This window comes from Nomascus leucogenys, chromosome 2, assembly GCF_006542625.1.
Source record: "Nomascus leucogenys isolate Asia chromosome 2, Asia_NLE_v1, whole genome shotgun sequence".
NCBI classification, from domain to species: Eukaryota; Metazoa; Chordata; class Mammalia; order Primates; family Hylobatidae; genus Nomascus; species Nomascus leucogenys.
In genome coordinates, this window is record NC_044382.1 from 141,278,919 (window position 1) to 141,341,128 (window position 62,210).

At 57.8% G+C, this 62,210-nt stretch overlaps 2 protein-coding genes across 6 annotated transcripts; one reads left to right on the forward strand and one right to left on the reverse strand.

Annotated features, from left to right (window-relative positions):
* Positions 1-10,516: 10,516 nt before the first annotated feature.
* On the forward strand, positions 10,517-13,678 carry LOC115836698 (chymotrypsinogen B2). Of its 2 annotated transcripts, XM_030818945.1 has the most exons (7): positions 10,517-10,605; positions 11,508-11,611; positions 11,710-11,789; positions 11,882-11,960; positions 12,191-12,371; positions 12,811-12,944; positions 13,459-13,671. In XM_030818945.1, the coding sequence occupies exons 1-7, from the start codon at positions 10,554-10,556 to the stop codon at positions 13,618-13,620; spliced, it is 792 nt and encodes a 263-aa protein (XP_030674805.1). In that variant the 5' UTR covers positions 10,517-10,553; the 3' UTR covers positions 13,621-13,671. The 2 variants fall into 2 exon arrangements, with proteins under 2 accessions (XP_030674805.1, XP_030674806.1); XM_030818946.1 differs by lacking the exon at positions 12,811-12,944 and having other exon boundaries at positions 10,539-10,605; positions 13,459-13,678.
* Positions 13,679-17,841: 4,163 nt separating this feature from the next.
* Positions 17,842-56,941, reverse strand: BCAR1 (BCAR1 scaffold protein, Cas family member). Of its 4 annotated transcripts, none has more exons than XM_030818949.1 (7): positions 40,257-40,437; positions 31,282-31,902; positions 26,017-26,178; positions 25,731-25,847; positions 23,693-24,790; positions 22,653-22,742; positions 17,842-18,837 (listed from the first exon to the last, which is right to left on the reverse strand). In XM_030818949.1, exons 1-7 carry the CDS (start codon positions 40,266-40,268, stop codon positions 18,325-18,327), a joined length of 2,613 nt encoding a protein of 870 aa, XP_030674809.1. In that variant the 5' UTR covers positions 40,269-40,437; the 3' UTR covers positions 17,842-18,324. The 4 variants fall into 4 exon arrangements, with proteins under 4 accessions (XP_030674809.1, XP_030674812.1, XP_030674815.1 ...); XM_030818952.1 differs by lacking the exon at positions 40,257-40,437 and adding an exon at positions 56,803-56,941 and having other exon boundaries at positions 17,847-18,837; XM_030818955.1 differs by lacking the exon at positions 40,257-40,437 and adding an exon at positions 54,691-54,875 and having other exon boundaries at positions 17,847-18,837.
* Positions 56,942-62,210: the final 5,269 nt, after the last annotated feature.

A 62,210-nucleotide genomic window follows, 5' to 3' on the forward strand; every position in this document is an offset into this window, starting at 1 on the left:
ACCTCAGGTGATCGACTCTCCTTGGCCTCCCAAAGTGCTGGGATTACAGGCGTGAGCCACCACATCTGGCCAATTGTTGTATTTTTAATAGAGACAGGGTTTCACCACATTGGCCAGGCTCGTCTCGAGCTCCTGGCCTCAGGTGATCCTCTGGCCTTGGCCTCCCAAAGTGCTGAAATTACAGGCAGGAGCCACTGCGCCTGTCTGCAAATAAATTTTGAGGAAGCAGAAAAACTTCTTTCATTGTCACAAAACAAGGAGGAAAGACAGGTGTGGGTGACAGGTCGGTGAGTGGGCAGGAAGTGGAGGCCAAGGGATCCTCAGCACCAGGTGGGCAGATATTCAGGGGACAGAGCCCACAGCAGCCCTGCCCCTATGGACCCGAGACGCTCACGACAGACACACACAACACAGATGAGCATGTAATGTAGTGACCACAGTCACCTGAGGCAAGGCTGGATAGGATGGGCTGCACTGCAGTTCTGCACGATGAGGGTTTGAAATGAAGATGTGGTGGGTGGATGGTGTTTCCATCGAAGGCCTTGGGCTCTGTGGTCAGCGGGCCACGTCACCTTGGCATTTAGAACATCCCCTCTCCACTCCCACTGCTGCTGGAGAACACACAACTATAAAGCAAAACTAAACTTATATACTAAAGACAAAATTTCAAAAGAAACCAAGTTCACATCACCACATTTTTTTTCCCCCCCTGAGACGGAGTCTCGCTCTGTCACCTAGGCTGGAGTGCAGGGGCGTGATCTCAGCTCACTGCAACCTCTGCCTCCCAGGTTGAAGCGATTCTCCTGCCTCAGCCTCCCAAGTAGCTGGGATTACAGGTGTCTGCCACCACACCCAGCTAATTTTTGTATTTTTACTAGAGATGGGGTTTTGCCATGTTGGCCAGGCTGGTCTTGAACTCCTGACCTCAAGCAATCCACCCACCTCGGCCTCCCAAAGTGCTGGGATTACAGGCCTTGAGCCACCACACCAGGCTGATAGCTACAATTTAAAAAAACAGAAAATAACAAGCATTGCATGTGGAAACACTGGAACCCTCATACATTGTTGCTGGGAATGTAAAATCGTGAAGCTACTGTGGAAACAGTTCGGCATGGCTGGGCACGGTGGCTCACGCCTGAAATCTTGGCACTCTGGGAGGCCGAGGTGGGAGGATCACTTAAGCCAAGGAGTCCAAGACCAGCCTGGGCAACATAGTGAGACCCTGTCTCTACAAAAAAATAAAAAAAATTAGCTGGGCGTGGTGGCATAGTCCCAGCTACTCAAGAGGCTAAAGCAGGAGGGTAACTTGAGTCTGAGAGATGGAGGCTGCAGTGAGCCGAGATCCAGCCTAGGCAACAGAGCAAGGCCTTGTCTCAAAAAAAAAAAAAAAGAAAAAAAAAGAGTTAAAAAAAAGTACAAAGAAAACAGTTTGGCAATTCCACAAAATAAACAGAGTTACCTCATGACCCAACAATTCCACTCCCCCAAAATAAAAGGACTTAAGCAGACACTCGCACACCAGTGTTCACAGCCGCACTATTCCCAACAGCCAAAAGACAGAAATCACCCCTATTGTTCACCAGCAGAGGAATGAGTAAGACGTGAGCCCTCCACACCACTATTACACAGTCATAAGAAGGAATGAAGCAGGCCTGGTGTGGGGGCTCACACCTGTAATCCCTGCACTGTGGGAGACCACGGCGGGAGGATCGTTTGAGGCCAGGACTTTGAGACCAGCCTGGACAACAAAGACCCCATCTCTACAAAAATTTTTTCTTAAATGAGCTGGGTGTGGTGGTATGTGCCTGTGCTCCCAGCTACATGGGAGTCTGAGGCAGGAGGATCGCTTGAGCCCAGGTGCTCAAGGCTGAAGTGAGCTGTGTTTGTGCCACTGCATTCCAGCCTGGGCAACAGAGTGAGACCCTGTCTCAAACACAAACACAAAAACAAACAAAATGAATCAGGTACTGATATATGCCAAAACATGTTTCGGAGGGAGTTTTGCTCTTGTCGCCCAGGCTGGAGTGCAGTGGTGCAATCCTGGCTCACTGCAACCTCCGGCTCCCGGGTTCAAGCAATTCTCCTGCCTCAGCCTCCCGAGCAGCTGGGATTACAGGGATCTGCCACCACACCCACCTAATTTTGTAGTTTTAGTAGAGATGGGGTTTCACCATGTTGGCCAGGATGGTCTCAAAATCTCCTGACTTTGTGAACCACCCGCCTCGGCCTCCCAAAATGCTGCGATTACAGGCATGAGCCACCACACTCGGCCAACAGGCGTGAGCCACCACACCTGGCCGAATCTTAAAATGACGTCTGCTACGTGAAATAAACAATACAAAGACAATTATTGCATGATTCCATTTATAGGAAACTTTTTTTAAAAAAACTTTTTTGTGAGCCACTACACCTGGCTGACTTGGAGTGTCTTATCTTTATTTACTTAATTTTTGAAACAGAGTCTCACTCTGTCACCCAGGCTGGAGTGCAGTGGCATGATCTCGGCTCAACTGCAACCTCCAGCTCCCGGATTCAAGCAATTATCCTGCTTCAGCCTCCCAAGTAGCTGGGACTACAGGCATCCATCACCATGCCTGGCTAATTTTTTGTATTTTTAGTAGAGACAGGGTTTCACCATGTTAGCTGGGATAGTCTCGATCTCCTGACCTCGTGATATGCCTGCCTCAGCCTCCCAAAGTGCTGGGATTACAGGCATGAGCCACCATGCCTGGTCATGAAACATTCCTAATAGGCAAATTCATAAAGACAAAAACTAGGTTAGAGGCCCACAGGCACCGAGGGGAGAGAGGAATGCAGTTATTGTTCACTGGGTACAGAATTTTGTAAATAGTGGTGACGCCTGCACAAATTGTGAATGTAATTAGTATTGTAGAATGTTATTAGCTCCACTAATTGTACACTTAGAAATGGTTAAAATGGTCTGGGCACGGTGGCTCACACCTGTAATCCCAGCACTTTGGGAGGCCAAGGTGGGCAGACCACCTGAGGTCAGGAGTTTGAGAGTAGCCTGACTAACGTGGAGAAACCCCATCTCTACTAAAAATACAAAAATCAGCCGGGTGTGGTGGTATGCACCTGTAATCCCAGCTACCCGGGAGGCTGAGGCAGGAGAATTGCTTGAACCTGGGAGGCGGAGGTTGCCGTAACTGAGATGGCGCCATTGCACTCCAGCCTGGGCAACAAGAGGGAAACTCCGTCTAAAAAAAAAAAAAAAAAAAAAAAGAGGTTAAAACAGCAAATTTTATGTTACATATATTTTTCCATAATAAAATCAATGGAATAAATCAAAATCCATCAAATTGCACACTTTACATGGGTGAATTGTATGGTATGTGAATTACACATAACAGCTCGGTAAAGCTGTTAAGTATTGTGGAGTCAGAAGTCTTCCAATGGCTATGGAGAGCAAATTCAGGGAAAAGGAGAAGTTGAAGGAATGGAATATTCAGCCTAGAGCGTCGCTGACAATCAGAAGGCCTTGGAGGCAGCGTTGGAGGAGCCCCCATCTCCAGGAGCCACAGGACAGATGTGGCTGAGGACAAGCCAGGGGCCTGTCAGAGCTGGAGGTGCAACACCTGTTAGGACAGGCGCGGTGGCTCACACCTATAGTCCCAGCACTTTGGGAGGCCAGGCATGCAGATCACCTGAGGTCAGAAGTTCAAGACCGGCCTGGCCAACATGGCAAAACTGCATTGCTACGAAAAACACAAAAATTAGCTGGGTGTGGTGGCACATGCTTGTAATTCCAGCTACTCAGGAGGCTGAGGCAGGAGAATCGCTTGAACCCGGGAGGCGGAGGTTGCAGTGAACCGAGATTGCGCCACTACATTGCACCCTGGGCGACAGAGTAAAACCCCGTCTGAAAAAAAAAAAAAATTGTTAAATACACGATGCCCAACCCCACCGTGCTCCCTAAGCTGAGGAGCTACACATCAGGCATGGGCACCCTGAGACACAGGGCAAGGGCTTTTGGACAGACAGAACACGGATAAAGAACCCCGAACCCAAATCTCCCCCAGACTCCCTCACCCACAAAGGTATCCCTTACTGCGGCTGAGGGAGCTGACCTGTCTCTCCATCAGAGCTCTCAATGACAACCAGTGTGGTGGCCTCACAAAAGGATGCCAATTCTCCGTAGAACCCACCCCACCAATCCCCACCACCTCCAACAGCAGATCCCGCCGTCAACTAAGAAACGGCCCCAGCTCTTTGCAGCTCCCGGTACCCACGCCCGTGCCACGAAACTCTGCACCGAAGGGGAGGGACTGAATACACACGCGAACAGGGGCCAGACCGCCTAAAAAAACAGAACTCTGCCCACTGCGCAGCAACCGGCCCAGGGCGTCAAACAGCAGCAGCCCCACCGGCCAGCCCTGAAAAGCCACACACACCCCGACGGCCACAGAAGACGCCCACTCGGAGTTCGGAGCATGCCTGCACCTGAGGCCCTGTGTGCTGCGGGACACAATACCTCAGACTGGGTTGCTTATAGTGGACAGAAACGTATTTTCTCACAGTTCTGAAGGCTGCAAGTCCAAAGTCAACAAGCAGGGTTGGCGATTCTGGCTACAGGCTGATGTCTTGAACTCCAAATCTTCACCTGGTGGAAAGGCAAAGAGAGATGAGAGGGGGTTGCTTGCCTTTTATTAATATAATGGCATTAATCCCACCCAGGAAGCAGAGCTCCCCCACGCACTAATCAGCACTTACAGGTCCCACCTGTTAATACAAACAATGCGGCCAGGTGCCGTGACTCGAACCTGTAATTCCAGTGCTTTGGGAGGTCAAGGCAGGTGGATCACTTGAGCCCACGAGTTCAAGATGAGCCTGGGTAACATGTTGAAACCTCATCTCCGCAAAAATAAATAATTAGCCAGGGTGGTGGCGTGCACCTGTGGTCCCAGCTACTCAGGAGGCTGACATGGGAGAATCGCTTGAGCCTGAGAGGTCAAGGCTATATAGTAAGCTGTGATCGCACCACTGCACTCCGGCCTGGACCAACAAAGCGAGACCCTGACTCTTAAAAACAAAACAAAACAAACAAAACACAAAAAACAAAAAACTAATAACATTTCAATACGAGCGTCAGTGGGACAAACACGCAGACCACACAGCAGCCTGCCTCCCACTTCCCCACACCAACAGCCATCAGCCAGGACACAGCGAGCCTTCCCCTTCCCTCCATGAAGCTTTCCCTCTTCCCTGCCGGCCTTGGCATCTTGGTCAACGCAAGCGACAGAGGCCGACTCCCTTGCTGTGGCAAGCTCTGAATAAGCAGCCCCCTCTGGTTCTCATTTGGGCAGGTGTCACTGATCTCCACAAGGGCTGAGCGCCTGCTGGACAGCCGGTGCCCACACTCACTGCCCTCCTGGGTGAGGAAACAGCCGCCAGCCCATCTCCCCACTATTGCTAGCCAGGCATCAACACGGACCGGGGGACAATTGTTTTCTAAGCAAGCTGCACGGGATCTTGTTGGCTCAGGGAGCACCCTGCGCTTTCATTAAAAAAACATTCCCCCAGCCTCACTTGGCCAGGGACAAAACCCAGCAGAAAGTGTTTAGGCAAAGAACCATTCCATTAAATCCCTTCACTTGGTAATTTTAGACATGTCCACTGGTGCTGTGAGAAAGGTCCGGCCGGGCATAGTGGCTCACACCTGTAATCCTAGCACTTTGGGCAGCCGAAGCAGGCAGATTGCTTGAGCCCAGGAGTTTGAGACCAGCCTAGGAAACATAGGGAGATCCTGTCTCTACAAAAAAATTCAAAAATTAGCCAGGCATGGTGGCACACACCTGTAGTGCCAGCTACCTGGGAGGTCAAGCCTGCGCTGAGCCATGGTCGTGCCACTGTACTTCGGCCTGGGTGACGGAGTGAGACCCTGTCTCAAAAAAAAGAGAAGGGGGTCTCACCTCCTAACCCATTGTGTACCAGCCCCCAAGTCCTCTGCCTTTCGGAAGGGGGCAAGGGAATTTTATGAAAGTGCCTCTCAGAAGGGCAGACGCTCAGAGGGGGCTGCAGACTCAGATCCTGCTTTGCTATGAAGGAAAAGTGGATGGCCACTGAGAAAACAGTTTGACAGTTTCCATAAACACAGGCCCAGCCTACGACCCTGCTGTTCTACTCCTAAGTGTTTTTTTGATTGAGACGGAGTCCTGCTCTGTCTCCCAGGCTGGAGTGCCGTGGCTTGGTTGGCTCACCACAACCTCCGCCTCCCGGGTTCAAGCAGTTCTCCCACCTCAGCTTCCCGAGTAGCTGGGATTACAGGCGCACATCACCATGCCCGGCTACTATTTGTATTTTTACTAGAGACAGGGTTTCAATATGTTAGCCAGGCTGGTCTTGAACTCTTGACCCCAAGTGATCTGCCTACCTCAGCCTCGTAAAGTGCTGGGATTGCAGGCATGAGCCACCGTGCCTGGCCTACTCCTAGGTGTTTGCCCAAGAGAAATGAACACACATCCACATAAAGACTTGCCCTTGGATATTTTAATATATGTTTTATTTATTATAGCAGCTTTATTCATAATAGATCAAAACTACAGAACAGATAGACAAACTGTAGTGCTTTCCAGCAATATAAAGGAAGAGCCTGCGCTATCTGTAACAGCGTGGGTGAACTCTAAAGACAAGATGCCGAGTGAAAGCAGCTGGATTTCCAGAAATACCTGGGTTCTGTTCACATGAAATTCCAAACCCGAAAACTAATTGATGGGCAGGATTCAGAGTTTCAGTTCTGCGAGATGAGCGGCTGCACAGCGCTGTGGATGTGCTTAGCACTGAATGGTACACTTAAAAACAGGTGCGGGCTGGGCACGGTGGCTCACGCCTGTAATCCCAGCACTTTGGGAGGCCGAGGTGGGCGGATCACGAGGTCAGGAGATCGAGATCATCCTGGCTAACACAGTGAAACCCCGTCTCTACTAAAAAATCCAAAAAAATTAGCCGGGAGTGGTGGCGGGCGCCTGTAGTCCCAGCTACTCGGGAGGCTGAGGCAGGAGCATGGCGTGAACCCGGGAAGCAGAGCTTGCAGTGAGCCAAGATCAGGCCACTGCACTCCAGCCTGGGCGACAGAGTGAGACTCTATCTCAAAAGCAAACAAAAAACGGGTGCGATGGTCCATTTTGTTACGTGTATTACCACAATTTAAAGTTGTTGTTTTTTTTTGTGAGACAATGTCTGGCTCTGTCGCCCAGGCTGGAGTGCAGTGGCATGATCTCAACTCACTGCAACCTCCACCTCCCGGGCTCAAGCCATCCTCTTACCTCAGCCTCCCCAGTACCTGGGATTACAGGTGCCAGCTACCATGCCTGGCTTTTTTTTTTTTAGAGACAGGGTCTCACTATGTTGCCTAGGCTGTTCTTGAACTCCTGAGCTCAAGGGATCCTCCCCGCTTGGCCTCCCCAGGTGCAAGGATTACAACCATGAGCCACTGCACCTGGCTGCTAACAGTTTTTAAAATTTAACAATAACAACAACATCCCCTGGTGCAATGACTCACACCTGTAATCCCAGCACTTTAGGAGGCTGAGGTGGGAGGATCGCTTGAGCTGAGGATGTTGAGGCTGCAGTGAGCCGTGATCATGCCACTGCACTACAGCCTGGGCATCAGAGCGAGCCTCTCTCAACCAAAACCAAAACCTAACCTCCGGGGAAAGAAATCAGAACAGTGGTTGCTTCTGGAGATGGGGGATTGACTGCCAAGGGGCTGTGAAGGAAATGGTCTCTGCCTTGATGCAGGTGGTGGTTACAGGGGTGCCTGGATCCTCACAAGTCATCAACCTATATCCACTTTGTTGTTGTTTTTGTTTTGTTTTGTGTTGTTTTTTTGAGACAGGCTCTCACTCTGTCGCCCAGGCTAGAGTCCAGTGGCATGATCACCGCTCACTGCAGCCTCCACCTCCTAGGCTCAAGCGATCCTCCCACCTCAGTTTTCCAAGTCCCAGCGTGGAGCTGGGACTCCATGCATGCACCATCACACCTGACTAACTTATTTTTTGTACAGATGGGGTCTCACCATGTTGCCCAGGCTGGTCTTGAACTCCTGGACTCAAGTGATTCTCCTGCCTCGGCCTCCCAAAGTGCTGGGATTACAGGCATGAGCTACTGCACCTGGCTTTATATACATTTTAAGTGGGGGCATTGCAAGGTAAATAAAGGAAGAGGTGGCCAGGAGGCTGCAGCACGTGGGGACCCCCAGCTCATCCCTCCTGCTCCCACTCTGCCCAAGGCCACGGTTCTGCCTCCCCCACCCACCAGGGCCCCGGCTCACGCGGGTGTTCTGACTCATCTGTCCTGAGTGTCCCCGGGCTCCTTCCTCGCCGTTCGGGTCCAGATCCCATGGGAACTGGAGGGCAGTGTGGGGGCGAGGTCCCTTGCCCAGCAGCAGTGGAGTGGGAACAGCTGTGCGTGCCTGTCCCCGACCCCTCCTGCAGCTGAACATTCCCCACAAGCCTCCGTAGCCTGTGTGGGGTTGGGGATGCGGCGGGTGAGGTTCTGGCCAGCCCTCAGCTCCTAGGGCCACACAGCTGGGGCCACAGGCCACTCAGGCCAGGACAGGGCTGACGGGGTGTGGCCACTGCTCCCTTTCCCCCATCTGCCCCAGCCAGCTTATAGCTAGGGGCTGCCCCAGAGGCTCTAGTACCGTCTTCATTAGGGCCCTCCTGGGCCTGCCCCCTCGACTTCTGAGTTCTTCGCTGCCCTCGGGACACAGGCCTCTTTGGGTCCTGCGACCCCAGGTTCATTGCGTCTCCTCCGAGGATGCTCTGAACTGCTCCCACAAACTCCTAAGCTGTTTGCTTAAATGTCCCCTTCAGAGTGAGGCCCTCCTGGCCTCAGTATCAGTAATAATAATGAGAAGAATAACTCCTTAGCTGCTGGTGTGTATATTTTACTTATTTTAAAAATTGACTCTTTTCCCTAAACTCTCCAGCCTCCTCCTGGCTGTCAGCTGCCACAGGCAGGAATTTATTCGTTTTGTTCAGCTGTTCCCGTGGGCCTGCTGGGCACTGGCTGGCAGGAGCCCGTATGCATGCAGAGGTGGGTGCGTCTCATCCCGACCAGGCCATGCTCCGTCCTGGCTGGTGCCCGCCTGCCCCTCTGTCCTCAGACAATCTTCTAGAATGAGCAAAGGCCCTGGACAGGCGATTCACTCAAGAAAGAGGAATGTAGGGGCCCCGCCAGCATGCATTGTGTGCTTGGCCTGGTCCTGGTGCCCAAGAAGGCTCTTCCTTTTGTCATGGGACCCATGCTCTAAGCATACTCAATTACATACAGGATCAGAGAGGGCAAGTAATTTGCCCACGGCTCCACAGCTGCCTGACCCCAAAACTCGTGCTGTAAACACACATGCTGCAGTCATCAATGCGGTGGGATTAAAAACAGCCATGAGGCACCCTTTTCCTGTGCATTTTGGGGAACTTGCCCTCCATCTGGCAGCCTCAATCCCAAATTTCTCCCTCCCCCATTTCCCAGTTGCTGAGAAAGGGCTCCACCACCCAAGCTGCCACCCACAGCAGGAACCAGGTGTCCCTGCCCATGCTGTGCCCTGAGGTTCAGCCTCCATCAGTTCTCATCAGGGGGATGCCAGGCCCCCAGGCCAGGCCCTAGGCCCAGTCTTGCCCTCTGATGCCACGTGCTCGGCTCCAGGGCCCAGGTGTGCTGGCACCTGTGTGCAGGGGTGGCCCAGCGTGAGGACAGCAGGCAGCTACCCCTCCGCTGTACACAGCCCGACTGACCAACACAGATGTCGACTGGGCCTTCACTGAGCCTTCTTAGCCATCCCCTGGGACCTGGGAAGCACCTGCACGCCAGCCTCTGGCTACACCATGGGGCACAAGCCTGCTCCCCCAGCCTCTCCTCTACTTGGTCACATTGCCCAGTGGTTTTCTTTTTTTATTTTTTTTCTTTTTTGAGATGGAATCTCATTGTCACAAGGCTGGAGTGCAGTGGCACAATCTCGGCTCACTGCAACCTCCGCCTCCCAGGTTCACACCATTCTCCTGCCTCAGCCTCCCAACTAACTGGGACTATAGGCGCCCGCCACCACTCCCGGCTAATTTTTTGTATTTTTAGTAGAGACAGGGTTTCACATGTTGGCCAGGATTGTCTCGATCTCTTGACCTTGGGATCTGCCCGCCTCAGCCTCCCAAAATGCTAGGATTACAGGCGTGAGCCACCACGCCCGGCCTGCCCAGGGGTTTTCAAACCATGAAAAGATCAAGTGAATTCTTTGCAGAGCACAAGAGACTCAGCTGGGGATCAAGCCCGGGGATGCTGGACTCAGCCCCTGGAGGCCCCTGCCCAAGCCTGGGCCTGGAGGAGAAAGGCAATGGTCAAAGGCCACCTGGGTTAGCCCGGCTCAGCTAAGGCCACAGCTGCTGCCATCCCAGGCTCCCTGGCCAGCCCTGCGCCGACACATCTTGCCCACTCACAGGGAAGGGATTATCGCCCCAAGGTCTCCAGATAATAGCAGGCGCACAGGGCTATAACGGGGACCCGCAGACAGGTGTCCCACACCTCCTGCCAGCGGCCCCATGGCTTTCCTCTGGCTCCTCTCCTGCTGGGCCCTCCTGGGCACCGCCTTCGGTGAGTATCAGGTCCTGCAGAGGCAGAAGGGTTGTCTTCTCTCACTCCCAGCCCCGAGACCAGCAAATGGCAGCAGGGTCCCAGCTCCCAGTTCAGCTGTGCACCACAGTGTGGGCCTGGGCGAGTCACCAGCTCCGTCTCTGCCGTGGGCGCTGCGAGGCCTGGACCAGGTCACAACCTCCCTCCCAGGCTAAGCTGCCGCCTCCAAGCTCAGGTGCTGGGGAGTCCCGCTCCCCTTCCTCACCCCCAGCCCACCTGAGGCTCCCAGGGGAGGAGGCGGGGGAAGGAGGCGGGTGTCCCGGGGCTGAGGCCTTCAGGAAACCCTCCAACAGTCAGTGGCCCCAGCACGGGCTTGGGTGGTGAGCGTGTGTGCAGCTGGGGCTTGGCACCGTTCAGTCCAAACCTTTCAGAACCTCGAGCCTCACCCTCTTAAACTCCCGCTCACGGAGCACTTCCCGGGTGCCGGGCCCAGAGCTGGTGCTCTGCCTGCTCACTCTACCAAACCTGTGACGTCAGAAACAGCGTGATCCCCACTTTGCTGATAGGGACACTGAGTGGCTTAGCTGGGCAGGGAGGGAGCCCGGTTCAAACCCATAGAGTCTGGCCTCCCAGCCTGAGCGCCAGGGCTGCCGCCCACCGCACACTCCACCTGTGTGACTTCTCTGAACTGTGGTGGGGCCAACACCCCACTCCTCAGCAGCCCACAGCCCAGTTCATTGGACTCAGTTGTACCCGGGGATTCCAGGGCTGGGAAGAGGAGAGCCAGGGCCAGCTTCTCAGAGGAGGGGATGTGGGAGCCAGCCTAGGTCCCAGACGCTGGAAAAGAGTTGGGAGTGAGAGGAGGCTGGAGCCCTGGGACCTGGGTGGGTGGTACCCACCCCTCAGCCCACTCCCGTCCCCAGGCTGCGGGGCCCCCGACATCCACCCCGTGCTCAGCGGCCTGTCCAGGATCGTGAATGGGGAGGACGCTGTCCCCGGCTCCTGGCCCTGGCAGGTGTCCCTGCAGGTGAGGGGGGTTCTGCAAGTCGGGGGGCACCCTGGGTAGGGGCCCGGCTGGGGGTGCGTCCAGGTGGGAGTTGCTGACCCTCCCCATCTTCCTCCCAGGACAAAACCGGCTTCCACTTCTGCGGAGGCTCCCTCATCAGCGAGGACTGGGTGGTCACCGCCGCCCACTGCGGGGTCGGGTGAGGACTGGGCAGCCTCGGGCTCCGCTTCCAGCCCCGGTCGGGTGGGAGGGGAGCAGGACATGTTCTCTGACCCACAATGCTCTGCCCAGGACCTCCGACGTGGTCGTGGCTGGGGAGTTTGACCAGGGCTCTGACGAGGAGAACATCCAGGTCCTGAAAATCGCCAAGGTACCCAGGCCCCGTGCAGCAGAGGGCAGGGGTGTGGGCATGGGGGGAGGCCCCTCGGCTGCTTCAGGGACAGGCGCCCAGTGGGGCCCGGCCGGCCTTGTGGTTCCCATTCCTGCCCTGGGGATGGACTGCTCCTTAACGGGCACCAGAGAAAGAGTCTGTGTCCTCGAAGCCTGCAGGTCCTGCCTCCTCCCAGGGCCTCACCCCGGCACTCTGGCCCCCACCCCCAGGTCTTCAAGAACCCCCAGTTCAGCATTCTGACCATTCGCAATGACATCACCCTGCTGAAGCTGGCCACACCTGCCCGCTTCTCCCAGACGGTGTCTGCCGTGTGCCTGCCCAGCGCCGACGACGACTTCCCCGCGGGGACACTGTGTGCCACCACGGGCTGGGGCAAGACCAAGTACAACGGTGAGGGGCTGCGGGGCTGCCTCTGGGGTCGGGGCTGCCCAGCCATGGAGTCCCCCCGTGACCATTTGGCTCTTCTTGTTTGGCTCTAAATTCCAACACTCTCCTAACTGCCCGTTCTTTATGGAAAATCCTCTGAATTTAAAATCCCCCAAATGCAAATAAAATCCAGGTCAGATCATGAGGAGCCTGCACAGGGGGCTTCTGAGCAACGCCCGGCCGGGTGAGCCCTGCCCTGGCTGACCTGCCTGGAGTCGCAGCGCGGGGCTCCCACCCGGGCAGGGCCGAGGCCCCCTTGTCCCACAGGCACTTCTGAGGCTCCAGGGGCTGTACCCAATATCGTGGTGATGGTGCAGGGGAGGCCAGGCGTGTCGGCCCCGGGTCTCTCCTTCCTCTCTTGCTGAGTGAGCCCAGGGGCCCTGACCCTCCTCCTGTCCTGCAGCCAACAAGACCCCCGACAAGCTGCAGCAGGCGGCCCTGCCCCTCCTGTCCAATGCCGAATGCCAGAAGTTCTGGGGCAGAAAGATCACCGACGTGATGATCTGTGCTGGGGCCAGTGGCGTCTCCTCCTGCATGGTGAGGCTGGCCCTGCCCAGGCCCTGGCCAGGCGAGCAGGGTGCAGGGGAGGTCTGGGCTTTCCACCCCTCTCTGCTCTCATCTACTAACCCCACTCCTTCCTGGTGTCAGAGTCGCCTTGTTGCAAAATTCCATGGCCAATGTCAGAGCCAGTGGCTCTTGGAGTTATGCAGTGCACAATCTGGACAGTGGATCCCAGCAGGCCAGCGGGCTCCAGCAGCCCTCCCTCCCTCACACGAACCCCTTGGCCAGCCCCACCATGCTCTTCCTCCTATTGGTCAAACCAGCTTTACTGAGCTTCTATTAAAGTGTCCCATTCCGGGGCTGGCTCAGGCTTCCAGGGGCATGAACCACATAAGCAGCTCGTGGGGTCTTTCATAACCCAGGCAACAGCACATGCTGAGCCTCTGCTGCATGTGGGGTCCTGGATTGGACTCTGGGAACAATGTCCAGCGGCCCCTGGGACCAGTCTGTCTGGGCTGCCAGATCCAAAACCCTTCTCCCTCTCCCACAGGGCGACTCCGGCGGCCCCCTGGTCTGCCAGAAGGATGGAGTCTGGACCCTGGTGGGCATTGTGTCCTGGGGCAGCAACACCTGCTCCACCTCCAGCCCTGGCGTGTACGCCCGTGTCACCAAGCTCATACCCTGGGTGCAGAAGATCCTGGCTGCCAACTGAGCCCGCAGCTCCCTCTGACCCTGCTCCCCACAGAGCCTCAATAAACCCATGGAGCACACATTGGTGCTGTCCGTCTTCTGTTTTGGGGCCTCCAAGGCCTCACTCCACTCCAGAACTTGGCCCCCACTGGGCTGGACTGGGCTGGGCCAGGCATGGGCGGCCTTTGGGAGGACCCTTCCTTAGTCCCCTTTCCCACCACTCAGGGTCCTGCTTCCCAGAGAGTGGCCAGGAACACACGGGCAGATGAAAAGGAGTGCAGAGGCAGACAGGGGATCTGGCTGGTGGGGACCAGGTGGACCTTGGCCCCAATCCTCAGCACCTGCCCCCAGGCGACAGGTTCTTGCCACCCACCCTTCCTCCCTTGCTCTGGGCCCTGCAAGAGGGCGTGGGCAGCGCGGGGGGCGGGGGACGAACTCACTCCTGCCGCACACACCTGCGGCTCCAAGGAATCTTCCCACGGCCACTCCTAGGGCTGCCAGACATATGCTGGAGCCGGGAGTGTTATCAACGCAAGGAGTGGTGATGAGGCAGGTGGTGGCGAGGTGGGCCGTGATTGGTGGGTTCAGGGGACAGGATGGGGACCCTCTGACATCCCATGGCCTTTCTCTGGATCGCTGGGCTTCCCTCTCTCTGACAGTGACTTTTTTTTTTTTTTTTTTTTGAGACAGAGTCTCACTCTGTCGCCCAGGCTGGGGGGCAGTGGTGCAATCTCACCTCCCGAGTAGCTGGGACTACAGGCGCCCGCCACCACGCCCGGCTAATTTTTTTGTATTTTTTTAGTAGAGACGGGGTTTCACCATGTTAACCAGGATGGTCTTGATCTCCCGACCTCGTGATCCGCCTGCCTCAGCCTCCCAAAGTGCTGGGATTACAGGCGTGAGCCACTGCGTCCAGCCGTATGGCAGTGACTCTTGAAAGTTCGAGGCTCAGGCAGGCTGGGATCCCCAGGTCAAACATGCCCATCTCCAGCCCCAAATGCCCAGAAGCAAAAAGCCCACCGTGCCATGTTTCATCAGGGGCACCACATCCTCTGTGGCCAGATCATCCTCCCCTTCCTCCTCACACCCTGCCAGCTGGCCCCCGCCCCTCTGGCCGCTACCCTCACCCCATCGGCCGTGCTTGGGGCATCTGTTTCCTCCCTTCCTTAGCCCCCGCACCCTCAGACCCTCCACACCCTGCGATTCTGCCTCCTGAGGGGCTCCTGCATCCACGCCTTTTGCCCACCCCCCACCCCCAGCCCCTGCACTCTCTGGACTTGGGCAGACTCCTGGGTTTGTGTGCCCCCGGGCCCCACACCCCAATCCACCCTAGCCACTGACTCAGAGCCCACAAGAGCACAGGGACCCAGGGAGATCCAGCCACCATGTCCCAGCACCCTGGGCTCAGAGGGGGACTGACACTCCCTTGGGTGCACAGCAGTCAGGGGAGGGGGCTGAGGACACTGTAGTGGCACCTCAGGACACCATCAACTGCCAGCTGTCCTGCCCCAACCCCAGGCTGCGGGGTCCCCACCATCCACCCCGTGCTCAGCGGCCTCTCCAGGACGTCAATTGGGAGGATGCCATTCCCAGCTCCCAGGCCTGGCAGGTGTCCCTGCAGATCAGAGGGGTCCTGCCCATGCGGTGGGGGGGGCCCTGGGTGGTGGGCAGGCTAGAGGTGGGGGGAAGTTTAAAACAATTTTTATTAATATATAAATAGAGACTTGGGTCTCACTAAGTGGCGCGACTGGTCTTGAACTTTGGCCTCAAGTGATCCTCCTGCCTCAGCCTCCCAAAGTGCTAGGATTACACAGCCCTCGCCCCTCGGGTCCCTCCTGCCCTCGTGGGAGTTGCCAGTCCTCCTATCCTCCCAGTACAAAGCTGGCTTCCACTTCTGCGGGGGCTACCACATCAGCGAGGACTGGGTGGTCACCACTGCCCACTAGGGGTCAGGTGAGGCTTGAGCTTGAGGAGTTGGGGCCCACCAGGTGTCAGGGAATGACACTCATCCCCCTTCCCAACCCCAACTACACCCTGCAACCAACAAGAAAACGGTCGGAAATGAACTGCAGGCTGGGGAACCAGCACCCACATCCCCCGGCCACAGGCAGAGCCGCTTCTGCAGGAGACGCCCACCCCGGGCCGTGCACCCCACCTCCACCTTCGCAGGCCACCCGGATGGCAGCTTGGGGAAACCTCAGAGGTCCTGTGCCCTCACTGTGCAGGTGGGGAAACTGAGACCCTGAGAAAGGGATGCCCTGAGATCACCATGAGATTCAGTGGCCAAGCGGGGCTCAACCCGACTGGCTCACTTCCCCGGCACCCCCACGAGCCCAGGTACCGTCTGCCACCCTCACTCTCCAGGAATAGCCACCCTGTGGTGGCCGGGACCGTGTGGTGGCCGGGGCATCTGACCTTGGATCTCACCCGGAGGCCATCTAGGTGCTGAGGATGGCTGACGCAAGGCCACACAGGCAGGCAGAGGAGGTGGCTCATGACACCATGATGGGACACACCCGCCTCTGGGAGAGGAGGTGAGTGGGCACAAGGGCCCCTGCCCAGCTGGCCCAGGCCTTGCCCTGCACCCTCGGCTGCCACGGCCCATGGGCACCTGCCTCTCCCAGCTTTTTCCTTCCCAACTAGTAAAGCTCCTGAAAGCACCCTGACAGGTGTCTTCGATGATAAAGTTTTGCTCATTGTAGAAAAACGTGGAAAGATGATAATTAAAAATCACCACGTGCCACGGGCTATTCTCCATCCATCTCCATAGACTCACCTGTCCAGTCCCATTCCTGTTTCTTTCTCAATGTACCCCAGCACTCTCCAGTCCACTCATGGAGGCCTGGGCTCCCCACTCCTCTCTGCCCTCCTTCCCTAGGCCTTACATGGGCCAGGGCTCAGGCTTCCTGAACCAGGCAGGCGAGGCTGCCTGGGGACTTCCTCCTCTCCCCAGCCATCTGAGCTGGAAGCGTCAGCTCATGGGATGAATGGCGCCCTGGCACGGATGAAAGCCACTTCGCCCAGCTCCCTCCAGGAGTGTGCACGGCGGAGCTGGGGCTACCAAGTGAACCCAGGCCTGAGGACCCTGGCACAGACCCTGCACCCATGCTCGCCATTTCTCTGCACCCCTCCCTGGACTCCGCCAGGTTGGGGTCTCCCAGGCCCTGGCACCCAGTTCCGGCCTGGAGACACCTCCTCTTGTTCCTGCAGGGTGACTCCGACAGCCCTTGCCTGCCAGGATGGAGCCTGGACCCTGGAGGGCATCGTGTCCTGGAGCAGCAGCAGCACCTCCCGTTGTCACCAGGCGTGGATGCCCACACCATGAAATTCATGCCTGGGAAGGTGTGGAGGCCGAGACCCCCCCTACCCCTCATCTGTGTAAAACACAAATAAAGCCACTGAGCGCAACTGCATACACCTTTACTTCTGTGTCCTCAGCAAGGCGGGTGGGCTGAGCATGATGTGGCTGAGCTAGGGGGACAGATGCTGTCACGGGGACCTCTGTAAAGGTAAGATCAGGAGGGCTTGCGGATCACCCAGCACTACTCCCTTCTTCATACAGATGGGGAAACCAAGGCCCATGTTCACATGCAGAACGGTCAGGGCTGGGAGCAGCACCAGGGGTTCCAGGCACCCTGGAGCTTCCATTTGGGCTGCAGCCTGCTGGGTGGGGGAGCCACGGAGGGGACACACTTGCCCAGGGCAAGGGTCTTCTCCAGGCCCCTCCCTCCCAACTCAGAGGCCAGGTCCACGTATAATTCCATGTGCGCTTCGGGAGTTCCGCAGGCTGGGATGAGATTCTTTTAAGCAGAGCTCTGGATGCAGCCGCCGGCGGTGCCCTCGGCTCACAGGAACCCGTCCCCTTCTGCAGCTGTTCCTGCCCCAATCTGCCCTGGCTCCAGATGCCAGCTATGGGCATGGGCAGGTACTCACTGTAGCAGCTCCCTAGGGCTTGAGGGGGCCACGCCCAGGCTGTGCTTTCTGGGCCCCAGACCCTGCAGCTCCAAAACTGCCCCCTTTCTTGGGCCCAGGCTCTGCCCTGGCTCCCAGGGCCCTGTGGCCAGCTGCAGGCCTCACCCACCTGCAGGAGACACCCAGCCTTGGCGTTTCTTGGTTTTCTTCTGGAGACACCCACTCTTCATGCGCCCTCCCGGGAGATGCCACACATGGCCCTTGCCCCCGGGTGCCTTCCCCAGAACCGTCACCCACCCTGGGCTGTTCTCATCTGCCACCCTCAGGCAGCTGCTGTTCATTTTAAAAACTTTATTTAAATGGAGACTATTAGTCAAATGATTGGAAAACCAATAATGAAAAATAGTTCTTCAGGGTCTTCTCCTGGTAAGGCGGAGGACACACCAAACTCCACTGGCCCTGTCAGGGGACATGGCACCCTCGTGGGGCCAGGCTCAGCCCTTGGGGCGGCACGAGGTCCTGCAGGCTGTCGGGCCCTCACACTCCAGCCCCCTGCCTGGTGACCCGCCCCGGGCCTGTGGTGCATGCTGGGGAAGGCCACTGGCTGGCCCATGGGCTTCGGCTCCTGAGGAGGCACAGCCCCACACCCTGCCTGGCCATAAATATATACAGATTCCTGGGCATCCAGGGCACCAGGACCTAGGCAGAGCTGGGGTCCTGTCCCTAAGCCGGTGGCACAGCGACTCTCGAGATTGGAGCCAGGGAGCTGGGACCACCGCGCCCCTCCCCTGCCTCCCTCCTGGGGTCACCACCCTCAGGCGGCTGCCAGCTGGCCTAGGACACGGCGGAACTGCTGCGTGCTGTGTCCCAGCTCCTTGACCCTCTCCACCATGTCCTGGGCAGCGGAAGGCGATGGGTACTGCAAGGCAGCGGCCTTGGTGGTGGCCACGATGCCACGCAGGAGGTCGCACAGCAGGTTGCTGTAGTGGGTCACCTGGCTGCGCACGTCAGCAGCCTTGGCCTGCCGTGACAGTGTGTCCCCGATGAACACCAGCTTGTGGGCGCTGAGGATGACAAACTTGCTGTGCGCCACAAAGATCTTGGGCGGCTGGTTGGTGGCCACAGCGGTGAAGAAGGCGTCCACAGCATTGGTCAGTGTGGTCAGGTTGGCCTCACACTGCTCCAGGTAGAAGAGCAGCAGCTGCCGGTCCGAGGGCCCCAGGCCTCCTGTTCGTCCCGGGGCCAGGGGTTGGGCTGGCGTCCAGTTGGCCAGGTCGTGGTCTATGGGCCGCGACACCTCCTGTTCCAGTCGTTCAAACTGCTTCAGCTGGGGCAGGAGGGAAGCAGGAGCAGGGTTAGGCTCTCGGGCGAGTTGGAACCACAGGCCGAGACTTGGGTACCCTGGGCTGGGCTTCTCTAAAAGGGCCACTACTCAGAGTGCATGGGACAGTGGGGAAACGGGCAGTCTCCTCTCCCGGGGACAGGCCCAGGAACCATGGCAAGCCTTCTGGAGGTTGTTCAGTTACCTTTCCACCAATCTCAAAAGGTCAGACTCCGTGCCCTGAACATTTTTGAAATGACAAGATGGACAACAGAAAAGTGGCTGCTTGGGGTCGGGGAGTCACCGTCCTGGCTTGGGTACTGTCCCACGTGACTTGAGATGTGGCACTGGGGAAACTGGCTGAAGGGCACTGGGGACCCCTCGGCCCTATCTTTGCAACTTCCTGTGAATCTATAAATATTTCAAAATGGAAAGTTAAAAAACTTTTCTCCTTAGTTCAAAAATAACACACACATTATGAAAAGATTCAACTATATCAAACAGAAAAAAGGAAGATGTCACCTGTAATCCAATGCCCCTAAATAGAACCTCATCTTCCAGAACCACACGCAAGTTAACACTTCCACTCCTGTGCCTAGGAGTCAGCTGAAGGGGACGATGTGTCCTCACTAGAGCCGCTCTGGCCCTGGAAGTGACCAGCCACACCCAGACTCAGGACAGGTAAGCTCTGTCCCACCCTAGGCGCAAAGATCCAAGCCACAATGAGCAAAACCAATAGGAAACCTCCCCTTCCTAACGCTTAGAACCTCGCACTGTCCCCCTTAGGCAGCCACTTGGTGAAATCCTTCATCTCTCCATTCTCTTAGCCAGTGAGATACATACTCCGCTTTTTTTCTTTGAAAAGCTCTGGTGAGGCAGGGTGAGGTGGCTCATGCCTGTGATCCCAGCACTTTGGGAGGCTGAGGCAGGTGAATCACTTGAGTCTGGGAAGTCGAGGCTGCAGTGAGCCCTGACAGAGCACAGGCAACAAGCTCTGTGGGTTTGTTTTTTTTTTTTCTTCAATACTATTTTTATTTTTATAAAGAACGGTCTTGCTCTGTCACCCAGGCTAATTTTTTTTTTTTTTTTTTTTGAGATGGAGTCTTGCTCTATCGCCCAGGCTGAAGTGAAGTGGCACAATCTCGGCTCGCTGCAACCTCCGCCTCCTGGGTTCAAGCGATTCTCCTGCCTCAGCTGGGATTACAGGCCTGCGCCACCACCCCTGGCTAATTTTTGTATTTTTGGTAAAGATGGGGTTTCACCACGTTGGCCAGGCTGGTCTCAAACTCCTGACCTCAGATGATCCTCCCGCCTCTGCCTCCCAAAGTGATGAGATTACAGGCGTGAGCCACTGCACCTAGCCCTTTTTATTCTTTGACAACTCTTAATAGTTATATAATACCCTACTGCACAAATGTCCATACTTTATTGAACCAATACTCTCCTATTAGACACTTTGTGGGTGGAGATTTCAGATTCTTCACTGATACAAAAATGGGGCAACAGATGTTCTCATCACTAAGTCTTCATGAGCTTGCATTTAACATGGATTTATGTTCTTGGCCTTGGAATTCTACATCTTTAGAGTTCTTCACATATATTCTTGCCCTTTAATCCAGCTTCTAGCAAGTTATCTAAGTAATTCATCAGATATGTGTAAAGACTTGTATTCATCACAGCGTTGTTCACAAAAGTAAAACTCTGGGAACAGCGTAAGTGTCCAACAGCAGAGGACTGGTGAAGTCAGCGCTGGAGGCACACAGAAGAAGGATAAAGTACACGACCACTTCTGAAAACACGGCGATCCCACAGAGTTCTCTCTCTATAGACAGAGATATAGACCTATATATTGTTGATATTTCAGGAGGTTTGTTTTTTTTTTTGAGACGGAGTTTCACTCTTGTTGCCCAGGCTAGAGTGCAGTGGTGCGATCTCGGCTCACCGCAACCTCCGCCTCCTGGGTTCAAGAGATTCTCCTGCCTCAGCCTCCCAAGTAGCTAGGATTACAGGCATGTGCCACCATGCCCAGCTAATTGTTTTACATTTTTAGTAGAGATGGGGTTTCTCCATGTTGGTCACGCTAGTTTCGAACTCCCGACCTCAGGTGATCCGCCCGCCTCGGCACCCAGGAGGTTTTTTAAACAATTTTTTTTTTTTTTTTGAGACCGAATCTCACCCTGTCGCCCAGGCTGGAGTGCAATGGCGCAATCTCGGCTCACTGCAAGCTCCACCTCCTGGGTTCAAATGATTCTCCTGCCTCAGCCTCCCAAGTAGTTGGGACTATAGGCGTGTGCCACCATGCCGGCTAATTTTTGTATTTTTAGTAGAGATGGAGCTTTGCCATGTTGGCCAGGCTGGTCTCAAACTCGTGACCTCAAGTGATCTGCCCGCCTTGGCCTCCCAGGGTGCTGGGATTACAGGTGTGAGCCACTGTGCCTGGCCACAATTTGTATTAATATATAGAGACTTGGGTCTCATTATGTGGCCTGGCTGGTCTCAAACCCTTGGCCTCAAGTGATCCTCCTGCCTCAGCCTCCTAAAGTGCTAGGACCACAGGTGTGACATTTGTTCTTTTCTTGGGTGTTCTCTTTAGTAGATTTAACGGGGGTACAGGTGCGGTTTTGTTATGTGGGTACACTGTACCCATTAGGTAATTTCTCAGCCCCCACCCCCTCCCACCCTGCCACCGTTCTGAGATGTCAATGTCTAGCCTCTCCTGAGTGTCTCTATGGGCCAGTTACTTCCCAGGCATCTTCCACTTTTCAGTGATTCTCACCGAGCTCTCATGAGGCGGCTGCAGCCTCAGTGCTGTGCGTCAAGGGTCTCGGGCCCCTGCCTCTGCCACCTCCTTGGTGCCCAGAAGGTGGGCGAGGGAGATTTGACGGGTGACATTTTTATGTTCACTTCGTGCTATCCTGTATTTTCACTTTTAAAATTATCTTCATAATCAGAATAAAGCTCCCTTAGTGTTTTTTTACATACCTCTTTCCTACCCTCAGGAAATGATTCAAAATATGAGGAAAATTCATTAATATGTTTGCATATAAACATAGCAGTATATTTATAATAAGGGGCCAGATGTGGTGGCTCACACTGTAATCCCAGCACTTTGGGAGGCCAAGGCAGGTGGATCGTTGAGCCCAGGTGTTTGAGACCAGCCTGGGCAATGTGGTGAAACCTTTGTCTCTATAAAAATCAGCCAGGTGTGGTGGCAGGCGCCTGTAATCCCAACTACTGGGGAGGCTGAGGCAGCAGAATCGCTTGAGCCCAGAAGGTTGGGGCTGCAGTGAGTCGAGATCACACCACTATACTCTAGACTGTGTGACAAAACAAGACTCTGTCTCAAAAAAATAAAATAATACTAAGGAAGTGTGAGTATAATACAAACATTCAACAGATGCTACGTGGTCTTTGAAAGAATCCACAAAGAATGCTTAATGCCATGGCAGATGCTGGGACAGAAGAGTCGAATGGCCACAGGACACCATCCCGGACATGCAGGGAGCAGCTTGGAGGAAGGAGCAGGGCAGAGCCAGCCCCGTGCTGAGCCTATGGCAGCTGTGAGGGATCTATTTTCTGCTCTCACCCTACTCTCTAACTCCCTAAATGTCTCCAACAATTACTCTTAAAAACTTTAAAATAAACCAAGTGAAAAGATGAAGATGCTCAAGGAGGCAGGGGGGTGGTGGGCCGGGCTCAGCTCTGAGCACTGTCAGACAACGTGAGAAGCTGGGGACCTGGGGTCGGCCCTGTGGGGCAAGAGCTGGGGGCTCAGGGGGTCAGTGGGCAAGGCTGGGCCTTGCTCTGCTCCGGGGCCTCACCTGCTGCAGCTCCAGCTGGCTCTTGCCCTGCCGCGTGATGCTGCCCTTTTCCAGCAGCTCCTTCTGGGTCTTCTCAAACTCCTCCTTCCCCTGGAGGGGAGAGACAGGGGCTGCGCTGAGGCCAGTTCTCTTCTGAGCCAGAAGCGCAGGCCAGCCCTGTGGGGGCGCAGTGAGCTGAGTGGCCACCAGGTGGTGCTGTGCGCGCGTGCACACACAACGCACACATGCACATGCGGACACACACACAGACTGGCACGTGCAGGGGCAGACACACACACACACAGCCCCCCCAGGCTGGCACATGTGGGGACACAGCACCCCCAGGCTGGAACATGCGGGGACAACCCCGCCCCCCTAGGGTGGCCCATGTGGGGACACAGCCCCACATACACATACCCAGGCTGGCACATGCAGGGACACACAGAGAAGGTGGCCTAGGAAGCAGCCCTGGCAGCCCCTTTCACCGCTTCCAGCCCAGGAAGAGACGGGGCAGAGGGTGGGACACCCGCAGAAAGGCCGCAAGCTCCACCCTGCCTTCCCAGGCTCCCGCGCCAGGAATCAAACCCAATCCCTCCCCCTTGGCCTAAAGGCCTGGCCACCTGGTCCCTGCCCCTGGATGCCTCTCTGGCCCAGCTCAGCCTGGAATGTTCCTCACTGGGACTCCCACCTGGTTGGCACCCAGGCCTCTGCTCCAGGGCTCAGCCCGAGAGGAGCAGTCCTAGTCATCTCCCACCACCTCCTGCTGCTCCCCCACGCTCAGAGCATCTTTGTGTGTGTGCACATTTCTGAAGGTCTGTCTCTCCACAAAGAACAGAGTCACTCCTGCTGGTCACCAGAGATACCAGCCCGAGGGACTCAACAAAGGACTCGATGACATGGCCACCCCAGCACATGTGGCCAATGTGGGGTGAGAAGGTCAAAGTGAGAGGAGGGTGCAGGGCCTTGCCAGGGACCAGGCCCCAGCTGACAACAAATCTCCCCCTAAGCACAGGAGCCCCGCATGGCAGAAGAGGAGCCGGGGCTGGGCAGGCGGCACCCACCTGCAGGTGGACGTAGTCATAGTCCTCCATCCAGCCGCCCTCGCTGTTCTCGTACTGCCCATCTGGCGAGTCCTGGGAGGTGAACTTAGGGGGTGAGGGCAAGGGCCTTGACTGGATGCTGCTGGTCTTGTCAGTGGGGTTGGGGTGCAGGGTGCCACCCCCCTCAGGCCCCGGGGCAGGGGCCTTGGTCCGTCTGAAGAGCAGCGAGGCATTGCCGTGCAGGAAGGAGGCCAGCTGCTTGGCGTCCTCGGGCACAGCCCGCGAGCAGGCCACCAGCCGGTCCAGGTCCTCAGGGGTGGCTCCAGAGCCTCCCCGGCCAGCGTCGAGGGCCTGACCATGTGCCACCAGCGTCTGGTGCACGTCCTCCATCTTCTGCAGTTGCCGGCTAAGCTTGGCATGCAGGGCACGGTCAGATGTGTGGGCAGCATTGCCCACGGCGCTCCGGGCAAACTCCAACAGCTCGTGGACGGCACTCTGGACAGCGGCCACAGCAGCCTGCAGGTCCTGCACCAGTGGCTCCTGTGGCTCAGACGGGCTACGCCAGCTCCCAGTCCCACCGGCGCTGCCTGCCAGGTCCAGAAGGTGGGCAACGGTGGCGCTCACACCCTGCTGCAGCCGTGCCAGGGCCTCCACGGCAACTTCCAGCTCCAGAGGTTCCCGGCCCGGCCCTGCCACCTCCAAAGAGGACGCGGACTGGCTGCTGCGTGTGCTGCCGGTGCTGGAGGCTGACAGGCGCTTGCCTTCCCCCGGGACTTCACGTTCAGCTGGGGGAGGCACCGCATACACACCATTGTCGACCACGCCACCATCAGCCACCTCAGGAGGAAGCACGCGTTCACGGGGCACATCGTACAGGGTGCCTGGGCCAGGCCGCCGCAAGCCAGGGGGCACGTCGTAGAGGTCAGGAGCTGGGGGCGGCACGTCATACACATCCTCAGCCGGCGAGGAGTCTGGAGGGGGCGCAGCCAGGACCAGTGGGGTGCGGGCCGGGTCAAAGGGCTTGGCCTTGGTGAAGGCGGGGGGCACGTCGTAGGTCTCCTCACGCAGCAGTGGGCCGTCGGGCACATCCTTGCTCACCGATGGAGGAACGTCGTAGACCTGGGGGACAAACGGCAGTCAAGGCTGTCCATCCATCCATCTGCCCGCCCCAGGGACTGGGGGCAGCACCCAGCCACACACACACACACACACACGTACACACACATACAGACACACACACGCACGCATGCGTGCACACACACAGGGGCGCGCACACACACACACAGGCACACATATAAACGCGGAGGCACGCACACACAGGCACACACACACGTACACAGACGCAAACACAGACACACGCAGCCCCAGCGCACACATCCTTCACGATTCCTATCCATGACAGTTCTGGGACGAGCTGGCTCTGGAGCCAGGTGCCCACCCCTGTGCCTGAAGGTGGGAGAGCTTCCTCCCAAAGAATTGCACGTGTTGATTCACATAATTGGGTCACTGCAGACACTCACTGAAAGGTTAGCTATGATATTGCCACTGCCACCACCATCATACAATGATTTCATCACCATCACCGCCGCCGCCACCTCATCACCACCATCACTGTTACCGCCCAGCACCACCACCACGTGTGAACTTTCTACTCTGCAGCAGGGGTGCGACTGAGCTCTGTGTGTATTATCAGGGGACCAAATTCTGGTTTGTCCAGGACAGTGCTGGTTTGTCCCTGATGCCCCCACATAATTACTGGTCCCCCCTTCACTCTTGAAGTATCCCGGGTGAGATGACACACCCCATGGTCACCCTGCGGATACCCTCTCAGGAGCTCATGGAGAAGGCCTTGCAACAGGCGGTTCTGCAGACGAAGAACCTGAGGCTCAGAGGACAGCTTGGTTTCCTCACCTGTCAACCATCCAGAACCAGGGTCTGGAGCCAGTCTCTTCCTGCCCACCACCCCTAGCCCTGCAGACAATGGTCAGCACCCCAGTGCACACATCCAGACTCCCCACAGCCTCAGCCTGGCCCTGGCATTGCCCTGGCATTTGCTCACCGTGTGGTGGCTGGACGGTGGCAGGCCCTTCTCCACGCTGGGGGGCACGTCATATACCTCCAGCAATGGGTCTCGGCCATTGGGACCCTTGACAGCCATGGGGGGTGTGTCATACACCTGGGGGCAGAAACAATGCAGGGTTAACGGCGCCAGGGCCACTTGGGGGAATGGGAAAGGTGGGAACCCCGCAGCACCGCCCCCAGGCCTGGCCGGGGCTGAGAAGATGCAGCTCCCGCCCCAGGGCCTAGCCGCCCTGCCCTCCCCGCGCTGCACACCCGACACCTACCTCCTGGCCATACTGGCTGGGAAGCAGCCCCCGAACTGGGGGCACATCATAGATGTCCTGTGGCCCTGGGGCCAGCAGGTGTCGCGGGATGTCGTATTCATCCTGCTCCGGCTGGGCGGCCTCGTATACATAGCCCTGCCCCACGCGGGTGGGCACCACCACCTGGGGGCAGAGAGCCGACTTCACTGCTGCCCTCGAACCGGCCCTCAGGGAGGCTCCACTCACACCTGGGAGCCACGTCCTTTTGGGAGGTGGACAGGGCACACCAGGTGGAAGGGATGGGGCTCCCCAAGGATGCCAGTTCTCACTCCCTCTGCACCATCTGACCTTCTTCTAGCAGAACGCAGTGCCAGCTACAGCAAGAACACTGGGTTTTATCCTGGGCCAGGACACCAACGTCTCTACAGCCTGTTGACCCAGAAGGCTCCACAGAGGAGCATGGGTGTGAGCTGATGACACTGGTAGGGTAAGGTGCTAAGGCCCTGGCTCTGGAGGGCACTACCCACAGGCAAGGAACCCCCCGTGACTGGGGCACCTAGCCCCACAGGACGAGAGGCCACGTTGGAGGCCTCGGAGCCTGCTGCCCACACCACTTAGCTGTAGCCTCCTTAGAAGGGTTGACCCAGCAGGGGACTGCGTCCAGCCCAGGACCAGACAGAGCCTAGCACCCCCTGCCCCACAGCGCAGCATGGGGAGACTCTGGAGGACAGGGCCAGAGGGGCAGGTCAGGTGTGTGCTGGGGGGCGCAGCAGCTGGGACCAAGGCCCCCTCCCTGTTGCGCCTACCCCGGGGGGAGCTGCATGCAGCGGGTAAGATCCCCAGCGACCTGAGAGGATGAGGCTTAGTGGGGGAGGCAGGTCCAGGGCCAGCCCTCCCCTCCCCAGGTGCTTTTACTGTGACCCAGAGCCCAGGGTGGCCAAGGCCCGCACAGTGCAGAGGCAGGCAGCACAAGGGCCTGCCCAGGGCCACAGTGCCCCTCACCAGCACCAGCCTGAAGCGGGTAGGGGCCATGCCAGGCAGCCTCCTTCCCCGAAGGCTCCCTGCCTTGGGGAGGACAAGGCCTCCCTGGTGGGATTCTCCAGCCCCCGGGGAACACTGCGCCCACACGCCTCCACCACCAGGCTCCCTGTTCAGCTCTCTCCACTGAAAGACCTTTTGTTCCCTCATCAAAGGGGATGTCTGGGACAGGGTTGACTCAGGGCCTCCCTGCACATCCCCCAGGGCAGCAGCGCCAAAGCAGCCCCTCCCCCGGGCCCAGTGCCCCTGAACCCCTAGAGGCCCTCCCAATGCAGGCAGGCAGCCAGCCCTGCTCGCTGAGGGTGCTGTGAGGGGGGCGCTGGGCATGGGGGCGGCAGAGGCGCCCAGCGCCCCCCAGCAGCCCCAGGCCTGGCACAGCCCCCGGCAGCACAGCAGAGCTGGGCCCACTGGGTCTCCAGCACGCCTGGTAGCAGAGCCCTGCAGGCTGGGGGCCTCCGTGGGGTGTCCCCGCCCCCTTCCAGTTCGTCTGGGAGTGGATTTGGCAGCCGCCACTCCAGACTCATCTCCCTTCACGCGCCCCAGACTTGAGTCTCCTCCAGAACTATTTTTAGATGCAGGGACCTGCCAACAGCGGGGCAGGCAGGGCGGAGGGACGTGGCAGGTTGGCTGGGCCTCGAGGCACGGCCCGAGGCTTCTCCAGGCCTCCCAGCCTCCCAAAGGCAGGTGGGGACCCAGCCTCAAGGCTCAGCCAGGACCCAGCACCAGCAGGAGGGATGAGCATCCTCCAAGAGCACCCCGCTGGTGGCCGTCCCAACCTCACGCGGTGAGGCCCGGGGTGCAGCTGGACCCAGTCCTGCCTCCCCAGGCAAATGGCCGCCTGCCACTCTTGGAGCTGAGTCGGGTGGCAGTAGGCAGCCACAGTGACCAAATGTTTCTGTTAGAAAAACAGAGCAACGCAGCCACCAGGGGGAAAAGCTCGTTAGGGGAATGACTCAGTCCCACTGCTAATCACAGGCCACCCTGCTGCACATCTGAGACCCCACTAGCAGGCCGTGGAGGTCCCACGGGGGTTAGGGGAACATAGCCAGAGCCCAGGAGGAGGGGACAGAGGCACAGACACTGACATAAGACCCACACGGTCTCTGACACACATGCCTCATACAATGCAGAGAAAACACAGCACAGGCCCACTGCCAGGTGCACACACAGAACCCAGGCAGCCCCAGGGCCAGGGTGCTGCCCCTCTCCTCCCCTACGATCAGGCATCAAGCAGGGGGACAAGTGAACTCAGGAATACATCCCAGCCTCCCAGACAGGGCCCCAGAGGCAGGCATCAGGTCGGAGGAAGGGGACAAGGTGGGCCCCCGCCCTGGAGCTCAGTGGCTGGTCTCCCCCTTCTGCAAAATGAGTGTTGCCCCGACATGGGCCGGCTCCCGGCTCTGGCACTCCCAGGTCCCAATCCAGGAGCCTCGTTTCCTCCTCGGGAAATGGAGCACCACAGGAGCGCTGTGACCACGGCCACCAGGACACACCCAAGCATGAGGGGCTCACCCGACCTGGGTCAGGGTGGCCTGAGGGGCCAGCACCACAGCCCGCTCCCCTCCCTCCCCAGCTCCAGGCACCCCGGCCTGAGGTCCCAGCACAGGGCAGCCTGGGGCAAGATGAAGCTTCTAGGGCGAGGAGGGTGAAACGCAGGCCCAACAGGACCACGTGCATGCCTGACCTCACACCACGGCTGTCTCCTTGGGCACTGACCAGGGGCACTACCTGAGTGACCTCCCACAGACGCCTTCCCCTGGGGGTCCCACCTGCCCATGAAAGAGCCTCTGCCCTCAGATTTCTACAGCCCACACCCAGCCCAAAGAGTCTTGGTGCCAGTGTGGCCCTCACCTCTCCCCCAGCCATACAGGTCATCAGGCTCCCACCTTAGCACCCGCTGGACCCTGCTCCAGGCCCCAGGATTCTGACCCTCCTGGCCACCACCCTTGTCACTCACCCTTTTGGCTTCCTGACAGCCAGTGTCCCTCCCGCCCACACGCAGTCCTGGCAAGGGCTCCTCCTCAGCCCAGCCAACCAATATCCTGGAATTGGGAGACTCAGTTTCCCAGGCATTTGAGGGGCAGGCCTGAGGCTTAGAGGGGAGGACCTGGAGGTTCAGACACAGATGTCCCGCAGCCAGGTGTTACTGCCGTGCCACCGTAATGAAGACACGAGCAATTGGAAACTGCCCAGGGCCCGCCCCAGCAGAGGGGGCAACCCAGCGAAGTCCAAGGCGGCTCAGGGACAAGCTTTAAGAATGCAACAAAATGCTTTTGATATCTTATGTTGGATTTACAACTTTGAAATGCAAAACTACATGTACAAATCTGTGAAACACAGGGCAGATGCTAGATAAAATACGCCAGAATTTCCCAGTGATTACCTCAATTGGAAAATTTCATCTCCAGACTTTTCCATACATTATGCATTTTCTACAGCAAAAAAGCATTGCTTTTGTGATCATAAAATACAAGCAGACACAATCAAGACTGGGGGAGGTTTCCTGGGGGAGAGCAGCCAGGCCCAGGACGCAGGGCTCTCCTTCTGGGGCCATCAGCCAGGTCAGGGCCCTTGGGGCACAGGTCTGGGCAGCTCTACCAGTGGGCATAGGCAGAGAAGGACCCAGCTGGTTGAGCCCCTGATGCAATTGAGAGCAGGCCCTTTGCCGGAGAGGGAAACAGAACAGCTGCCAAAACACAGCCTCGAGGCCTGGCTCTGTCTGAGGGTCTCGATGCTGCTCCCCAGCCCACAGGGCTTCCAGCCGCACCAGGACAAGCTTCGCTGCAAAGGCGGGAGAGGAGGGGAGGGGGTGTGCCTGACCTTGGGGCGTGTGCAGTGTGGACTGTGTGCGCGTGTGCATACGCACGTGCATTTGTACGTTTGTGGGATACTGGTGGGTGCACACGCTTTGCATGTGTGGACGTACACGTGTCTGTGTGTGGAGTGTGTATGCATGTGTGTTTATACATATGGGGTTTGAGTGTGCGCGTGTTCATGCATATGATATGCGCATGTGTGGGCATATACGTGTGTCCGTTTATGGCGTATGGGATGCAGATATGTGCATGTATTCATGCACATTCATGTAGCACATGTGTGTGTTCGTGCATATGGTATGTGCATGGGTGTTTGTACCTGTGGGGTACAGGTATCATGCACATGTGTTCATCTGTGTGGGGTGTGGGTACACGTGGACCGTGGCCTGAGGCTCCCCCACAGGACACTGCTCCCTGCCGCCTCCCCAGGGGATAATAGGACCCTGCTCCTCTTGCTCAAGCCAGTTTGGGAGCAGCCCCACCCAGGCAGCCGCAGGCCAGCCAGGTTTGCCTCTGACCAGATGGGTGAAGGAGCAGGTAAAGCAGGAAGTGGAAGCCAGTGACCCAGGTTCCCCTGGTGGCCAGGCTTGGTGGCCCATGTCCATGGAGTCCCCCACCTGCCAATGACCTCCGGCCACGCCTCCTGGGTACCAGGCCACCCATGGGTGGGGTTGGGGTAACTCCCTGCTGACTCGCTGCCCAGCTGGCACCAATGAGGTCTCCACCTCAGCCCTGGGCTGAGTGTCCAGTACTGACTCCTTCCTACAGGCAGGTGAGCTTGGGAGGCAGGGGCCCTGTGGACTTGGGGAGCGGGCTCAGGGTCTGGAGGCCAGAGGTCTTGTCCCAGGCCCGGCATCCCTATGGCAAGAGCCCAGGAGGCTCTCAGGGCAGCCCTCCTCTAGCAATCTCAGGGGCAGCATCCTCCCAGTAGTCACATCCAGATCACCATACGCACCCGCTGGCCCCTAGCATGTCCCACAAGTGGAGAGGGGTTGGCCTGTGGAGGCAGGGATGGCCAGAAGATGTGCTGGAACCCCATCTAGAGGCTGATACGGAAACTCAGACGGCACAGGAGAGCCTGAGCATGAAGTGGCTGGCCTCTCCCTCGCGGGGGCCCAGCAACTGCTGACCCCATGTGCCAAGCCCCGCCTGCCCGCTGGAACACCTCAACAGGCTGCTCCCTGTGGTGACACCACCACTTGGGTCGGCTTGGCTGAGGCCAGCGGAGCATCTCCCCTCTGGGTCCATTCACATCCATCTTCCCCGGACAAATGAACACTCCCCAAACACTCACTTCCCACTTTGACCCCAGACCAAACACACAGCCACTCCTGGAGTGCCAGTGACTGAGGGTGGCTGGGCCCTTCTGTGCCCACAAATCAGGGCTGGGCTATACCTGTGGAGCTGCACGACTGTGCCAGGACAGCCTTACCTTTGCCGGGGGCTTCGTGCCCTCCCAGCTGCGTGTGTCCATGGACGGGGGGACCTGGTAGATGTCATGCCCCATCCCAGCAGAAGGTGGCACCTGGTAAATATCCTGGGCGGGGCCTCCAGGCCCTGGGGGCACCTGGTACAGGTCTGTGGCCGGGCTGGGAAACGGGTGATGGGGCGTCTGCTTCGAGAAGGTGGATGTCTGCTTGGCTGGGGGCGACTGGAACTGAGGGCTGGGACCCGGGACTTGGTAGAGGCCTTGCTGAGCCTTGCTGGGAGTGGGCACCAGGTAGACGCTGTCGGGCTGGGGCTGGTAGGTGTTGGGGAGCATGGGCGTGTACTGGGAGGCCGGAGGCGCTGGGGCATGGAGGCCAGGCTGAGGCTGGGCCGGGGTGGCGGGGGGGCCGGGGCCAGGCCCTGCTGGCTTCTTATCATACATGCCCACCAAGATCTTGAGGCGGTTCCCAGGCACGATGCCCTGGCGCCCGTGCAGCGAGCAGAGCCACCAGCCGTCCAGGCCCTGCGTGTCCTGCTCCAGCACCGTCATGATGTCGCCCTTGCGGAAGGAGAGCTCATCCGGGGACTCGGCCACGTTGTCATAGAGGGCTTTGGCCAGCACGTTCTGGGGAGAGAGGACACAGGTGTGAGAACAGGAGGATGTGCATGGGGCATCGGGGGCTTCCCAGCTCCTCCCTGCTGTGGGGAGGTGCCCAGCTTTGACACTGGGAATTCAGCGGAGTTTGGTGACATCATTGTGCCTTTGCCTCCACTGTCCCCACCTGTTCCCCAGCAGAAAGGCCCAGCTGATCCTGGCCTTCTTTCAACTGCACCTGTATAGCACCTCAAAATCCTCTTGACCACTGTCACCACCAAAACTCGAGGGATGACCCTCAAGATACCCCTAAAAGCCCCAACCAAGGCCACTCTGCTACCTGGACCAACACAAGGAGAGCGGGAGTAATCACGACAATGCTGCCAAGTTAAAACAAATAGCAAATGGTTCTCTCTTGAGATGCACGAAAATAATCTGACAAAAAGGACAGCTTCTTAGGATAAAAAAATGAACAAAAATGAGACGGAGCTTCCTTAACAAAGTCCATCTACCCAAAATCCAAAAAGTCAGTAATTAATTTAGAAACTTCAAACACCTTCCCCAAGGCTGGGAAGGAAACAGGATGCACACCCTCCCTGTCCTGGCCCCGTCGCATTCAGCAAACCCTTGCAGAGCAGGGCACGTGCTCCATGTGGCCCAGGAGCCAACCAGTCTGAGAGGGACTTGGAGGAGGCTGTGGGATCAGAGGCATGAGTGCCGTGGCGAGGGCAGGCACAGAGCCTCGCTGGGACACTAGAGCCCAGGCAGGGAGGCCTCGAAGTTTCCCACCACACTCATGCGTCCTCACCCCTGCTGCTGCTGCCCCATCGAGGTGCCAGGCGCAGGATGGGCCCAGAGAGACAGAGGGTCCCTGGCTGGAGGGTGTGGTCGGTTGCAGCAGAAGGCAGGTGTGAGGGAGGCACGGGGTGAGACAAGGCCAGGGCTGTGGCCCCTCCTAGGGCGGCAGAAGGCTGCATGGGTTCCACAGGGGCCCCAGACTTCACACACAGGGAAGCCGGGTGTGTGGACAGTGACCAGCACTGGGCTCCAGCCACCCACCAGCCTGGCCTCAGCTCTGGGCTGCCCTGCAAGGTCCCTCCTTGGAGTCTCCTGGGGTCTTAGATGTGCAGCCTGGTCGAGACTGACTCGGAAATGGGACCTGGGTTATGGCCAGCCAGTAGCTGTGTGACCATCCCCACTTGGGCCCAAGTACCACTTTCTGGACTCCATCTGCAAGGAGTGAAACAAGGAAGAAGGGGCCACACCCCTTTGAGCAGAAACAGGAAGCAGGAGCCTGTGCCTTGGGGCAGAGGAGTGGGGGTGAGGTCTCTTTCAAGTCCCTAGGGCCCGCCCTCCTCCCCTATACCAGCAGGGGCTGGACAGTGCCCCTCTGAGCTCCATCTACCTGGCCGGCATCAGAGGGCGATGGCATACCAGGCAGCAGCCTGGGTAGGCAGTAGTTGCCCCAGATCCCAGGATCAGACATTCAGACCCCACGGCTCATTTGCCCTGGGTGGACATCATCAGCTAGGAGCCCATTTTCTCCAGTCCCTAAAAGGGCCAGAGGCTGCAGTGTGGGGAGCCAGGAGGAGCAAGGGCCAAGGGAGGGGCCAGGGGGCAGCTAGGAGAGGGCAGGCCCAGGTGGAGTCATATTGGAGCCAAGGTGAGCATAAGGGCAGAGGCCCTGCATGGCTGCAACACTGTCCACACCACAATTACAACAGACGAAGGCACTCCAGTGAAAAGCACGCCTCAAGAAAATGTCCTGTGAAACATAAAGACAGGAGAGGGTCAGGACGACACCAGAGACGTCTGAGACAACGGAGACACTTTCTCTTCCTGTTTTTCAGGAATGAGTGCTTCTTGCTTTGGGGCTGAAAAACTACACAAAAAGAAAAAAAAAAGAAAACGGTGGACTATGTCCCAGGCTCTAAGGCAGGACAGGACAGGCACTGCGGCGGGTCTAGGGGCCAGAGCCCCACAGAGGAGCGGGAGGGCGGGGGCTATCCTGCAGCCCACCCGGGCTCAGGGCCCCCATCCCAGGCGGCCAGCAAGACAAGCATTTCCCAAATATGGTCTGCAGCCTGCCTCTGGGAATCACAGCCCATCAGGGGGCGGGCCACCCTTCCCTAGTGACCCTACACACCACAGAGCTGCCCCTCCGGGTCCCCCAGCCCCTGCCCTGGTGACCACAGGAAGTGCCAGCAGAGTGAGTCACAGGAAAATTCCCCTCCAGCCAAGTCAGAGAAGGTGGGGGTTTAGACAGAGGGGACCGCCCCGCGAAGGCCCCTCACCTCCTAGGAGGATGGCCCAGGAAAGGCTGGCAGAGGCCCCCCCAGGCAGGGCCAGGCACTCAGGGAGGCTGAGGGAGCACAGGCAGGGAGGCCGGTGGCTCTGTGGAGGGAAGGGCCCGGCAGGGTGGGAAAGCCCGGCCCAGGTGAGCGGCTGGGGCCTCTGGCCTCACAGCCCAACCCCTCCCGGCATGAGCTCACTGATCGGCCGCAGCCCAGTCTGGGGCCGCTGAAGCCAGGCTGGGAAGCATCTCACAGGCTGGGCACGTGGCACCAGGCGCCTGGCACCAGGAGCTTCCCCGCCTGTGTCAGCTGCTGTGCCCCCGCCCAGCCTGAGCTCTGGACGCTGCTGGTACACAACCGACCACTCCAGCTGGCCAGGGCTCCGCCTCTCTGGGCCTCTCTGCCTCCTGTTCTGTTCCCTAAGGACACGCACTCCTTCTTCCTCACTGGGCAGACTCAGACCTGGGCCCGGCTGTGGGACTTTGGGCAAATTCCTTAGCCTCTCTGAGCACCTAGATCCTCTCTGCTGGAGGACAGCCCTCGTTTCATAGGATTGTTCTTTTTTTTTTTTTTTTTTTTTTTTGAGACTGGGTTCTGCTCTATTGCCCAGTAGTGCAATCATGGCTCTCACTGCAACAACCTCCCAGGCTCAAGTGATCCTCCCACCTCAGCCACCTCCCACCTTAGCCTCCCAAATAGCTAGGACTACAGGCACACACCACCACGCCCAGCTAATTTTGTGTAGAGATGGGATCTCCTTAGGTTGCCCAGAGTGGTCTCAAACTCTTGGGCTCAAGTGATCCTCCAGCTTCAGACTCAAAAAGTGCTGGGATTACAGGCGTGAGCCACTATGCCTGGCGCGCATTGTTCTTTTAACAAAAGATTCGCCTGGCCCCTGCTTTGGCTGGGCTCCGCAGAGATAGCGCAGGCCTAGTGGACAAGGCCTCTGTCTGAACCGGGCCTATACTGCAGTGGGACAGAAAGACACCAAACAATTTGCTTTCATGGGGAAGAAAGTGGGCTGCCAAAAATAATGTGGCTGTAAGAAGGCCTTTGCATACAGGGTCAGAGACAGCCTCCCCAAAGAGATGACATTCTACAGGATTCCTGTCTGAGAAGAGCATGGGGCAGAGGAAGGGCCTCAGCCAGGGGGCTGGAGCAGGGAGGCAGGCTGTGACTCTGGAGCAGCAGAAGGACTCACACCGCAGATTCCATGGATGATGCGCGCACAGCTCAGTGAATGTCATCCACACAACCAGCTTCCCAAGGCCAGACAAGCCCAGACGAGCAAAGCACTCACCACCCCAAGTATTCCTGCTCTGGACATGCTCGCAGGCCCCCCAGCAGCCTCCCCCAGAACCCCTGCCATGATCCAAACTGGAGGAGAGGCCAGCCTCCCCAAGCCTACTTTCCTGGCCTCCCGCACTGCCGGGCCTAGGGCATGACCCAAGCTGGGCCAGTCAGGTGCTCTTGCCCAAGTTTTCAAGGGACACAACTGTGACCTCAGAAGCGGTGCAAAGCCAGTCCAGGTGCACACTGTCAGCCACCTGTGTCCAAGGCACAGTGGAGGCTGCTGCCTCACTAATTCTCTGGTACCTTACTCCTGCCGCACCCTACTGCCACTTCAGAACATGCTAGACTATCATCCCCTCCAGGAAGGCTCCTCCTGGGACACCTCCTCCCCTCTGCCCCCACCTCACAGTACTGCCCAGCATGTCTTGATATAGCCCAATTCACACCCCTGGACCCCAGGCACCCAGGACAGGAGGACAAGTCTACCTCCTTACAAGGGTAACTCCAGGGCTTGTGCACCAGAGGAACCCAGGAAGGCCCTTGGGGGCTTGCTCATTCCAGAGGGCAGGGCCAGAGGAGGAGAGCCCCAGCCTGATGCCAGCACTCCCCAAACAATATCCCAGCTGTTGCACATGAGACTGACAGGACTGCCCCACAGGCTCTGCCTGGCTCTGAGAGTGGCCCTCATTGTGTCCCCGGGGCCCGCCTGGGCACCATATCCACCCGGGCTGGACAGGCAGGCCCTGAGAAGCAGGGCGGCTGGGACCAGGGCTGCGGGTGCCACACGTCAGGGAGAGCTGCAGCCGTCGGACTGGTGTTGAGGTCTCCTCATTGGCTCTGCCAGCTGCCTTGGGAGCCCTGGATGTGCTGTGGCTGTCCCCAAACTCCTTCTCTGGGTTGGGCGGAAGCTGGTGTCGGGGAGTGGTAAGGGGAGATGCTGCTGCTCCAAGGAGCCTTCCCTGGTTGCCTGAAGGGACAACCCAGGAGTTCTCAGGAGCAGGGCCAGCCCGAGCCAACTGCAGAGAACACTGCAGGTATCACTGCTGACCAAAACCCTCTCTGCCAGGCCTGGCTCACATCTGGCCTGCACCCTTTCACCCAGCAAATGTGACCTCAGCACCCACAAGCCAGCACAAGGTGGGAGCTGGGAGAAAATGGCAAGAACTCCTGGTCTCTGCCCAAGACCCCAGGGTTGGGGGCAGACAAGGAAATGCGTAATAGTGCCACACTTGTCACTAAGTTCACAACAATAAGAACAGCACAGTTCCTCCCTGCTGGAGGCAGAGCTCTTTCCCACACAGCCACCAGCTCATTTAACCCTCAAAACAACCCCATAAGACACGATTACCTCCATCTTACTAGACAGGAAAACCAAGGCTCAGAAGCTCCCTGACAGCCCAGGGTCACTGAGTCCAGAAGCAGCAGAGGCCAACCCCAGGCTGAGACACAGTGGAGCTGGGTGGCTCCACTTTATCTCCACCCAGGGGTCATGCCTGGGTTCGTGGAAACCACGAGAGGAAATGTCACAGGCCTTTCCCACCCCTCCTGTCCACGCCCCGAACACACACATGCACCCGCCCCAGCACAGAGCCTCGCACATAGCAGGCACTTGGGAAACACTGACTTCTTTCATACCCAGAACCGTCGCAAACTTGGGCCAAGTTTATTTCTAGGGCATTCTATTTGCTTGTCCCAAAGAGCCTCCGTGGTCAACAGATGCAGGCCCAATAAGCGTGCGCCCGACTGGCCATCCGCACCTGGGACCCGCCTGGAGGGGTCCTGATCACCCCACTTGGTCCCGGCCGCAGGCTCTGAGGGGCACCTCCTCTTCCCTCCCCCATGTCCCCATCCTGGGTGGAACTCCAGGACCTGCCAGCCTTAGTGGCATCTTCCCCTAATACTCCCACAGACAACTGGGTGGCCAGGGTCTGGGCTCAAGTCCTGGGTGCCCAGGTGGCAGGCAGCAAGTGTGTGGGCAGACTACATAATCTGTGCGCAGGGCCCACGTTCCAGAGCCACCCCAGGGGAGCATGGCTCCTATCCTGTCAGCCTTAGGAGGGTGTGAATCGTCGGAGAGGATGAGGCAGGGAAGGCGTGCGGGCCCTCAGCCCCACGAGTGACACTCAGCAGCAGGAGGTTTTAAAAAGCCACCCGTGGGGTGGCCACTGCCAAAGGCTCCCCGACACAAGCACAGAGCACAGCCTGCCCTTGGCTGCAACACCACAGCAGATGCCTTTATGCCCAGGGCCAGTTAGATGCCCTGGGCTGGAAGCACGCCCCAGTCCCCACTCCAGCCAGGGCATCCCAGGCACTGTCCCTAAGAGGCTGGGCAGAGGAGGTGGCATGGGGAGGGCCCTCCTGCTTCAGGACATGGAACCTGCAACCCAAAACACCCCGCGGACAGTGGGGACGGCTGGCAGGCCCCAGGCCTGTACCCCTGCAGGCAGGATCAGCGGGGTTCACTCAAGCGGACCTGCTGGAGCTCATGCTTGTGATCCGGGGTTTTGGCAGAGAGCTCAGCGTGAGGCTGACCCCTGACTTCAGGGACAGCACCAGGCCCAGAATAGGGGTAGTCCCCACCTCCAACTCCAACTGTGTCATCAAGGAGGCTAGACCCACCCTCCACCATACTTCTGCCCCAGGCTAGAACCTAGAGGCGGGAGGAAGTCAGAGAAGCAAGACACAGGTGGAGCCAGGGCCTCTCCTGTGCTTGGAGGGCCAGGAAGGGCCTGACAGAGGGCAGAGCCCCATCCTCTTACAGGGAGACTACCCTGCAGCCCCTTATCTGGGGGCCGAGGAAGAGGCTTGCCCAGTGTCTTTGCTGAAGAAACTTCCCTATCACCCAACCCCATGCCCCACACTTCAACTCTGACTCCAATACTGCCTCCTCCAAGAAGGCCCCCTGGAGCGCACCTCCCCTGCTGGTTGGTTCTAGCTGACCAGTTGGTTCAGCTGGCTGTGGGCTCCTGGGGGCAAGGGAAGGAGTTGTGCAGGCTCAGAAGAAAAGGGTGGTAGGACCTCCTAAAGGGACAGCAGATGCCAGGAGAGGGCCACAAAGGCACAGCCTTGGAACCAGAGGGTTCCTACCAAGTTGACAACTCCAAAAGAGCATGGTGGTCCCCCAAGGAACAAAGCTCGCCCAATCCCAGACTGGGAATTCGGAGGCCACATGTGGTGCTGCACTGGGGGCCATGCCAGGAGACGAGGTTCTGGATCCAGTTCTGAGGACAACTGACTGTCTCTCTGTACCTCAGTGTCCCCATCTGCATGCACCATCCGTATAATGGGAAAGGGGTTTGAGGAGCTGTCTCAGGGCCCTTCCTGCACAGACAGGAGGCCCTAGTGGCACTGTCCTTATTTCCATCCCTCGCCGAGACCTGGGGCCATGGTACCAGTCCACAGTGCTCACCCTCCTGCTCAGACAAACAGTAACGGCCAGAGGCTCCAAACCTCCTGCCCCAGCCCAAGGTGACTTTCCTCGCAGAACCTGGGATTGCCCTGCCTTGCCCTGCCTCCACCCAGCTCCTGGGCAAGCAGTGCCAGGAGGAAGTGTCAGCAGCTCCTCCCCAAAGCTCCTTTCCCCACAGCCCCACCACCCCCGTACCTGGGCCCCGATTCTCCAGGTACCCCGACACCTGCTCTCACAGGCCGGCCAGCCCCCACCACCCAACTCAGCACCGAAGGAAAGGAATGGGCACAAGAGGGGGCGTGCCCCGGCCCAGGGCGATGGGAAACATCTCACTAGCAAAGAAGAGATCAACCCATGGTCATTCTGAGAAGCTGACCAAAGCTGCGGCGGGCCCCGGGAGGGATGTGGGAAAGGAAACCAGGGACTCTCAGGAGGGAACGGGAGCCTTGTGGTGGAAAAAGAGCTGCTGTCCCCGATCTGAAACTCGAAACCCCAACATCTTCCAGGCCTTAAGCCCCTCACCCCGCACCCCTAGGCAAATCTCAGCTTTCCCAACTCCCTCACGTCGGCCCAGCGATCAGCCTCTCGGACCCTCCAGAGGCAGCCCCGCCCCTGCTCTAGCTCTGCAGGTCCCCCAACCATGGACTCCAAAGCCTTCATGTCCACACTGCAGAATCCGGCCTGGCCCCCTCCCGCGACACTCGTGTGCCGCTAGGACTCCTGTGGCCAGGACCCGGCTTCAACCGGCGCTCGGCGTGCGGGGCTGCAAAGCCCACGGCGCGCCCGCCCCCACCCCCCGCTCCGCTCCCGGAACCCGGCGCCGGCGGCCGGAGTGAATCATTAACCGGAGCCGGGTGCTCCGGCCGCGCAGCCTTCCCCGCTGGCGCCACGCACTTGCCCGCCCGGCCTCGGTCCCCTGGAGCTCCTCCCTCTCCGGGAGCGGTGGGCAGTCCCCACGCCACACCAGCCGGACCATCCGCCCGAGGCTCAACGGCCCCTCCTCGCAGCCGAGGAAACTGAGGCTCCGGAGGCAGAGCGCAGAGGCCCAAGGTGACACAGCAGGCGGCCGTCGGCCGGGGATCTCGGGCCCCGCCAGCCACTTTCCCGACACAGGAATTCTCCTGCCGGCTGTAGGCCCCCGCGCCCGGCCCCGCCAACGCCCCCGAGGCGCACAGGCTCCGGAGCCCCCGCGGTTCCTGCCTCCCGGCTTCCCGGCCAGGGCAGAAGGAGGTCCCGGGGCCGCGGACCCTGGCCAGCGGTTCCCAGGACCCGTAGGTCCGGCAGGAAATGCCGCTCGCTTAACCCCTTCCAGCCCGCGCCCGCCCCGCAGGCGGCAGGGCTGCCGCCTCGAAGCCCGGACGCGGCCCGGCCCCGCCTGGCGCCCTCACCAGGTGGTTCATGGTGTCCGGCGGGCCTGGGGCCCTGGCTCCCGCGGGGGCGCACGCCGAGCTGCCCGGGCCGCCTGCCCTCTGGGCTCCGAGTGCGCGGTAGCCGCCCCGGTGCCGCCGCGCAGCTGCCGCCTCGGCCACCCGGAGCCGGTCCAGCCGCACTCCGCCCGCCGCCGCGGCCCAGCCGGCCCAGCCCGATCCCAGCATGCCCGGCCGCGCGCGCCCATTGGCCGCCACCGCTCTCCATGCAAATAAGCCGCCTGTCGGGGGCGCGGGCGCGCAGACAGAAGCCCGCCCAGTAGGGGCCGCCCCCCCGCCCCGCCCCCCACCTCCCACCCCGAGGCTCCAGGCCCCTGCCCGAGGCCAGGCTTCCAGCCTAGGGCGCAGGACACCGCTTTCCAACAAATGCACGTCCCCGCCTTCCACCCAGGCGAGAACGCACCGAAGGCCTACGCAAACGCCTCCACTTCTGGGAAGGCTGCCCGGTTTGCCTTCCTCCTCCAGAGGCGAGACACGGCCTCAAGTCGACTTCTGTCCTTCCCGCTAACCAACCCCAGGGCATTCATCGCGTGTCCATGGGCCGTGGGATTCAGATCTGAATCTAGAGGGAAAGGGGAGGGGGCGTGCCCCAGCCTGCAGAAGAACCACCACCACCACAGCTCCGACTGTAGACGGTGCCACCGTGTAAGGACCCCAGGAAATGAAGCCCTCAAGCAGGGAGGCTGGCGAGCTCTCGACCCAGCGCTTTTCACGGGCAGCACCTACCTTCCCCTGCATTGTGCCGACATCTGGGGACTCGGGCTGGTCCTCCAGCTGATTTGACTCCTCTCATTACTCATTCCTAGGTTCAGCCTAAAACCTGGGCCCAGTACCCTCCTGAGTCCTGCTCCAACTCATCTGCTTCGGCGACATGGGGTAGGAGAGCGGCACTGGGGGAATGCAGGAGACAGAAGGAAGAATCATCCGGGGGGAAACCAAGTGGAGACAACCTTGGCTCTCCTGAGTCGCCCCTTGCTCAGTTGCAGGTTAGTGACTGTCACCCCATGCAGCAGAACCAGGGTGCCAGAGCCCCTGGGCCGGGCCAGGCCAGGGACGCACGATCTGCAGGGAGATCATAGGACCGAGCCTGGTCCAGACCAGACAGGACCCTCAGTCAACAATCCTGGGCCACTGGCTGAGCAATGGGATGCCACGAGGCAGCTCCGGTGGCAGGGAAGCAGCGGGGTAGACCCGGCTTCACGCAGCAGAGAATTCTCAAGCACGGCCTATGAAAGACACAAGCCCAGGTGGGCCTGCAGCTGCCCCTCTGCCTGACCCCCAGGGCTCAGCCTACCCAGCGCCTGGCCAGATGTGCCGCCTTGGCAGGCCCTCTCCCCTCTCTGGGCTCCTTTCTCATCTGAAAAGGGGCTAGGACAGCCCAGGTTTGGCTGCTCAGGTGCTCTGGGGAGCTTGTTAAAAAACAGACTCCTGGGTCCCACCCCTCCCAAAAAACTGGACGTCTGCATTTCCTCAATATTTGGCTTGGGAAGCAGTGGCCAGAACTCACAGCACAGCGGGTGAGGAAGGAGCAGTGGGATGAGACAGAGCGTGACCCAAAGTCCTCAGGAGGAACTGAACAGCTAGCCAACACCCTGTGCCTCCCCGACACAGCCCACCTCGCCTCAGAAGAGGAGCCAGCCTTCAGGGAAACTGCCTGGAGCATCTCCTCCTGCTTGTTCCCAAGAGCTGTGCTGGGCCCCTCCTGCACCCTGACCCTGTCCAGCTACCCACTCCTCAGCCTGGCTGGCACACCAGCTTCCCAGAGAGCAGGTCTGAACCAGCGGGACCCTCAGGAGCCTGAGGTCATCCCTGGGCCTCCACTTCTGTGGAGGGGAGACCAGGCCTCATGGGCAGGCAGTGGCCTGCTGGCAGGGCTCCAGGCAGCAGTCTCTGCAGGGACGGGCAGGGACACAAAAGGCGTGGCCCTCAAGAGAGCTGGCCCCTGCTCCCTCCTAGTTGGCCAAGGAGTGCGGTGCAGAGAGGAGGTGGATGGCTGGAACCTTGGGGGATGAGACCCTCCTCCCCCAGGAGCTGAATTAGAACAGCACTGGGGGTGGGGCTGCTGGTGTGAGCGGGAGGCAGCAAGGGGAACAGGCTCCGACACAGGCATTTCAAAAATTTGCTCCTTTTCCCCTTAAATTCCCTCCCCTCAAAGCCTGTGCCTCCCAGAATGGCATTTCCGCTTTGGAAACAAGGCCCCAGGAGTTAAGCCCCACAGTGTTGAAGGGGATATAGCTGGGGGGTGGGGGAGGAGCACCCACTGGGCAAGCTCTGGCTGGGGTATATGGGGGCAGAACCTCACCCCACCCCCAGTCCAGCCTCCCGGACCTCCGCTGTCAAGGACAGGGATGCAGCCCCACATACCCAGCACAGCCTCCACGCCCAGCCAGTGCCAGGGGCCCTATGCCCATGCACTTATTTTGTGCACACAGCAATCCTGCAAAGCGGGCTCATCATTAGCCCCAATTTTTTTTTTTTTTTTTTTTTGAGATGGGTTTTCACCATATTGGTCAGGCTGGTCTCGAACTCCTGACCTCAAGTGATTCACCCACGTCAGCCTCCCAAAGTGCTGGGATTATAGGCGTGAGCCACTGCACCCAGCCAAGCCCCATTTTTCACATGAAGAGACCGAGACCCAGTCTACCAACCACTGCCCCATCCCACACATTTCGGGGCACAGAAGGGACAGGGCCAGGGAACAAATGGGGCTGCTAGACCTCAGCCCACCCCGCAGCAGGAAGGGAATCTAGGGGCAGGGACAGCAGCACTCCAGGCTCAGAAAGCCAAAGACCCCTGTCACACTCAGACTGCAAAAGGACAGGCAACTGAGACCTAAGCACCCTCCTCCCCAGTAAAACTGAGCTCAGCACTGGGGCCAGCACCACCCCCACCCCACTAAGTTTAGCCCCATTGGTGAGAAGGGGTGCAGTCAACATTTGTTGACTGGGTGGGACCTCAGAGGTGGACCTCATGGGATAGACTGGCCTGGGTGAAGAAATCTGAGGCTGCCCCAGTCTGGAGGATGGGGGTGGTTAAGTCATGCCTAAGTGCAGAGGCACACACTTGCATACACACAGCACACACGCATGCGTTTACACACAGTGGGACTGGCAGCAAGGAGAGAGGCCCTGAATAAGGAGGAGCTGGGAGAGGTTGTTGCCGGACCAAGGGAGACAGCTGCAGATACGTGGCCGGGGCACCAGCACAGGGCCCTTCCAGACAGTTGTGTCATCCCAGGAGTGGCCTGGCACCTCCAGCCAGGTTGAAGATGAGCTCACAGGCTGGAAGAGATGTCTCCAACCCCTCAGGGCCTGGAATAGCTGTTTGTACAGAAAACAGGTGGATCCAGCACACCAGGACACTAAGTGTCTTGAGTGGAGGGGGTTATACTGGACCCGAGTGGAAAGATAACCCTGGGATAGGGTTCCTGCTCTTTGGGCTTTCTGAGGTCTGCCTTCAGGACAGACCCACTGCACAGAAGAACTTTTCTTGCTCGATGCTCACCAATGTCCACTGCAGCATTTACGACAGCAATGACAGCAAAACATGGAGCAAAACAGGCTCACCTATCAATGCCAATTCTAGGAGACCGGTGAGACAAACCACAGCCCCTCAATAGAATAGCTTGCAGCTATTAGATGGCCTCTTCCAAAGACTGAAATAATGCAAGAAAATGCTTACAACAAACTAAAGTGAAAAGAGCAGGCTAAAACTGGTTTGCACAGTGTAAAGGCACACAGCCCCTTCCCCTCCTGAAGCCTCAGCCTCCCAGCAGCGGTGAGGGTGGGCTCGGCTGATGGCCGGCTCTGGGAGCGGCAGCAGGAGAGGATTTCCTGAGGCCGGAGGTGAGCACTGCCAGCCCCAGGAACAGGAAGAAACGGTATCTCTGGAGGGCCAATGAGAGCTGACGCCATCCCCCTAGGCTGGACACTCACAGTGGCAAGCTCAAAACCAAGGTGAGGCTGGGCGAGGTGGCTCATGCCTGTAATCTCAGCACTTTAGGAGGCCGAGACTAGCCTGTCCAACATGGCGAAAACCCGTGTCTACTAAAAATACAAAAATTAGCTGGCCATGGTGGCGGGCACCTGTAATCCCAGCTACTCAAGAGGCTGAGGCAGGATAATTGCTTGAACCAGGAGATGGACGAAGCAGTGAGCTGAGATCATGCTACTGTACTCCAGCCTGGGCGATAGAGCAAGGCTCCTTCTCAAAAAAAAACAAAAAACAAAAAACAAAAAACAGCTGAGTGCGGTGGCTCACGCCTGTAACCCCAGCACTTTGGGAGGTCAAGGCGGGCAGATCATCTGAGGTCAAGAGTTCAAGACCAGCCTAACCAACATGGTGAGACCCCGTCTCTACTAAAAATACAAAATTAGCCGGGCGTGGTGGCACGTGCCTGTAATCCCAGCTACTCAGGAGGCTGAGGCAGGAGAGTCGCTTGAACCCGGGAGGCGGAGGTTGCAGTGAGCCAAGATGGCACCATTGCACTCCAGCCTGGGTGAGAGAGCGAAACTCTGTCTCAAACAAACAAACAAAACAAAACCCAGACGAAGGCAGGCAACCTTTGTGGATAGCACAGAGGTGAGCCTACTGTCACACACAGAACGGACAGCCCACACCCCAACACCAGTCATTCCTCACTGCTGCCCTGGGACCAGGACAGAATGATGGCTACCTGGAGGCAGAGAGACGGGCAGTGCCCCACGCAGCTCCCATGGCCAGCAGAGCTCGCACCTTCCACCTCATAACCCAGGTATGTGCCTACCGGAAAGCACCCCAGGTGACCCCAGACCGCAGAGCGTGCACTCAGGACTCAAGCTGGAGCTGTTACCATAAAGGGCTTCCCATCCTCCCCTGCTCTCGAGGGTGGAGTGACTGCGGGGCAGTGTTTGTCATTACAGTAGTGGCTCTGACTGTGGGAAGGTGGGCGTGCCCTACAACCTGAAGCCAAATCCTTCCAGTGGTCATCCCCTTTGCCATGCCCAAGGCCAGTCCCCAGAGACCCCGGGGGCAGGGGCCGTATCCAAGGTGTGTGGGCAGAGCTGCCAGGTAAGGGACACAGCACAGGGGTGGGCTGGGGCCTGCCTGCACTCCAAGTCCTGGCCTGCATCCCAGTAAATCCAGCCCTACGCCTCCACTTCAGGCCTGTCAGAAACAGGACTGAAAGAGGCAGCACAACTTTCCAAATTATCTGGAAATTAACAAGCAGCAGAGGCCCCTGCCATTGGTGCCTGCCTCAGAGAGAGGCTCAGCTCACAGCGGCCCGAGGCCAGAGTGGGCCAGCAAGGCAGCCCCAGGGTGCTGTTCAGAGGCTCTCCACCCACCCCAGCGACCCCTTCCTCTTCTGTACCCTCCTCCCTCAGCTCTCCCCTCCTGCCCAGCCTCCTGGGGCTGGCAGGTGGGGCAGGCACCAGCACAGGGCCCTCCCAGACAGGTCCTCCTGGACCAGTGGCGCCCCTATGTGCAATGAAGAGGGGCCATGTGCACTCTGCCCCACTGCTGACCACCATGTCCCCCTCCTGAATCTGCGCCCTATGGCAGAGGCAGCCCCTCAGCACTGCCTGGGGGAGGGGGAAAAGAGGGGCTCAGTCCTGGCTGGAAGGGGGAAAGAGGGGCAAAGGGGCAAGCTCTGTCCTCGTCCTCAGAGAGGAAGCTCCATGGCTGGGGGCTGCCCAGCTCTCCACTGACTGGCTGGGTGGGCAGGGATGAGGGTGTGGTCAGGAGGTCTCCCCAGCCCAACCCAGCCCAGCCATCTGCTCTCCCATGGCAACCAACCCCAGTGTACTGGGCGGAGGGGGGTGACTTCACACATCATCCGCTGCCCACTCCAGGCTGCTTTCATAGAATACAGGGGCCCACACCCACAGATACCCACCCGGCCACTCTGCTGGGGTCAGCAGGCCAGGGGACTCACAAGAGGGGACCCTGGGGGCTCTGGGTGGCAGTGACGGAAAGAGTGGATACAGGGAAGACAGAGCTGTGGCAGCCACAGGGAAAGCAATGCTTTTTTTTCTTTTTTTAAAGACAAGGTCTCTGTCACCCAGGCTGGAGTGCAGTGGCACAGTCACAGCTCACTGCAACCTCAACCTCCTAGGCTCGAACGATCCTCCCACCTCAGCCTCTTGACTAGCTGGGTCTACAGGTCTACAGGTGTGCATCACCATGCCTGGCTAATTTTTTTATTTTTTGTAGAAATGGGGTTTCACTATATTGCCCAGGCTCGTCTCCAACTCCTGAGCTCAAGTGATCCTCCCGCCTTGACTTCCCAAAGTGCTGGGATTATAAGCCTAAGCCACTGTGCCTGGTGGAAAAGCAATGCTTTTTCTCCCTCCTTGGACAGCATCGTGGGGCCAGGCTGGGTGTCCCATTAGAGGCTACGCCGGCCTACAAATAAAGGTTCCTTTGCCCTGGGAGACCCAGGCTCAGGCTCTCGCCCAGGCTTAGACTAGAGGAAGGGAGCAGATATTAATGACTCCAACTTGCCGTGGGCCTTCAGCCAGTCACTGTACTGCTCAGGTCTCAGTTTGCCCATCTGTTAAATGAACCCACCACCAGCAGCCCTGCCCGCCCTGGGGCCGTAAGACTGATGGCACAGGCGGCCAGCAAGCACATGGTGGCACCCTAGTGTCCCACTGCCCGCAGCACAGCCACACCCTGCGCCATCACACACTGGCCCCACCCCGCTGGGCACCAGGGCGCACCCTCCCTTGGCCTGCCCCATGTGCTAAGCCCATCCCGCAACCAAGCCCTCCCTACTCTCCCTACAGCCTGCACAGACACCGCTCCTCAGATGCCCTGAGCATCCCTCACCTTCCCCGAAACCTTGTCTGAGAGACTGGGGCAAAATCTTTCCTTGGAGTTCTGCTCCCCCCAGATCCACCCGCCAACACTGGAGGCAGGCAGGGTCTCCTCTTGGACTGCCCTGGGGAAAGTAGGAAGTGGCTGGTTGCGGTCCCTTTCACTATGCATGTTATAAGGCAACACTCACGCATCTGCACCTCCTGACTGAGGACTAACTGTTGGCAGCACTGCTGTGTCAAAGCACAGCTGTGTCCTCAGGGAACTCACACTCCAAGGTGTGTGTTAAGGGGCACAAACATAAACGCTTGCAAAGCAGACAGCAGAGGGATGGGGAGGCTGTTCTACACAAGGTGCTTGGGGGCTTCTCTGCGGAGATGACATTTGAGCAGATGTGTGAATCTTTTGCTAAGACTCATTATGCAGAAAAAAAATAACAGCAAAGATTTGTAAAAACAGCACAGGCAAGCCAACTCCTTCAGTGTGAAGAGCCAGTGTGGCCGCAGGAGCACACAGAAGAAACCCAGATGCTGGGGTCCAGGGACGCAGGGAGTCTCCCTCTACCCTCCTCAGTCTTGGCTCAGTGGTGCGTGCCTCCTGGGCTTAGGGCTTCCAGCAATGGGGCAGGAGCAGCAAGGAGTGTCTGCCTGGAGGGGTGCCTTGACAGATGGCCAGGGAAAAAAAAAGAGAGAGCCCAGGAATCTGTGTGGGCTGGGAAGGAGGAGGAGGAGGGATGCAGGTAGCTTCTGCTCCATCCTCTCCCGCCTCCTGCTCTCCTTAGAAACCTCCCAACCAGGACCTCTGGAGTGGTCACAGGCCCTGGCAGAAACACAGATGACTCTACAGCCTAAGACACTTAACCTCCCACAGAACCTGCGAAGAGGCAGTTTAAACTCTAAGACACCTGGTGAGGTCTGGGACAGGGAGGAGTGTGGTCATACCACTTTCTGGGCAAACAAGTAACTTTGGTAGATCCAGGATTTGGGGGCACAGATCTCTAGGCATGCCTCAAGGCATACAATTGGATATCAGGTTTTATAAAATACTTAAATGGGGTATTTTGCCAACAACAGTGCCAGTGTTCCAGTACTTAATAACACACAGCACAAGCTGGCTTCAGTGGCTCATGCCTATAGTCCCAGCTACTGGGGAGGCTGAGGCAGGAGGATCGTTTGAGTCTAGGAGGCCAGGCTGGGCAACACAGCAAGACTCAGACTCAGACACAGCACACTAAAGGTAGAGATAGATATCCATCCACAAGGAATGGATAAATATCTTGTGGCACATCCATTACTGGAACATTACTCAGCAACAAAAAAGAATAAACTGGCTGGGCGCGGTGGCTCACACCTGTAATCCCAGCACTTTGGGAGGCGAAGGCGGGCGGATCACGACGTCAGGAGATTGAGACCATCCTGGCTAACACGGTGAAACCCCATCTCTACTAAAAACACAAAAAATTAGCCGGGTATGGTGGTGGGCGCCTGTAATCCCAGCTACTTGGGAGGCTGAGGCAGGAGAATCGCTTGAACCTAGCAGGTGGAGGTTGCAGTGAGCCAAGATCGTGCCACTGCACTACAGCTTGGGCGACAGAATGAGACTCCATCTAAAAAAAAAAAAAAAAGAATAAAACCAATATGCTCGAGGAATAAAGCCAGACCTGGCCTGGCTCAGTGGCTCACACCTGTAATCCTAGCACTTTGGGGGGCCAAGGTGGGTGGATCACCTGAGGTCAGGAGTTTGAAACCAGTCTGGCCAACATGGTGAAACCCTGTCTCTACTAAAAATACAAAAATCAGCTGGGAATAGCGGGGGACACCTATAATCCCAGCTGTTCAGGAGGCTGAGGCAGGAGAATCACTTGACCCCGGGAGGAAGAGGTTACAGTGAGCCGAGATCCTGCCACTGCACTCCAGCCTGGGTGACACAGTGAGATTCTGTCTCAGAAAAAAAAAAGCCAGACCCCAAAGTGCATCTACTGTAGGCTTCCAGCTGCAGAAAGTTTAAGAACAGGCAAACTTAAGCCAGGGTGATAGAATCTTGACTGTAAAGGGGCTTTTGAGAACTTTCTGAGGTGATGGAGATATTTGTTATTTTGATTCGATTGATGGCTACATGAAGGTCTATATTAATCAAAACTCATCCAACTGCCAGGCGTGGTGGCTCACGCCTGTAATCCCAGCACTTTGGGAGGCCGAGGCGGGCAGATCACGAGGTCAGGTGTTCGAGACCAGCCTGGCCAACATGGTGAAACCGTGTCTCTACTAAAAATACAAAAATTAGCTGGACATGGTGGCACATGCCTGTAATCCCAGCTACTCGGGAGGCTGAGGCAGGAGAATCACTTGAACCCAGGAGACAGAGGTTGCAGTGAGCTGATATCAGGCCACTGCACTCCAGCCTGGGTGACAGAGTGAGACTCCATCTCAAAAAAAAAACCAACTCATCCAACTAACTGTATGTTTAACATCTGCACATTTCACAACATGTAAAATTTACCTCAATAAGAGGTTCGACTGGTAAAAAATAAAACAAAGCAAAGAAAAAATACATGGCATTACAAATACCAAAAATAGATACTGCAAGCCTAAACTCACCATGCTACTCTTTTTGCCCTGACCATCAGGGAGCTTCAAGTTAAATTTGGATGCCTACTGAGCCTAGGCTTTCTGGGATAATTCTTCCTCCTTCCCCATACATTACATAATTCCAGATCTTTTCATGATCCCAGACTATTTGTGTCTTCTGCTATAATCTGCTTCAAATCCTTCTTGGAATTTGGTAGGGCTTAAATAATAAATTAAAATGACTGAAAAACCTTCCCAGCCTCTAATCCCCCTTGGAGAAGAGATTAACTTTAGCGCCGCAACTTGTGACCATCTCACCAGAGCAAGCATCCCTTCCGCACCTCTACCGAGGTCCCCAACCTGTCCCCAGAACTCTTTCTTTTTTCCTGCAGAGAGGGAGACAATGGCCCAGCACACAAGGACTGAGAGTGAGCCACAGAAATAATGGGGCTTGACCTGGAGGACACACGCAGGGCTACAGTGAAGTCAAGTCCAAGGCCAGGGGTGAAGGTAAGCAGACAGAGGGAAGGTGGTGTGGGCCCCAGAAGACCAGGGCACCAGTGGTAGGAAATGGGGAGGTCTGCCGGTATCACCCAGGCCCCCCACTCACCCTCCCGGCTGTAGGCCCCTCCCTTAAGGAGCCATGATCCCCAGGCAGGGGTGGAACCAGCCTCCCTCAGAGGCCCTGCCTGCCCCGTGCTGGCCCGGCTGCTGCAGACCACACCTGACCAGAGGCCTGCACCACTGCAGCGGCTCCCACAGCCTGCAGTGCCGCCTCATTCCCGGGGGCACTTGGAGCAGGGGAGCAGCTGCCTAGATGCGATGGGCCAGCTGGTCGCCCCAATGCAGGTCACTCTCTCGGTGGAGTGAAGACAAGTACCTGACCATCCAAGGCTCAAGAGGCCAGGGTCCTGCAGGCCACGTCCGGGCAGGGGAGAGGCCAGGGTCATCCCACCACCAAGGCCTTGGCAGAAACTACACTGACCGTAAAGAAAGGGCCACAGAACCCTAGGGGCAGAGGGCAATCAGCCTGGGCCCAGCCCAGCCTCCTCCCCACGCTGGCTGCCCAGGAGTCAGGAACGGGTCTGAGCCACTGCACTAGCCAACCACCGCCACGTAAAGACAATAATCTCCACAGCAGTAGCTGCTGTTACTTAATCACCCTCCTTCTAACAGTTCTGGTCGCCCGTCACCAAATTCTCACAAAATCCCAGGAGCTCTGTGCTGTTAACATCCCCATGACACAGAAGAGGAAACTGAGGCTCAGGGAGGTTCAGTAACTCACTCAAGGCACAGAGCCAACACTGTTCACTCGAGAGCCCTTGCCCTACCAAAACACTCTCCCCACCCCGAAGCAGCCTCTCCAGGAACCCCTTTCAGCCCCAAGCAAGGCTCTGAGGAGAGTGGCTGAGACCCCAGGCTCTGCATGGGGATGCAGCCACTGGCCTGTGGGGGCTCCATGATACTCCTGGGGCCACACACTCAGCAGGCGGCCAGGGGCAAGCTGCAGCCAGAAGGCAGAGAGAGCGGGGCAAGCAGTCATGGGTTCTGCAGTGTGAAGAGGGAGCCTGACACAACCACATCACCCCACCAACAAATGGACAATGGCAGACGGGGCCGGGAAGGCTTCCTATGGATGATGGCGCAGAGCTTGAGGTGAATGGGAATGACCTGGTGAACGAGGCAGCTGGCTGGAGGTCACTTCCTACAGAGGGACGGACAGGCTGAGCCAAGGCCCAGCGGCAGGAGAGGGTGTGGCAGGGGCAGTGGGGCCTGAGCTGCAGACTTTGAACCCGGACACTGCCTCTTCCCACTCTCTCTGTCCACTGCCTGGCTGCCCAGGCCAGCTATGAACCCCAGGGCAGACCCTCATGGCTCCTTGGGCAGCTCCCCCACTCACACCACTGCCTGGCACAGAGCCAGTCCCAGGATTGCTGGCCAAGGTTTCCACCAGATGCCAAGCTGGTCTACTCATCTCCATCTACCACTGCTGGGGCTGGCTGGGGCTAGACCCACCCTGCTGCACAGCCCTGGGTGCTACCTGCTCTGAGCCCAAGGTGCTTTGCCTCTCAGGGACGCAGAAGAGGTGACACAAACTCATGTTTGGGAAGCCATAGGTAGAGGGTTGGCTGCTGTCCACAGCTCAACAGGCTGCAGCCCCCACAAGTAGAGGCCATGCAGGATGATGCTCATTTTATGGCTTTGGATCCTGCCACATTAGGCTCCCACCCTGGCTCCACCTCTCACTGGCCATGCGACCCTGGCAAGACACAGGCCCTCTGTGGGCCTGTGAGGCCCTGAGCCCAGCGCCTAGCACACAGGGCAGCATCCCTGAAAGGAGCCATCCCTCAACGAAGGAGCACAGGAGGAGCTGGAGGGGCCGCACTCACTTCACAGATGGGAAGCAAGAGGCAGAACAGACAGCAGGGAGGCCTCTCTGCAGCTGGAAGCTGGCCTCTTACCTGGCAGGGCCAGGGGTGGCCAGCACCTGCCACCCCTAAACATGGACTCCCAAGCCAATGCCTGCCAGAGGTCTGAGGTGGGTGGCACATTTCCTTCCAAATGTGTCCTCTCAGCTGCAGGAAGAGACAGGCCCAGGGCTCTGGGCAAGAGGAAGGCATGGGAATACGCACAGGGTGTCCAGGCACCATCCAAGCACTGCACTGCTCTACGCCTGGAGCAGAGGAAGGGGCACTGAGCAGGTAGCCGGGACGCCCTGGCTCCTTCCCCTCTCTGGGTCCGGGACTCCATGTGAGTCAAATGAAAAGGTGACACCAGCTGACCCCCTGCATCTCCCCTCCCCCAACACTCAGGGGGTCACTCCCCGCACAACCAGCCCAGCAACCTCTCACCCTGCTTCCCTCCCATCCCCTTCTGAAGCATCTTATAATTTCTGTGGGCCAAAGTGCCTGCGTCAGCCCATCTAGGAAAAGACTGCCCAAATGAATGGGTGTGCTTAAAACCCAGATGTGTCCCTAAGCAGTCGCCACTCTGAGTTCCAAGGGCAGGGCTTGAGCAGGCAGCTCGGTCTCGAAGCCTCCGCAGGGCCTCCTCAGCACATGAAAGCAATTTCCGAACACTTCAAGACTGTTCCAAAAATGAATTCTCCTCTTGGCCCCACTACCTCACACACTGCCCAAGGTCCCAGGAGAGAGAGCCACGGTGATCTGCCAGCCAGCCACGTAGGGGGCAGATGGCAAAGACCTCTGCCCACCCCCAGCAGAACTCTCCTGGGCTGTGACTACAAGGGAGAGGGTAGGAGGTGACTCGGAGCCCATGATGGCATGGCCAGGCTGCAGGTCCCCACGACAGTGCCTATGTGTCCAAGTCCTACCCAGCCCGCTGTCCCTCTCTTGTTACAGATGAGGCACAGTGCCAAAGAAGGCTGCCCAAAGTCCTGTAAGGCAAGGGGTCAGGGTGCCATCCCAGACTCCACGTCCAGAGCTTGGCTCTGACTGTGGACAACCAAACCAAATCAAACGGGGACCACCCCATACAGGCCCACCCAGGCTCGGATGTGGCCAGAGTGACATTCCCTAATCACTACTGCCCTGGGACACTGGCCTTCCAGCAGGCTCAGGTGGTCCACCTTGTCCCTCTGCCCAGTGCCCACAGGAGCGGGGCTGACCGGTCCCCTGAGGCCCTGGGCCAGAGAAGTCCAGAACTTTCCAGGATAGCAGAGCAGAAGAGAGGAAGGGCTTGGCAGGCATGCTCTGTCTTTCTTTCTGAAGACGAGACAACTATGCTCTGAACCAGAACGGATGGCGGGGCTCACATCAGCACAGTCTGGAAGCCCTCATTTTTTCATCTGTAACTGCATTACCACTTCTGGAGGCGGGCGGCAGCGGGCTCTTTAATTCTGCAATAACAATGCTTTGCACTTGGCCAGCCTCCCCTCCGGTCATCTGCACACACTCTGGGATAGTTAATGAAGAGGCCAATTGCCAGGAAGCCCCCACTGCCTGCTTCACGGAAAGGATGGGGTCCTCCGGGTGAGAAGCAGTTCCAGAAACAAGGCCAGAGTGGACAGGGCTCTGGAGGGAAAAGCCCCTAACTAGGCAGGGAAACGATGGCTGGAGGCCACAGCTCGCCAGGTGCAGATGGTGTCCCTTCCTGGCAGGACGCCGGGGTGTCCGCCTCCCACCTCCCACTTCAGTCTGTCCATCTGTCATGTGGGGCCTGCACCTGAGGCCTGGTTACCCGGGGTAGCCAGGATCACTTGCCGTCCTCAGGATGTGAGACTGAGATGCTCAGAGATGCCAGTGCCCAGGGGTGGAACCATGGCCCAGGGGTCTGCCGAAGCCAGGCTGCCCGGCCAGGAAGAGGGGTGTCGGACAGAAAACCCCTACGGCCAGCAGGGAGGACGCAGCCAGTCAGGGCCCCGGGTGTTCCGCGGCGGGAGGAAAACTTCACAGGAAAGTGAGCCCATCGGCCGTGGAGAGCAGGCACGGCTCCCATCCAGCCAAGCCGTCCTGGGGGAGGGGTGGCTCCGGCGACTGGCAGAGACCGCGCCCCAACCTGGCCACCCCGGGGGAGTCCCGGGAGCGCCGCAGGGCAGCAATCCGAAGGAGGTCGTGGGGAACAGCACAGGCCTCCCACCCCCTCATTCGGCCCAGCAGTCCCAGAGGGGAGTCCCGGGAGCGGCAGAGACCCCTCCCCGCTAGGCCTAGCCGTCCTGGTGCGGGGTCCTGGCGGGCAGCAGACTCCCGCCTGGCCCAGTTGTCCCAGGGGTTTCCCGGGGACCAACAAAGAGTCTTCCCGACCCAGCCATCTTGGGGGGCTCCCCGAGGGGACAGTACGGACCCCAGCCCGATCCAGCTCTCCTAAAAGAGGATGGAAAGGAGAGGGCAGAGAGGCCGGCTTGGGGGAGGCTCCCCCAGCCTGTGCGCTCTCCCCCGGGGCCAAGTAGGCCCCAGTGAGGCGACCCTCAGTCCGGGAGCCAACGCGGCATCAGGCCCTCGGCGGGCGGGGCGAGGTCGCAGCCGGGCGGCGGGCAGCCGGCCTGGAGTCCCGGGCGGCGCGGTACTCACCGGCACGGACATCTTGGCCGCCGCCCCCGGGGCCTGGCGGGCAGCGGCGCCGGCGGGCTGGGGGCTCGGGTCCGCCCGCGCCGCTCAGAGGCCCCTCGAGGGGTCCCGGCTCTTTCCGGCTCCTGCGGCTCCTGAGCGTTCCCGGACGCCGGACGGTCCGGCCGCTCCAGCCGCGCCGCGCATGCGCCACCCGCGCCGCCCCTCCCCACCGTCTCCGCGGCCAGGGACGCGTTAAAGGTGAGGACCCCGGACCTCGGCCTTTTTCTGTCGGCCCAACGCGGCGGGGAGGCGCGGTCTCCTCCGCTCTTCGCCCATCTCTTGCGGGCCACCTCCAGTCGCACCAGCTCCGGGTCGCCCAACCAGTCCCCTCCCCCAACACTGCACGTCCCCGGGAGCTGGGCTCCTGCCCTGTGGCCCTGGCCGGGCTCCTAGTCCCTGGGTCCGGGCGCAGACCGGGGAGGGCTCGGCCGGCGGAAGGCGATCGCGGGGCAGCACAGCAGGCCTCCTGGAGCCCCTCTGCCCTCCCCCAGCTGAGAGCGAGCCCCGAGACCCCCAGGGAAGAGGAGCTCCCCACTCCCCGGAAACAGTCTAGCTCATCCTGAGGTCGCCCTGACAGTGACATCTGACCTGGCTTCTAGGGAGGATCCTGTGTCCCTGTAACCCCCACTCCTGGGCCCACCCTCAGCCCACCGTCCTCCCAGAGGCTGGAAGACGAGAGTTCGTGGGCCTGAGACTTCCTTTCCCCAGGCTAAACACCCCCAATTTCAGCTGTTTCGTATCTACCATGGTGCCCACACATGGCACCTGCAGCCACTGGACACGTGCGTGTTCGTCCCCATCGCTCCACTCCTGCCAGGCAGGCCTTGCTGCTGCCCCGTTACATTTTATAGGCCCAGGCACTGAGATCCCTCACCCACTCAAAGGAAGGACCAGGGGTCCGACCCCTCTGTTCTGCTGCCTGGGGACGGTGGGTGAACATCTAGAGCAAGTGGGGCTGGGGTCCAGAGCAGTGTCCCAGAGGTCAGCGCTGCCCACCCCAGGGAGGAAAGACGGAGCCAGATCCATGAGGCTGGTTGGCCGCAGCCCGGGCTCATGGCGGGGACCTGGGGGCAGACAGAGAGCTCCAGCTGCCTAGGGAATCTCTGCGTGGGTGCCCATGTGGGGGGCGGGCCCTTCTGTCTGCCAGGGATGCTGTGCCAGGAGGCCACGGTGGCTGGAGGGAGGAAGCAGAGCCAGGCAGCAGGCTGACTTCCCCCAGCTCCCAAAAGCCCCCAGTAGCAGGTCACCGACTGGATTTTCAGCCTTTTTCCCCAAGGGGCGCGCAGCCTTGATCTTTTCTCCAGGAGTGTCCCGGGGAGGATCCCAAGAGGCCAGCAGCAATGAGGGGGTATGAGGTATGCGAGAAAGAGGGAAATCCAGGCCTCCCAGAAGAGACCCAAGTCCCTGTTCTGGCAGTGATGAGGGCTCCCTCCCTGCTCCGGTTGAGTATGGTTGCCCCTTCACCTCTTGAGTGGGGTTCCCAACTGTGCACATCAGCGTCTGCAGCCCAGTGCTCAGCAAGGCATTGTTGGAGGGGCCAAGCAGGGCCACAGCAAGCGGAGGGGGGGCCTGGACCGACAGCTGCCACCTCCTCAAAGGACGCTCTGTGCATGTCTGGCACGTGGCCCTGCCCGTGCCCACCCGCCCACATCCAGCTGGCACAGGGGCTCCTGAGCTGGGAGCAGCAGCTCAGCCTGGTGCCCGGGCTCCTGGCCACACGCCCCGCTGTCTCTGATGCCCCCACCCACCACCACCCTGGCCCTCTCCTTTGCTCCTCGCCCAGACCCCACCTCCCTCCCTTGCTCCTACTTGGGTCCCACTGTTTCTGTCTCCTTTCCCATCTCCCCCATTTCTAGGTGCCCCGGCCAGAATGGGGCGGGCGGCGGAGAAAGATCCCTTCCACCTGCCTGGGCACAGGGAAAGGAGGGCCCAATCGGGAGGGGCGCAGATGGTGCTGGACCCTCCAATCCATCTCGTCCTGCCTCTGACCGCCCCAGGGGCTGCTTATTTAGGGCATCACTAACTCAGCCCTTAGCAGGGAGAGAGGGGATCCTGGCTAGAGCTCTCACTTACTCTGAGGCAGGGATCCTTGGGTGTGGGCCTGGGGGCAGCCAGAGGAGCCTCACCAGGGCAGTGCATGCCCTCTCCTGACACTACCAGGTGTCTGTGAAGGCGGCGGCTGCTCCTCCCTCACCCACTGCTGGCAGGCAAATGATCCCAGGATGACTCACTCCGTCCTATAGGGAACAGCCTCTGGGGCTTCAAGGCTGGCAGTTCCAACCAGAAGCAACAGCTGGGCTGCCAGAGCAGGCGCCAGCGCCCTGAGAGAGTCCTTGAGAGCTGAGCGAGGCCCTCATACCGGGACTATTGTCCCTGGCCTCTGGAGGGAAAGGAATTTGGACCTGGCCATGGAGTAAATCTGTGCAGAGACAAGCTTCACACCCAGCTCTTCTGACACCCAAGCTGGCCTCTGTCCCCAGGGCCTTGCCATGTCTAGAGGGGCTGAGGGCTGGGAAGTGGCTCTTTTTCTCCCTGTGCCCCCCTTCAGGTGACCAGGGACTTCTCTGGCAAAGGAGCTCCTGCCCTGGGAGAGTGCAGTGATTACCAGGCACTAGTAATAATCACCTGTCAGGTGGGGCGCGGTGGCTCATGCCTGTAATCCCAGCACTTTGGGAAGCCAAGGTGGGCAGATCACCTGAGGTCAGGCATTCAAGACCAGCCTGACCAACATGGTGGTGAAACCCCATCTCTACTAAAAATACAAAAATTAGCTGGGCATGGTGGTGCGCACCTGTAATCCCAGCTGTTTGGGAGGCTGAGGCCAGAGAATCACTTGAACTCTGGAGGTGGAGGTTGCAGTGAGCCAAGATCTCACCACTGCACTCCAGCCTGGGCGACAGAGGGAGACTCCATCTCAAAAAAAAACAAAAAAACAAAAAAAAAAAAAAAAAAAAAAAAAAAAACTCAGCATGGAACGTGTGGCATTAGTAACGAACCAATACTGATACATCTTTGTTAACTGAAGTCCACACTTGATTCAGATTTCTCTTTTTTTTTTTTTTTTTTTTTTTTTTAACAGACTTTTGCTCTTCTTGCCCAGGCTGGACTGCAGTGGCACGATCTTGGTTCACTGCAACCTCTGCCTCCCAGGTTCAAGCGATTCTCATGCCTCAGCCTCCCAAGTAGCTGACATTACAGGGGTATGCCAGCATGCCCAGCTAATCTTTTTTTGTTGTTGAGATGGAGTCTCCCTCTGTCTCCCAGGCTGGAGTGCAGTGGCTCCATCTCTGCTCACTGCAACCTCTGCCTCCTGGGTTCAAGCGATTCTCCTGCCTCAGCCTCCTGAGTAGCTGGGATTACAGGCGCGTGCCACCATGCCTGGCTAATTTTTTTTTTTTTTTTTTTTTTGTATTTTTAGTAGAGATGGGGTTTCAGCATGTTGGTCAGGCTGGTCTCAAACTCCTGACCTCATGATCTGCCCGCCTCAGCCTCCCAAAGTGCTGGGATTACAGGCGTGAGCCACTGCACCCGGCCAATTTTTTTCTTGTATTTTTAGTAAAGATGCGGTTTCACCATGTTGGTCAGGCTGGTCTTGAACTACTGACCTCAAGTGATCCACTTGCCTCAGCCTTCCAAAGTACTGGGATTACAGGCGTGAGCTACTGTGCCTGGCCAAAGATTTCTCCAGTTTTTACCTAATGTCCTTTTTCTGTTCTGGGATCCCATCCAAGATCTCAACATCTCCTTGGGTTCCTCTGGGCTGTGACAGTTTCTCAGACTTTGTTTTTGATGTCCTTGACAGTTTAGAGGTGTGCGGGAAACATTTACAGAATGAAATAAAACATTTATAGATGTCCCTCAATTAGGATTTGTCTGACGTTTTTCTTACGATTAGACTGGGTTGTGGGTTTCGGGCAGGAAAACCCCAGAGGTCAAGTGCCGTTTTCATCCCATCATATCGGGGTGCATACTGACAACATGACGTATGATCACTGTTGACGCTCACCCTGACCACCTGGCTGAGGGAGTGTTTGTCAGGGGTCTCCACTGTAAGGCGACTCTTTTTCCCCCTGCTTTCTGTAGGGTACTTCTCGGAAGGAAGTCCCTGTGCGCCATCCACAGCCAAGGAGGAGGGAGTTCCTATGCTCCACCTCCTGAGGGTGGACTCTATAGAGATGAGTTGGAATTCTTCTGGATGAGAGATTGCCTGTTCTCACTCATTTATTTATTTATTCAATCATTTATTTAAATCAGTATGGACTTATGGATTTTTATTTTATTTTATTTTATTTTATTTTATTTTTTTGAGACAGAGGCTCACTCTGTCACCCAGGCTGGAGTACAGTGGCGTGAGCTTGGCTCACTGCAACCTCTGACGCCTGGGTTCAAGTGATTCTCCTGCCTCATCCTCCCGAGTAGCTGGGATTACAGGCACCTGCTATCATGCCCAGGTAATTTTTGTATTTTTAGTAGAGATGGGGTTTCACCATGTTGGCCAGGCTGGTCTTGAACTCCTGACCTCGTGATCCACCCGCCTCGGCCTCCCAAAGTGCTGAGATTACAGGCATGAGCCACCCCGCCCAGCGTATTTTTATTTTTTTGAGACAGGGTCTAACTCTGTGTCCCAAGCTGGAGTGCAGTGGTGCCATCATAGCTCACTGCAGCCTCCACCTCCTGGGCTCAAGTGATCCTCCCACCCCAGCCTCCCAAGTAGCTGAGACTACAGGCATGTATCACCACCCTCCGCTAATTTTTGTATTTTTTTTTCTTTTTTTGGTAGAGATGGAGTTTCACCATTTTGCCCAGGCTGGTCTCAAACTCCTGAGCTCAAGTGATCCTCCCTCCTCAGGCTTCCCAAAGTGCTAGGATTACAGGCATGCACCACTGCACCAGGCCACTTGTGCAATTTTTGTTTGTTTGTTTGTTTGTTTTGTTTTGTTTTTTGGGGGTTTTTTTGCTTTTTTTTTTTTTTGAGAGAGTCTGGCTCTGTCGCCCAGGCTGGAGTGCAGTGGCACAATCTCGGCTCACTGCAAGCTCCGCCTCCCGGGTTCACGCCATTCTCCTGCCTCAGCCTCCTGAGTAGCTGGGACTACAGGTGTCCGCCACCATGCCCGGCTAATTTTTTGTATTTTTAGTAGAGACGGGGTTTCACCTTGTTAGCCAGGATGGCCTCAATCTCCTGACCTCGTGATCCACCCGTCTCGGCCTCCCAAAGTGCTGGGATTACAGGCGTGAGCCACCGCCCCCGGCCCAGTTTTTTGTTTTTACAGTAAACATACTTTTAAAATTGTGATAAAATATACATAACAGAATTTACCATTTTCACCATTTTTAAGTGTACAATTCCATGGCATTGAGTACATTCACAATGTTGTGCAACCATCACTGTCCATTTCCAGACATTTTCATCTCTAAACAGAATGCTATAGTCATTAAATGAAAACTCCCTGCTTCCAGGCCCCTCAGTTCCTAGTAATCCCCATTCTACTTCTGTCTCTATAAATTTGCTTATTCTCTGTACCTTGGATAAGTGCAATCATATATTATTTGTCTTTTTGTGTCTGGCTAATTTAACTTAACATCATGTTTTCAAGTGTAATTTTTTTAAAGAACAATTTTTGTTCTTTTGTTCTTTTTTGAGACGTGGTTTCACTCTGTCGCCCAGGTTGGAATGCAGTGGTGTCATAGCACACTGCAACCTCAACTCCGATGAGCTCAAGCAATCCTCCCATCTCAGCCTCCCAAGTAGCTGGGATCCCAGGCACACACCCCTGGCTAATTTTGTTTTTTATTTTTTGTAGAGGCAGGGTCTCACTATGTTGCCCAGGCTGATCTCAAACTCCTGGGCTCAAGCAATCCTCCTGCCACAGCCTTCCAAAGTGCTGGGACTATAGGCCACCAAGCCAGCAAAGAATAATTTTTTTTTTTTAGGGAAAAATGCAATTGCCAAGTTTTAGGAACTGCAAGTGTCTTGGAAAGGTTCCCATGGACCCTCTGGGGCCTGGTGCAAGAGTCTTTCCCAGGGGCTGACATGGGGGGAGGCTAGGGTCAGGGGCGCAGCTAGACATCAAATGCAAATGTGGAGCCACACACACCAGTCTGTGCAGTCACCTCTCTCTCCGCCACAAGCAAGAGGCAGCGGGAAAGGGATTTGCAGGAAGGCCCATCTTTGGACAGCTGAGCTGGGGCAGACCCTCAAGCTCCTGGGACGCTGGCTGCCGGCCTCCTGTCTTCTAGGATGTTTGCAAACACCCAGAGACCAGAGCCCCTTCCAGGAACAGGCTCACATCCTCGGTCACTGTGACAAGTGGAATTTCACTCTTCGCTGGAAGCAATCCCCAGGGCATTGTGTTTCTGAACCCAGAGATGAAACTGCCTGCTGAATTGTATGCATTCTCTAAATTATTAAAGAGCCGAAAGAGTGGCTGCCACATTGGGGTCACCAGTGCGAGTCCCCAGAGCAACAGTTTCATATTCTCAGCAAGGCTTGAATGCCAGGCACCCCCGGCAGCTGCCCTGTGATGTTGCCCGAGGCCAAGGGTCCACCCAGGGTTGAAGTGGGGGGTGGGGAGCACTAGGAAAATCTCCCTGTTACCTGGGAGTGAGACTGATCCTTGTGAAAACAGGAAGGAACTCACTGTGGGCAGTGAGGTCTGCGCTTTGGCAAGAACGCAGGCTCCTGTCGCCATTGACCACCAGTGGCAGGGCAGGGCAGGGTGGGGCTGACCTGGGTTCTGGTCCTGCCGTGTGAGCTTCAGCATGATCTCCATACTGTCTAAGCATGTCTCCTCTCCATCTGTAAAACAGGATCCATAAAGCAGTGAAGCCAGGCGTGGTGGCTCATGATTGTAATCCCAACATTTTAGGAGGCCAGAATGGGCAGATCACCTGAGATCAGGAGTTCAAGACCAGCTTGGCCAACATGGTGAAACCCCGTCTCTACTAAAAATACAAAAATTGGCCAGGTGTGGTGGTGTGCACCTGTAATCCCAGTGACTCGGGAGGCTGAGGCACGAGGATAGCTTAAACGCAGGAGGCGGAGGTTGCAGTGAGCCGAGATCGCACCATGCACTCCAGCCTGGGTGACAAAGCGAGACTCGGTAAGAAAGAAGGAAAAAAAGAGAGAAAAGAGAAAGAGAAAGAGAGAGGGAGAGAAGAAGAGGGAGAGAGAGGGAGAGAGGAAGGGAGAGAGGGAGGGAGGAAGGAGAAAGCAGCAAAGTACCTCACATTGCAGGGAGCGGCCACTCTATTTTGCTCTGTGAATGGTGCCCCTGCAGTTGTGCACCACCATGGCATCCACTTCCCGCAGCCCTGGAAGGACTCAGGTATAAGGTGTATGGGGCTGTCTCGGCACCTGGTATGCAGGAAGCTCTCAGTTAAACGCTGATGCTGTGGGGGTCACGGTCTGACTCAGTCTCTCCAGCCTCACACCACCAGCCTGCATTTCTGCCTCTGGAGCTCCGCTATGGCAGCAGACAGCC

Coding starts and splice junctions, on each gene's coding strand:
- LOC115836698 (XM_030818945.1), top strand. CDS start 10,554: ATGGCTTTCCTCTGGCTCCTCTCCTGCTGGGCCCTCCTGGGCACCGCC. Junction 11,961..12,190: donor AGGTCCTGAAAATCGCCAAG/GTACCCAGGCCC, acceptor CCCCACCCCCAG/GTCTTCAAGAACCCCCAGTT. Junction 12,945..13,458: donor GTGGCGTCTCCTCCTGCATG/GTGAGGCTGGCC, acceptor CCTCTCCCACAG/GGCGACTCCGGCGGCCCCCT.
- BCAR1 (XM_030818952.1), bottom strand. CDS start 56,868: ATGCACTGCCCTGGTGAGGCTCCTCTGGCTGCCCCCAGGCCCACACCC. Junction 26,179..31,281: donor GCACGAAGCCCCCGGCAAAG/GTAAGGCTGTCC, acceptor CTCTGCCCCCAG/GTGGTGGTGCCCACCCGCGT. Junction 25,848..26,016: donor CCAGCCAGTATGGCCAGGAG/GTAGGTGTCGGG, acceptor TTCTGCCCCCAG/GTGTATGACACACCCCCCAT.